The sequence below is a fragment of the Cottoperca gobio genome, chromosome 13, assembly GCF_900634415.1.
Source record: "Cottoperca gobio chromosome 13, fCotGob3.1, whole genome shotgun sequence".
NCBI lineage: Eukaryota > Metazoa > Chordata > Actinopteri > Perciformes > Bovichtidae > Cottoperca > Cottoperca gobio.
In genome coordinates this window covers 4,210,145-4,267,644 of record NC_041367.1, presented here as the reverse complement: position 1 = coordinate 4,267,644, position 57,500 = coordinate 4,210,145, and the positions used below count along the sequence as shown (strand labels likewise).

General features: G+C 41.8%; 3 protein-coding genes across 3 annotated transcripts in view; 2 read left to right on the top strand and 1 right to left on the bottom strand.

Annotated features, from left to right (window-relative positions):
• igsf5b (immunoglobulin superfamily, member 5b) overlaps positions 1-368 on the top strand; it is a 16,469-nt gene extending 16,101 nt beyond the window's left edge. The window contains exon 10 of the mRNA XM_029446849.1: positions 1-368. This exon is cut by the window's left edge and continues 209 nt beyond it. The gene's annotated coding sequence lies outside the window, so the exon portion shown is untranslated.
• Positions 369-18,223: 17,855 nt separating this feature from the next.
• On the top strand, positions 18,224-42,975 carry pcp4b (Purkinje cell protein 4b). The gene is made up of 3 exons (XM_029446573.1): positions 18,224-18,454; positions 34,528-34,579; positions 42,256-42,975. Exons 1-3 carry the CDS (start codon positions 18,446-18,448, stop codon positions 42,384-42,386), a joined length of 192 nt encoding a protein of 63 aa, XP_029302433.1. The 5' UTR covers positions 18,224-18,445; the 3' UTR covers positions 42,387-42,975.
• A 12,081-nt stretch (positions 42,976-55,056) lies between these two features.
• The window catches only part of dscamb (Down syndrome cell adhesion molecule b), a 97,425-nt gene continuing 94,981 nt past the window's right edge, over positions 55,057-57,500 (bottom strand). The window contains 1 exon segment of the mRNA XM_029446200.1: positions 55,057-56,426. Coding sequence (XP_029302060.1) covers positions 55,924-56,426 — 503 coding nt within the window. The 3' untranslated portion in view covers positions 55,057-55,923.

Below are 57,500 nucleotides of genomic sequence, written 5' to 3'. Positions count from 1 at the left end.
TGTTTGTGCAGCTTGAGGTTAATGATGTGTTCCCTTATGGCTTTTATATAGTTTGTTCAGGACATATAGGATATAAACTACAGCATATACATTTAAAAGAAGAATGTGCAGCTTATTGCTACGTGTTAAGATAATATAATGCTGATATTTGTGATGCAAGATGATCAGACAAGCTGCAAACAAACCAACACTTCAACCAGATTACCTGAAACATCTTATTTGAAGGTAAAACTGTCTGTAATGTTTCATTATCGCTCGACTGTGGTCGTGCACTACAGCAGGTCAAAGTTGAACCACATTTATAACTGACAGTATGGATATTTCTCTCTGTATGGCTTTTGTTTTCTCTTCTAACTAACTTTGTCTAACTTTGGGTTTTATCCAAAAAGCTGAATGATCATCTGTGCGCTCGTGTTTCTTGCCCCATTAAACTTCTTTTTAGAGACGCTGTCGTGTTCTGAGATCTCAACAATTAACTTGTGTGTGTTATGATAGAAGCCAAAACTACAAAAAATAAGATCCAAGTTGTAATAAACCAGAATTATCCTTCAACATAATATTTAAAGAGCGTGCAAGCTGTTTTAATCCTACGGTTATCGTTCTTCTCAACCTGCTGTGATTTCAAGCTGAATTTATATCTATATTGTTACAATTTGTGTGCTAACGTAGATAAATGTTTGTTCCTGATACACGTCGCTGTGCAAGAGTTTCTCCTCCAACAGTACTTCATCAGATGTTCCATCATCGAGGTAATCCTGTTTTTAGGGAAGCCATAATCCAAGATATGACTCTTTTTCTATTTCACATGTGGTAGCGTCTCAAACTCTATTAATTTCCCAGTAATGGAAAGCAAATGGTTATAAAATACAGCATCACATGGAAAGGCTGGAGTGTAAATTATCACCATGTGACTGGTGCTGCAAGGAGAGCGATGTGGTGGTGAGGCTCTCCGCAGCAACGCATGGAATAACAGATTTATCTCTGTGTGAAGTGGCTGACATAACATTTGCATTTTATAATAGTAAAGGACGGAGGGGAGTAGAGTGCTGGAGATGAAGGAATATGAATCTGCCAGACACTCTATGGTTTCACCAACATTGCTGTTATTTAAGGAGTTGACATGCATTAAAAAGATGACATGTCTATTGCTGGTGTCTGGGATAAGATATGTCCTGCAGTTTGATACCCATGCATTGTTTTACACATTTTGCTGGTCCCAGGGTTAATTCAATTATTTACCACATTAGGTTATTATCATTGTTTGATAATGTCACAATATCTGATCATTTCTGCACGATGCTGTGACTCTATCAGTGTTTTTGTATCATTTGTATCTCCACAACTGCAAAGGCTTTGAAAGGGAAATGAGAAATCATGCAATCAGGCTGCTTATGTTTTTATTGAACGTGAAATGCTCTTTCATTTCACTGAAAGCCAATACACATTCTGATTGGACCTTTTAGCTTTAGCTTTGATTTATCTCTGATGGCAACCTTGATAAGCTGAATATGACTCCAAGGCCCATAAGAGAACTAAATCTCTGCAAATAGAGTTATAAAGTTGTATATTCTCATTTAATAAGGAACCACGTATGAAGGCGTCTTCCGTTTACTGCCATGCAAGCAGTTATGTGAGGCTGGTTATGCACATGTGCTAAATGCTAACATGCTAAAATGCTAATGTTTAGCATGTATGATGTTTACCGTGTTCACCATCTTAAGTTGTAGCATGCTAATGTTTGCTAATTAGCACAAAGCTCCACACATGGTGCCACTGTTCACAGGGATTTAACAGTGAATACTCACCATAGCACCCTTCAAATGTGAAGCTCTGTTTGTTTTTGACGTTGTGTTGATCTTGATTTTATCCAGCATTTTACAGAGAGAGAAAAATAAAGGCTAAATAGATTCATAGCAACTGAATGAAAGACTTTTACAAAACGTTGACGTTCCACAGAAATCTTCCCTTGAGTTGTCAGCTATGTAGTGACAGCATGCACACTTGCATTATTGAAAATAGCATGTTGACATGGTTTCCTGCTATTCTCCATCACCAGATGGCTGACACAGATCTTCACTTTGGAAATCACATCTCGCCAGTGAATGTGAGGAAAGTGTTTGTCCTCTCTCTCTCCCGCAACGCTTTCATCGTTGCTGCCTTCTGTTTTCTCACACCAAACGCCTGGCATTGAAACGACGGGCTATTAAATAAATTAGGTTTCCTTCAGTGGGCCTGACAAAGACAGGCCTATTACATGACCTGCTTTAGTGTTTTGTTTTCCAGCTTAACCTTACCCTTCCCTGGGGCTTACTTAGGGCACTCCATGGGTTTCAGTTACGCTCCACAAAATGGTGCACTTTTATCGTTTGGTGGCATCTAAAGCGTCAGTGTCCGCCTGTCCAAGAGCGAGGCCGTAACGAGCTCCCTCACTTTCACCCCTTCATTACTGCAGCCATCTTCTGGAGTCCCTGTCACTCAGTCGCTGTCTACTCTGCACCTGCCGTCTGTCACGAGCTGATCTCCTTCTATCGTCATCGCGTGACACTACAGTTACACTGCACATGCTCAGTCTCCAGTGCCACTCTGGCGCCCAGACTCTTACGTCAACGTGCAAACTTCTTCGGTCTGCAAGGGACCAGCTGTCAGTACAGCGGGTATCTCCTTCCTCATTGCATGCATCACAGAAAATTAGAGAGTGGAACACAACCATCAGGGACGAGAGAGGAGTCTGCTGCTAGGGTGCATCTCCCCAGCTTCCTCAACAGTTTTCTGATGGCAATTAGCAAGAAGCCACTGCACTCTTTTTTTTTTAGTGTATGGATAAATAAATGGAAACCTTGGCTAATGGCCCTCTGGAGCACCACATGATGTCTCCAGTGGCTTGTTATATTCTGCTTTCCACTTCCTGTTCGTCAGGGTCCATTAGCAGTCCAGTCACTGAACTGCTGGAGGAAGGCAAGAGCAGAGAAAGCACATTGAAACCACACATCTACACATATCTTAGCATGGTCTCCTCTTGGTGTTTCAGTCTTTGTCATTCCCATTGGTTTCTATTCACGTCGTATGTTGAAACACAGCTTAAAATAGTTTCCTAAAAACAGCGGCAGTTTTTTAGCAAACATTTCTGAAACAGGAAAAGAAAAGTGCTTTTGTTGGGGACTATTTTCAGCTGAGGATTGATACACACGTGTTGCACTAGTGAGTATTTACAGCAGCGGAAGAGTGTATGACTGTAATGACACAAATTAATTGCAGTGACCATGTTCATCGTAATTAACCCGTGTGAGAGTGCATTGTCTTTGCTGTCTTTGGACAACAATGGTGTTCAATGGCACTGACAATACTTAGTTGACAACTGGAAAAGTTTAGAACAACACTAGACGTATCCTTTAAACAAGTGCATGAAAAAGCTAAACACAAAGGTGGTGATGCGACCGCTCCTTTATCTTTGACCTTTGAATACAAAGGGCCACACGGACTGTGCAGTTCCTCTACCAACATGAATATGATAATTGAACACTTCATCATCAGCTTTATAAATATGTATTCATGCACAACAGACCCCTGTGACACGTAAAAGCTTGAACTTGACTTGATTTAAACGGTCCCTCTTGGCGCCGGTCACGGCAAATTAAAAGGTTCGCGTTTTGTTTGGGCTCTCGAGGGCGAGCAACGGTAGCGCGCCGCTGATGAATAACTTAACACGTCCTCTCATTATGGAAAGCTGATGCTTTCGAGAGCGTCGTTCCACGGGGCTCCTACTAAATTAAAGACATTCGAAAGTGACTCTGTGTCACTGTATTCTGTGTCGAGGGCCATTACAGGCAATCGAGGTTAAAATCCTTGACTTAAACTTGTTAGCATGGGAAACTCTTTATTAGCTGTTTAATGCAACTCCTCACCAGCGTGCACAGTTAGGAGCAAAACATGATAGAGTTACTTGTCTTTTGTGTGGGCTCTCTGTAGCTGATGGATGGATGGATGGACATCTATTTCAGCACACTCTCAAGTACATTATTGCACTTTTAGCTACGTTCAAGTCGCCACTCCTGATCAGTCCTAATCAAGCTCATACTCCTAATGGACTCGGCGTCCTCGAGTGTCTCCCAAAGGGACATGGGACTGCTGAAACTCTTCTGGCACTTTTTCCTTTCATGTGTCCCGACCTGCCCATCTGTCACGGCCAGGGCTCAGATGGCAACAACGTTGGCAGTGAAGGGGGGTAGCAGTTCAGCATGTCAGCGCTTCTGCAGACCACATCCCCTGATAGCGCTGTCCTGATAAATGATTTTCAGCTGTCATTGAATGGGCACCCAAAAAGACTTATGCACCGTCTCTCGTAATAGAAAGCACTTCTCGTAAAATCCAGGACTGACTCATTGCTCAATGTGACAACCTGTACAGTGGGCCGGTGAAGCAATTCCCACAGAAACAGAGGGGCTTCTTCTCTGCCTCGCACAATCAGCCGACTTACTGCTTAATATGATAATACGGTTAATTATACAAAGATAAAAATGGTTGGAAACGGTTTATCCTTGCCTGCAACACACCTCGGAGCAAGTTGTCTTCAGACTAAATTGAAAAGCTACTTATATATTCAAAGAACTTCTTTCAGAGGGCCATCAGATATATCTTCCTTCTTATATCAAAGCATCCAACATGTCTTCCTCTCTCTCTCTATCTACCTAGCTATCTTTGTCGCTCAACTCTCGACTTATCTTTATGTTTCGAGGTAGTTTCGATCGCTTGGCGGGATCTTTGGGAGGGCGGGCGAAGATGAAGGGTATTCTACTACTCAGAGAAATTCACCTCAGGCTCAGGGAGGAAAGCTGCCCACACTTTATCTGCCTTGCACCTCCAAATAGTAGAAGGAAAAGAAAAAAATCAATGGTGACACACACACACACACACACACACACACACACACACACACACACACACACACACACACACACAGGAAGTAAAGGCAGATTTCCCAGAGCAACATGATAATAATTCTAATAGAAAGAGTTAGTGACCCAGATGCACACATGGCACCTTTGCAGGATGTTTTTCTACACCATCAGTTTAGGAATAACGTCCGTATATAAATAATGCTTTTTGTTTTAAGGGACATCTTTATAATATGAGCACGGAGCTGAAGTTTGTTGCACAAATCTGTTGCATGTTTGGCTCCTGAACTGCTGTGCCAGGTGGAAAAAGTGCGAGTGGAGAATGTAGTTTGTCCCGTAAGAGGCTTTCAGTTCATCACAACATGCTAGTACAGCTTAGTCCACTGCAGCATTTTATCAAATGACACAGCTGTCATTTTTGGATGATCCCCTTGTACGCCCTCTGCCTGGACACTACATCCAAAAATTCAATGTTTCCACAACCCACAGATAAGTTTAAAAAAGCCACAGACTTATAGTTTTGAAGTGTCTGTAGTGCTTTGCTGTTTGAGGACCGGAAACTACTGTAAGCCATAAAACTGAATTTGGTATTCAAGACGTGTGATTTGAAAAGCAATTTAACAGAATTGTATTCTCACCTCTGACATACAAACGAGACAAATCCTTTTTTATACCAAAGACGTGTAGAACATCACCTTTAGATGTGTCTACCATCAGTCATTATCTAATAATCCTCACTCATTTTCTCTTTCCCTCCTTTCTTCTTCTGTGGTTTTCTTCTTTTCTCCTAAATGATCAAATGAGAACGTGCATCGACTTCACGTCCTCTGGGCTATTAGGAAGGAATTGAGCAGTTTTGTCTAAACCTACCAATCAATGACAGCAACATGACAAATGTATTCACAGCATAACTGATGGCAATTTGGAGAATTGCAGTGGCAGCCCTATTTGTTTAAAGTCAGCTAATTTTTCACTCTTACAGCTTTTGACACGCGTCTTGCACTTGTTTGACAAACAAGCAAGCGGTTGCCTGAGGGTGAGCTCTATTTCATTAAACTGTTCTCATTGGATATTGTATTTTAGATTTATGCGCTCGATGTGAGGCTCCACTTTTATTCAATTAATTGTCTTCGTCACATGCAGAGCATACTTTATTTCCTTAACCATAAAGCTACACGAGACATTTTATAAACTTGTGTTATTATTGCTCGTGGCACTCTGTAGAAAATTAATGAGGGTGTTTCAAAATGTTTGAAAGCGGTGAAACACTGTTGGTAGTAAAGAACGTTTGCTATATTTAATTATTAATTATTCAGCAGATGATTTTAATTGATAAAATAGTCTGGAATATACCAATAGAATATCTTAAATATACTTTAATTTATTAAAATGTTAAAGAAAAAGCAGAAAATTCCCTCATTTGAGATCAAATTTCTATCAAAACAATGAATCTATTATCAAAATTGCAGATGAATTTGCTAATTCTTGCCGCTGCAAAGACCACAGAATGTGTAGGTGAGATTGTAACCTGGGGAGGGAGCAGGTACATGAACAATATAACTTAAAGGCTACTGGACAGGACATTTGAAACATTTGACAAACATCTAAAACAAACTGAAATGTTCAGAGACCTGGGAAATCTATTCTGTTGGTCCAGGCCTCCTTCTCTTTGATATATCTGTCCCTTTATATTATATTCTACTCTTTTGTCCTGAAATAAACGACCTTATGTTCTACACGAAACCATTAAGACACTCACAGTTTTTATTGCGTCTTCGCTAAAGAAGAAATCCTTGTTCAAGAGAACTCTTTGTCGTGTGTTTAAGAATGTGTCCACATGTTTCCACCGTGGCACTTTGGGTGAGTGAGGAATGATTAATAGCTTTCCAAGTTAATAGGTATTGATAAGCCATCAGTGATGTAGCCTCATGCTCTGCCAGAGCCCTTTGTGCTCATATTCAGGGGGGGGGTTTGCTTCGTTTAGCAATTTCATGTCCCATAAAACACAGCTTGAAGTGATCTTCAGAACCAGTTTCCAATAATGTCATTGGGAAGTTGGAGGAAACCAAGGTCTTCTGGGTGAGTAGTAATCAAGCCCTGACTCATCATGGCTGCTCCCTCATTTGCTGCTGACTTCACTGGTTCTGTGTTTAAGGGCTGCGCTACAATAAATGCATCGTTATTTAGTTAACGGGAGAATCTCCAGCTTCTCCGTCTTCCCCAGCTGAGTCGAGGACCGTGTGAAACAATGTGATTGCACACACCTCCTCCAGTGTGCTTGAGAGAGACTTTATCCACTGAGCTAGCAGGCGGGTTGTCTCTTCCCTCTCACGCAGCATTAAAGATGCACTAAACCAACCAGAGAGTTTGTTTACCTCCGAATGAAACCTGGCGACTCACAGCTTTGAGTTTGTATTGTTGAACTCGTCCAGTGTACAGCTGGTCCGCCTGTTTCTGGTTGTGCTGCACTGTAAGGTTGACAGAGTTGCCGTTTTGTTTGCAGCATGACGAGGTGATGAAGACACTTTAGCATAATGGAACAGCTGCTTTTACCAGCTCCATAAATGTGATCCTGGTAATGTAAAAGGCGTTTAAACGCTCCTGGCATGAAAGTGCTCCACATATAATGTTGACATTGTTACAGCTCTCTATTGTGACACAAATACGTCTTCGGTGTTTTCATGGCCGTAAATATGACAATAACCCTCAAGCTCCTCTCGTCTCTTCTAAAAGCCATCAGCCTCTTCTTCCATCTCGCTTTGTACCAACTGCTAAACTACACCGGTGTTATATTAATTATTATTATGAAACAGCCAACACTGAGAACATACATCAGATACAAACAGGCTTATTTTAGATCATCATCTGGTCCACCGTGCTGTGAATGGATCAGCCCCTTCCTACATCCAGGCCGTGGTCGAACCAGAGACCCCAGCGCGCTCACTTCGCTCTGCGTCGGCCAATTGGCTCGCTGCTCCTTCACTACGAGTGGGACCCAGATTCCCCTCAAATAAAACCCGCCTGTTTGCTATCCTGGCTCCAAAATGGTGGAACGACCTCCCCGTTGATGTCCGGACAGTCTTCACACCTTCTGTTCTTCGTATGTTGCACTTTTGTTTGTCCTATTTGAAGCTCATGTACCTGCAGGATTCTTGCTGTTCGGAGTTGTGTCCTCGTGATTGTTTGTACTTCTTGTAAGTCGCTTTGGACAAAAGCGTCAGCTAAATGAACTGTAATGTAATGTAATCGTTCTTCATGTGTATTTGTGGAACATTTAGATGCTGCGGATCCAGTAGGAAAAAGATAAAGTGAAACAAAAAACAAACTGATCCAATTAAAACCAATTTATTATTAAAGGTTTTCCATCGAGGTCAAAGAAAAGTGGTGCGTAAAAGTCAAAGTAAAGACACATGTAATACTTTTGACTAAGTTTTTGCATCGTTATGAGCTTCAGTGCTTTGATTTCATTTCGATATTCCTTCATATTATATTATATTCCTTCCTCCAGACAGATTCCCTACTGTTGTCATGATACATCAAGCTTACCTGCGAACCGCACATCGACTTTGCGATCAAATGACAATACAAATATCCTTAATTTGCTATTGGTGTACATGATGAGAAGGATTGGTTTATGATGGATTCAATTACCATCAATGAGTTTCACCCTGATATGATTAAGAAGCAGTAATGCTAATGTTCCCACACCGATCCATCTACGTGCAGGTGCTGACGGTGCACATTGGTTTGGCCCCGTTGCCCTTGTAATACAGTTGGTATTGATCAGCGACAGAGACAAGGCAAGACAAAGTGAGTCCAGACCTCACCGGTACACAAAAAACACAAAGATTCACTCTCAGGGTATCAAGTCGGTGGGTTCAAGTTCATTTACTGTCTCTCAGTCAGGCAGACATTCAACTGGCGCCATACGTGAAGACAAGCTATCATCACTTCACTCTGACTGGCAACAGTCCTAGTAATTAGGCACTAATAATTTAAGACATGAAATGAACTGTCTGTGCTCTACTGGAGAAACCCACTGGGCATGGCAGCTGGAGAGATGCAGAGTCGGGAAAATGCATGTGGAGAGGGTTAGGAAAGTGTGTGTGTGTGTGTGTGTGTGTGTGTGTGTGTGTGTGTGCAGAAGGGAAGAGGATGAGCGTGTTTGTTCATGCTGTAGGCATGAGTGTTCCTCTTCTTCATAATCACATGACTTCAGCTGAGCATCCCCTTTGTGCTTTTACCTATTTAAAAAAGAAAGAGAATAGACGGTATGCCAGTCGGACTGAGAGGCAAAAGGGCAACACAACATGCATGCAGGGTGAAAGTCAACTATGCAGAGACTGAAACTGTCCAATAATGTGTAAGAAAACGTATAAATGATCATTTGTTAAGCTACAAGAAGAGGATAAGTCCCTTCGCTGCATGGTTAACTTACGCAAGGTAAAATGCAATAGGCTTATGCTAATAACGTTTGCATGTAGTACATGTGTTGTTGCTGTTAAGCCATGTTTTATGTGTTAGTAGAATCAATTTCAGTAAACATTAACTGCACTTTACAAGGACAAAGATCTGCAAATCCACGTTCTGCAGCCTGGACTCCAGTTGTTTCTGCAAATTGCAGCGACTCATTCGTTTCTATTCTCTTTCGTTTTTGGCAGTTTGTAAAAAAGATATCTCTGAATATATTTACTGTCGATCACACAACAGCTCTTTCCCATTTTAGACGTGTTTTCGCGACATTCAAGCCGAATGCTAAAGCTGCCACTGATGCGAAGACCGTGTTCGCTGTCAAAAAGCAAGTTAAATATGAAGCTACCACAAGGAGATGGTTAGTTGACATAAAAACTGACAACAGGGGGAAACTACAAGCAACTCTAAAGCTCACTAATGTGTAAAGACATGAAATTGTGGTTTTACGGAGTGTTATGTGACTATTTCTTTCTCATTAGTCTCTGCAGGTTGTTTGATAATCCCACTGTGACAACAAGACTCAAGGAACGTGCTGTTCCCAGCTAAGGAAGTCAGGCAGGTAGCCATATGCAACTTGTCGTCTTTATACTTTGTATTGATCAAACAGACAACGTATGCCGTTCCTTTCAGACCCATGCTAGCTGTTTCCCCCTGTTTTCTTAATGCTAAGCTATAAGCTAGCAGACTGCTGGGTGTAGCTTCTCATCCAGCTCTTTTCTTCTCTTTCACATTTAAAATGCTAAAACATAACATAATGTTGTGATCTTCTGTATCAGAACATGCTCCCGAACATCTTCCAGCCCTGATCTAGTGTATCTGTGTGTTTCTTCTCCTCTCTCTAACACACAGTATGCATCTCATTAGTTTGTCTTCAGTGAGCTGTGTGCTAATCGAGGCTGATTGGCTCTGTGGCTTTCGGTGCCCAGCAGCTAGCACTTATTATAAAAATGGCTCTGCACACTCTGATGAGAAGACGCGTTTCACCACGCAGGGAACCGGCCTCAGCAGACGACGCTTCGCAGAGACGGGGAGCATCACGGGAAAGGACAGCGATGAGAATTGCGACAGCAGTCGGGAGCCACACAGATGAGGGGATTATAAAACAAGGGCATAAAGAGGAAGACAAAAGCAGAGAGAGAGAAACAATAGCTGTAGATCATGAAGTAGATCCCAGGCAGGCGGAGCTGTCAGGTTTTCCCTGTGTGGGATTTCATTATGCGGCTGTCTCTGGCTCTCCAGCGTTTGTCGTGCTCACAGGATTAGATTAAGTTGCCAACCAGTCATATAATTTGAAGAATGCCCCCGGGCTTTTTTGACACAATGTTTGTTTAGGGAGTGTGAGGAGGTGCGCGAACACACGCACAAATCAGTTATGGTTGGCCACATATAAGAGCTACTGTGAATGTACAGAGGTTAACGCTGTATCAGCCTGTGTCTGCGACATACAACAGTAGCCCCATCCCTCGATTATTGTAAAAAACATTACATTTTTGCATACATTTAATGACCTTTTATTTGAGTTAAAAGAGCTCCTTCATAATAGAGAAGGCATAGTAATGATTTACGCCTTGACTGCTTTAATTATAAAGGGATATGCATGTTAGTTACGAGCCATAAAGATCGCTCTTTGCTATTCCAGCAGAAGCAGCACAATTTCAACATTGCACTCAAACCTCCCTGACCAGAATTACAAGCGCTGCACTTGGAATGGGCCAGCTGTGTGGTTGTACTTTAATCAAACGTGTGGAGACAAGAGATGTAGTGCTGAGGGATTCAATGGCTGGAGGCTTTCAAACAAAACAAACTAAAACAAGAGGAATGAAGCTGCCTCTCTTATAGATATAACTTCTAGCTTTGTTCTGGGACCCACAGACAGACTAACACACTGAAAATTAGGACTAGCTCTTGTCGTATCAGTGAAATCCAAAATGCATTTCCATTTATCTCACGTCTGTGAAGGGAGGACAACTGTGGTCTTTACCAACCCGACCGCCACACATGTACGCTCCACACACAGGACACACTATTCCCTGCATTGGCGCTGCTCCTAGACTCCTGGAGATACTGGGTTGGCGTTTGTGGGAAGGTGTATCTTCTGTTGTTCAGCCTCCCACACCCACCATCCCTGCTGCCTTCAACAGAAAGAGCTCCTTCTTGCCCTTGAACACTTTCAGATAATTGTTTTTGAGTCCAAAGAACCTTGATCAGCCGAGGCAGCGAACCTGAGCAGGATCGACTGTGCTCACCTTTTCCTCTTCCTCATCATCTCCAGTTTGCTTTTGTCTTTCTACCCGTCTTTCACTCTCCTCCTCATCCTCGGCCCCTTCCTGCAGCTCTCATCAGAGCACCACATTCATCTTTCCACTCCTTGTTGATGTAAGCTCACGGACCACGTGCACCTTTGCATGCATTTTTCATAGCCTGCCTTTTCTAGTTCTCATATCAACTTTATTATGTCCCTTTTTTTTTTGTATAATCTTCCTCCCATCGCCATCTGTCCTTGTCTACCTGGACTTCTTTTCTCTCAAAGGCACCTTTGATCCTCTCGCTCTTCTTCTTCTTCCAGACACCTCTGATCCGGTTGCTCTCCTCCTTCTGAGTGCAGAGACTTTCCTGGAGGGAGGTGGTTTCCTTTATATCTCCCTGCATTCAGTATCATGTTGTTGGTACCATATGTTCACGTCATGTTCCTTCTTATTAATGTTTTAAATTATTATGTCATTATTCAGCACTGAGCTGAAAGTCTGCAGAATTATTCATTTAATTTATTTATCGTTTAATTAGCTGCAGAAATGAAACCCTTGTTACATCAGGCTGCAAAGAATGGACTATAATCTCACTCATTTAAATCAGGCAACATTTACATCACTGGAAAAAGAAGATGTGTGTCCAGTACACACAGAGCTAATGTGGAAGGATATTATTTACTGTTGCCAGTCAAAGCAAACAGCATTATACGTATGTGTGTAATTGAAAGCCTGTTCTTCTTCATGGCGCTAGAGTGATGCATATCTGGGGTCAAGTTAACTGCAGGCAGCAGTCTGCAAATGCAACTCAGCTTCCTTCTGTGGAGTCTGAAGTAACATGATGATAAAGATAAATCACTTCGCTGTGCAGATACAATCATATTGCATGGTACACTGCACGAGAACACACAGTGCTATATAATGCTGCAGGCGGAGAGTGTATGTGTGCATCACATATCTGTCCCTCGCAGTGCACAGTGACTGTGAATTATACTGTACACTTAGCTCCTGTTGTTCCAACTGTGTGTACTGTGAAACTGTGTAAGCTGTCACTGAGTGTGCACCAGCGTCACCACGACAAATCTGTGAGCTTCCATTGTACTCAATAATTCAAGAGACTGTGAATCCTACTGCATGAGAATAATACTAAAACAACCTTCAACTTTTCCACTACTAATGTACCAATGTAATGAAAACACATGAGTTCTGCTGTGCTGCAGTGCACTTCTGTCAGTATTTTATATTAGTGCAGCTACACGCTTTAGATCGTATCATGCTATTGCACTTAATGCTGTCGGGGCTGATGTATGCGGTCTGTCTTGGGAGTACGGGCGGAATTTCTAAAACCTGGTAAATGAAGTCTCTCCTTGTTTTAGATAAAGTTAATGCTCTTTTACAAGCTGGTCACACACAGGCATTGTAGATGTGGGCAACATTACTAAAAAAGGGGTAAATTAGTTTTATTTTATTGGTTTTTGGACGACAAAGGAGCTCAATGGCACCGAGGAACAAGCTGTGCAACTACACAACCAATACTTGACAGTGGAATCAATTCACCATCATGGCAACCTTATTCTTTAAATCGGGAAAAGTGAAGACGATCACTCGGGGGAGCTGTTTTGACGGCACAGATTGTTCAATGTGTGGAGTTTACTACAGCAGGATAAATATAAAATAGTCAGATATTGTATGTCAAACCCATTATTCATGTAAACATTGCAATTATAATACATTTTGAGATCTGTCCATGTAACGAGCTGCATCCGTGTTGTATTTACTGCAAGGGTATTTAACGCTATTTAAAAGGTTGGATAACTAAATAACCTAAATGCCAATTTCTTTTTTTTAAATGCTCAGATACAAACTACCTTATTTACTTTACTTTAAAACAATAGCACGTACAATTATGGTCACGATACGGCTTTTGATAAAGCAATACATTTGTATTCCTCTGGATATCTGTATCATTCATACTAGTTTCAACTGGCTCTATGGAGGTGTTTATTGTGCACTGAGGTCCCTCTCTTTGCTCCTGTGAATCTACCTGCCGGGCTGAGGTTGGCTTCTTCAGACAGACAGATTAAAGGAAAAACTGTCTGTGGTTCAAAAGCTCTCTGAGTAACGTTGTTGCACAGAAAACGGGTTTGTTAACCTTCATGCTTAAGTCGTAAGATGACGCACGTTCAAGACGGATCACAAAAGAGTCATAGAGTCTTTTCAGATGAAAGTGAGGTTGATTCATAATTATGGAGCATGAATATACTATTACCAGGATCTTAATGGCCACTTTTGTTCAGACCAGTTTGGGACACCCTTGAGATGGTAAAGATTCAGCTTTGGCTTCAGGCGTTGTAAACTATGGATATTCTGACATTTAAAATGACAGACAGCCCGGGCTCACTGTGTGTATTTAGAGCATCCAAACAAAGCCGCTAAAACATTTCAAAATCTTAGAGAAATCTATGCAAACGTCTCCAAGAGGCCTACTTAACATACATTTACATACAGGATATGTGTGAAACAACACACACACAAACAGTGCAAATAAGATTCTGTGCAACTCTCTGAGGGAGGAGTATCTGCAACACTACAAAGCAGAATAAAGGTGTTTCTGCAGAATAAATCAGGAGTCATAACCCTGCAGAACTTACACAGAGGAATGTGATATAAGACAGAACAACCACAACAGAGAGTTCAAAGGAGCAGTACAAAAACATGATATAATCAATCAAATAATGACGACTGCAGCTTTCAGTCGCTACGCTAACACACAGCGTGGTTGTTACGTCACATGGTAAGAACTACCAGCTTTTTTGCAGCACTGATGGTGATAGTTGCAATATCACACACAGATAAGATGTGTTGTAAAGGAAAGAAAGTTCAACAAAAGCTACACCTTCATTCCTCTTTTTTTTGTACGTGAAAAAGCTCAATATTTACGCCTCTAGAGACTGCGATGTAACGATCCACTATCCCCACAATCCCCCTGAGCCGTCCGCTCAGGTGCTGCATGAATTATGTACTGTACAAACCTGACATGAGTGACTGCACAGTCGTGCTTATCGATCCCGGATCCAGAGCCCTGCTGGTTTATATTACAGCGACTGTTTTATTCATGCACTCTAACCAGGTAGGATACACACACACACACACACACACACACACACACACACACACACACACACACACACACACACACACACACACTCCCAGCATACATTTCCCCTCTATCCATTGTACAAAATATGCAATCCTTTGTTCCCCTGACAGAAACATCACGTCATGCCTTCAGGTGGCGTTCACTGTCTCCTGTGGGACTACCGGCTGTTTCCCAAAATGTCTGTCTGATGTCTCGCCGCCAATAACAATGCATCTGCTCGGAAATGTTCCACCGCCTTCTACCCCGCAGACAAAAAAACCTGTGTTCTTTTTCACCTACTCAACTCTGATCATCACATTAAATACGTTTTCTAATTCACAGAGGACGCCCTACGCTGTCCATATGTGTGAACAACACTGATGCTTCTGCAAAGAATAATATTTTGAGTAAACATCTCTATACTATAGAGAAATAGGCACAGCTGACCCCCATGCACGCTTGTTATTTGCAGCCACAACGCCACAGCATTGATGCACTGAAGGACTTCAAGCCACTTCCTGTGTGCGGTCTCTAACTTCACTGCAGTAAATGTACTGCAGGTGTCCTTTAGTGGTCGACTGATGTGGGTTTTCCAATGGCCGACACCAGTAATTAATACTTATTTAAACCTGTTACTGTCTGCAGTCTCAGTTCGTTTAAATATATTATTTTTATATATTATTTTAAATAAAATAAATGTATCAACTAAATAGATGTGCATAGGTAATCAAAAAACTAAAGTTTTAAATAAAAAATACGAAACAACAGCGTTTATCAGCAGCATCTCCTCGTTTCTGAGAGACAACAAACATTTGTAAACAATGCCGATTACCTGAAAATGCATGTAATCGACCACCCTATTAATCGCTCTACCACCATTACTGTGGAGGACAGCATCAGCTCAGCTGTAACTACACTGCATCACATATTGTGCTGTGATTTCCTTCCATCCAACTAGAGATATGACTAGCCTATTTCTGCAGAACAAGTACCCCAAAGCCATTTTTCAGTGCAAATCCGCTCCAGCTTGTCAGGCGCATTGACAGTTACCCAGAGACGCAGAGGTCAGAGCAGAGCAGCAGAGATGTTAGCATTCATTTGTAATGGGTTTTCCTCTTCTCCTCCCATCCATCAGGACTCCATCGGGGCTCCACTGGTGCTCCAGTGACGGTCCATAAGGAAGCTGAACAGCTTTCAAGTTGCATCCACATCAGAGCTTTGTGAATATTGTTGCTGTTTCTCTTTGTCGGAAACCATTTCCATTTAGATGTGCAGGAAGCAGACAGAGGTTACTCCGGACTTTCCACTGAAGGTGCTGCTTGACAAACATTCTACAAATGGATGTATGGATTTAAGACTCTAAAGGCCCTGTCACACACATCCGTATGACAGAAACTTATGCTGGCGCATATCGAAATCTTGGCGTTGATATAAATAAGGGTAAATTGTGATCGTTTGAAGGACGCAGACGACACGGCAGACACGGCAGACACACGGCCCTGTCACGCAGCTCCGTACGGCAGAAACATGCCGGCGTATCTGAAAAGTAGCTAAAGATTTGTCAGAGTCCAAATACGTCCAACTTATCCACAGCGGTGTTGTAGCTGACGTATACATAACGTATACATAACAAATTATTATACGCATGTCAAACATTGATATCGTATCACTTACTTATTTAAAACGTATCAGAGCGTCTGGACAACGGAGCTGGAAAAGTGCCATCTGGTTCACGTCACGCTGATGCTGGAGAACGGCTAACATGCTGAACGCTAGCTGTCCTGTAGAAACACGTGTAATAAGTTACTCCGTCGTCAGGCATCATCTTAACATCGGGTAGGAATAGGTTATCCACTCGTTATCAATACATTGGCTGATTCACCGTCAGCCGACGTAGCCTATATCTAACGTTCCTCTAACGTAGTCACGTAGGTATTTACGTACTATATTTACGTAGGTAAATATTCACGTACTATATTTAACGTAGGTAAGTATTCACGTACTATATTTACGTAGGTAAGTATTCACGTACTATATTTACGTAGGTAAGTATTCACGTACTATATTTACGTAGGAAAGTATTCACGTACTGTATTGACGTAGGTAATTATTCACATACTATATTTACGTAGGTAAGTATTTACGTACTATATTTACGTAGGTAATTATTCACGTACTATATTTACGTAGGTAAGTATTCACGTACTATATTTACGTAGGTAAGTATTTACGTACTATATTTACGTAGGTAATTATTCACGTACTATATTTACGTAGGTAATTATTCACGTACTATATTCACGTAGGTAAGTATTCACGTACTATATTTACGTAGGTAAATATTCACGTACTATATTTACGTAGGTAAATATCCACGTACGTATTCCGTATTCACGTATGTCTAACGTAACGTAACGTCTGCATATCTTATGAAGCACACGTCGGGTACATCCGGTAATTTTGAACATGCTCAAAACATCAGTGTTCAACAACGCACCCCAGCGTAACACAGTGAGCTCTTAACGAATAATACTTATACCTTACCTTATATCTACGTACACCAGCGTGTTGCCGATATTTTGTATACGCCATATTTTTGTACACGTTATGCATTCGTTGGGTATTCGTCTGATACATTTTGTATTAGTAAGTGATACAATATCAATAGGTTAGACATGCGTATCTGTATACGTTCACTTTTCCGATGAAAAGTTGGACGTATTTGGACTCTGACAGATTTTCATATACACCAGCACACGCTTCTGCCATACGGATGTGTGTGACAGGCCTTTAGCGAAGTCCATCTTTAATTGCTGTTGTAGGGGATGAAAAGGAGGCAACAGAGCTGGATGCAACCTGATGATACACGCCTGCTGGAAACAGGCACTCTGCTTTCTGAAAAATCTCCAGCACTATTTCTTTCAACTAAGTAATTCAATAAAGTTAAAACGCAACGCTTGGCCTCTCTGATGTAATAAATAAAACATGCTCTTGTTTTGGAACTCACCAGAGAAAATCTATTAGCTTATTAAACCACGGTAAACATTTACTAGATGCAATGAATCCGCCAATAAATGTGAGAGGAGGACCCGGCCAACATCACAACACATTTCATAAAATAAATGAACTATAAAATGTAATGTAGAGACATTATATGAACATTATAGTGGATGCAAAGAAGCACATTATGTTACAGTAAAGCACCACGGGCAGATTGTAAACACGCGTTTTTGAAAAGGAAGATAGAAAGGCAGAATATCATTTTACTTTAGAGCTTTTGTTATGAAGCTCACACCCACGCACTAGTGCACACACACTCAGGTGGGACTCACAATGGTACATTTAGTGAAAGAATCATTTATTCTGATGATGACTGGTGCATGAAATGCCTCCCAACGCTCACATTTATGTTCATCAACAGGAGAGAGAAGCTCCGTTTGGCTGATTCTGATGAAAAGGGCTTACACAGCATATGAATATTTGAAGGAGTTGGGTGGTGACTTGGGAGACACATTTGCCCACGGCACTCCTATTGGTTTATTGGTGACGTGATGACACGGAGGAGTTGGGCTTAACACTTTATAAAGCTTCTCTGTCCACGGCGAGCCACTCTTTTAAACACCACTGTTGCTGAAACTTCTCTCTTCTACTCACGTACTGGAAGCAGCCGCGAAACCTGCACATTACCGGCCATCATGAGCGAGGTAGGACTAATTTATGTTTTTAAAACAAAGAAACGTCGGGATTAACCCAATTACGCACGATGCGCGCGCTAATGCGCGGGTCGAAACATCATTATTGAGATATTTAACAGCCAGACGAGCTGCTGTTGTCGACGGATTTCTGATGAGATTTCTGATCCGACATTTAATGTTGGTATAATTCATTAGAGTCACATACTGCACAGCTGTCAACGTGTAGCAACACCAGGCGCATCTATGTGCGGTGGAGCGACACTATAGTGGATTTACGATAGATGACGGTATTTATTTTTCACTACAATTGTTCAGACCTACTTCACGTTCAGTCTTGATTTCATACTGAGCATACTGAGTTTGATAACAACTAAGTGGCGAAAATGTGCAATTTGGAATCCTATTGTGACAGTTTTCACTTTGTTACTCAGAAAACTGTCATTTAAAGTATCATTTATCGTAAGGATGCAGTTTGTGGCTGATGGTACATTGTGGTTTTCACACCAACTACACTGTATATTATCTCTCAGTATAAATAACCAAGCAGTCCTGGTTCATTAGAGATCTCAGACCACAGGGGGGTTACAGCTTGCAATGGAAAACTGCTCTTCGGTTTTCCCACAGCTCTGACTGGTTCCATAGATGTTCCTGCTCCATGCATTTAAAATTGGAGAGAGGAGGATATTAATAGCTCTTTTTAATGGTTGCTTTTTATTCTGCACAAACTCTAAAGTCCAATGCCTCAGAGGATTCTGCTAATGCTAACTAGTATTTTAGTTTTTTTGTGTAGTTGGGGACTAATTTGGGAAATACCACGCAGGTCATGAGATGTCAGTCGAGGGTATATTCAGCTAAATGTCACGATAGTGGTGCAGCACTGACATGAGGACCCAAATAACACCTTATGAAGAGCTGATGATCTTTTCTGGACAGACTGACGTTTCTTTTTGTTTGCTTATCAGTTGAGTGACACTGTCATAAGACATATCTGCACCCAAGTGACACCTAGCTGTCACAGTCTGAAACATTTGGTCCCGTCAGCAGATCGAGGAACATCAAAGACGTTCAGCAAACACAAAAAAAGTCACATTACAGTTCAGTCAGTAAATACATTTTGTGAATTACAATTCAGTTCACATCCAACTTCAATGGTTAATGTTACAGTAATGTGATTATACCAAACGGTACTTGCAGCAAATTTATGTATTTTTGATAAAAAATCAGCTAAATTGTGCGGCTCAATGTTGGGACACTTCAGCTCTGACACTTTATCAAAGGTGTTAAATGCAGGTGCAGTTGTGGGAGTGTCCTTGTTTGCGCACATATAGGTGGGTTTATATTTTCTTCTCTATATGTATAAACATTTACATGCACATTTGTGTTTGTGTAACTCTGGGTGTGTGTTGAAGTTGGGACAACACAGTCGTAAATGTATGCACAAAGGAGAAGTTGTGCATGCAAGTCTGACATGTTCAGAGTCATTTGGCTCCACAGAGTAACAGCGGCAGTGAACCTTCCTCAGACTTCAAACTCAGGAGGTACCCGGGTTAAATATGGAGTTAAATCCTGCAGTCTAGTGGGTATGCAGTCTGCTGTTCCCTGTGTGCCGTTTAGAACAAGTCATTCATCAGCCGCCTCGATAAAACATGAATTCAGGGTGCACACACAACAGGAGCTATAACAGCTTTTAAATAATTGAATCCCTCGCTGGCAGCGGAATCACCTGAGCCTTTTGTTTGGTACTAATGTGCCAAGTAAAGAGAGGCTGGCATCTCCCGTTGATTAAAAGAGGTGTACTTTTAAGGAGAACATGGACCGAATGGGAGGAGGCGGCGGCGGAGGGGTGGGTGCTTTTCTGCTTAGTTTAAGTTTTGTGAAGTGCTGTGGAGAGTGGAGCTGTTCTCAATCAAAGTCATGAACGTATGCGGTCCCCGAACTTGACTTGAAGCCAGAGACCGAAGCAGAGCAGCTCAGCATGTTCTGGATGGATGAGTCTCGCAGTGGTCAGCACTGCAGCGCTGCCTCCATCACCACCACGCTCCCTTGTTCTCCCCACTTTCCTCTTTCTCCCCCTTTTCTACACAAACATGCTCAGAACAAGTACAATACCCCAAGGTAATACTTTGACACAGATTTACCTCTACATCCTCGATTTTGGAACAATTGAAGTCCCCGAAGCTTCTGACTTCTGTCAGTGTGTTCATGTCAAGGAGGAACGAACAAGCCGACACGAGAGACTGACTGTCAGGTGCTCCAGATGGTGGAAAATGGCTGACTCAGAAATAACTGCAATAAACAATATTTGTGTCATTTAAAGACCATTTTATGCCACTGATGAATAATAATAATATAATAATAATGCATGCACACCCTTTCAAAGAGCAATGAACTTCTTAAAAATATTCACACATTGGAATTGGAAGGTGAGACTTAAAGCCCAACGTCTGCACAATGACCAAGTCTCATAATGCTATGGAAAACCCTGCAGTTTATTCTCATGTAAACGATATGACATGAACGCAGCCTGAGCACCTGGATGGAATGCAGCCATAATGCATGATATTGATTACACCTGTGCTTCTCTTGCTGTGAATGCAGCATCACATCTTCCAGTTAGCAAGCAGACGTCCTCAGTGTGTTTCTAATGTTTACTTTGCACCGATAAATCCACTGTGAAGAGTTTCTGCACATTTCAGGGAACATTTTCCAAGGATGCTTGAACTCAGGTTGACTCGCAGGTATTTTCGGACTCCGAAATTGCACTGGGTTGTTATTTTCCTGCAGTCACTGAGTCATAACTAATCTGTCTTCCAAGCTCATACGACAGCAGCCAATCTGTACTTTATGCAGCTTAGTGTAAGAATGAGTTTTTCTGTCACTGGTACATCAGCGACGCCGGTGTTGGTGACTGCGTGAAGAAGCAGTTCAGCAGTTAACTCAGCAGTTTTATTTCTTATTTTTTATTGACTAAAACTACCAAAATACTAGCGGACAGAATAAACACGTCTAAATTAAGATATTCTTAGATGTTATTGATCTTACACCTCCCATCCATATTCTGCTCTGTGCTAATTAACCTCAAAGGAGCGTTGTTGCTGTACCTTAATGTACCGACACAGATGTGTGTGTGTGTGTGTGTGTGTGTAGTAGTATAAGCAAGTATAAGGAAAGTTGTATATGTGCATTTTTTCAAATGCTAATTAGCTTGATTGAATAATTAGCATAAACTTCGCCTTGATTGGCTGCCAGATCATCACAAGAAGAACTTCATTTGGAGACTTTTTAATGATAATAAAACAAAAGAGGACTGCAGTTAGAAATCAAACGCAGTTTCCAAGTTTCTGTGAATTACTGCTTTACTTTGAAATTCAACAGCCGACAGGAAATTTGACAGAAAAAGCTGTTAATCCACTTTAAGTAGAGATTGAAATTTCTCCAAGTACTTACACTGGAATAACCCCGACTGGGGATGCAACAATGAGGTCATCGCACTAATAATCAGCACAAATCAGGCAACTCTTAATAACTTTGTAAGACCGTTGCTTACTTAGCAAAGCGAGCCCGTTGCACTGACGGCTGGAAAGTATGTTCCTTTGTTGTTCTTGACCAAATGTATTGTCTCCTCACAAAACACTTTGAACAAATGACTCCTCTAGTTGCCTCCTTCTTCACACATCATCAGCCTCCCAGTCCTCAGATTGGATTATTATTACTACTCATCTCTGAGCTTTGGGAAGGAACTTCATCAGATGTAGTAAATCCACCATCTTCACGCCTCCAGACAGAACTGGATCTATTTCCCACTGCGGTTTGATGCATCAAGGTTTTAAAAAAAAAGAAGCAGTGGGAGTAATGGCATGCATTTTCATTTGAGGTTATTCTCTCTGGGAAGAATCAGAATCAGTTTTCACGTACAGGGAATAAAACCAAGAAACAAATATAGAAAAGAAGAAACTTACAATAAAGATATGTACACTACTGTATATTTACTGTGCAGGTTTTAGACGGTCGAATTTATGCAGAAATGTACAAAACTGTCCAATAAATGTGTAAAAGGTTATGAAAAGAATAAAGAGATATAGTCCCAAAGATGTTAAAGTAACTTATAGACAGTGAAGAGGGGATAAGAGTGGATGTCAGGGATGTGAGGGTATACTTCAATCTCTTTTGGACACTTTAAACATTTAAACATCCCAGTGAAACTGACATCAGCACGTTTAACCACGAGTCACGGGAGGTGCTCAATCCTTGATATTCACGCTGCGTCCGACGGTAGAAATCAGCATTTATGCCTGGTTCAACTATTAAGCCGCTTTAGAGCATGTACTGCCGGATTAGGGGACTTTTGTGGATTGTGTAGATCTGCTGTGTCACGGCCTCCAATGTTGTCGGACAGATTCTTGTAAGCTGTCCAACAGGCAGATGGAGCTCACTTGGAGAGATTGTTTTTCATCCTAATGGTACACAGGGTTAAATTGGCTTGGCTTTGTAAATGAACTTGCAGAAATAAATACTCACCCCGTTGTGATTTATTCCTGTCAGTCTGTCACGGCCTGTTGTAATGGACTTCCTGCACCAGCCATGAAGGCTCCGACAAATGTTCGCTCGCTAAAAGTACTTTTGATGTGATGGACGGTTACATCTGCTCAGTGCGACTTGAGTGGCTTCATGGACGGTCCACCGTCAAATATCTCAACAGCTATTGGATGGACCGTCGTGCCGCTGTGCACAGACACTCATGGTGCTCAGGGGATGAGTCTTTGAAACTTTGATGATCCCCTGACTTTTACTTTAGCGCCACTATGAGGTTGAAATTACATTGCTGGGAAATTCGGTACACACATTCATGTCCCCCTCATTTGTTAAAACCATTAATGTGGCCAATACATATGACATTCCCATCTTTGTGTTCAGTGCTAATTAGCTAAATGTTAGCATGCTAACAAAGCAGGCATTTTTTATACATTTATACATTTAAAACGGTTAAAATATGTATTTTATTTCCATTACTATGAGCACATTTATCATCTTCATGTTGATTAATATCAGGTTTCCCTCGTGAGTCTAATCAACAAACACTAAATCAACAAGCAATCTTTATCAACAGCAAAGACATGAATGGCAATTTACTCAACCGCAGCATCGTAAATCACCGGGATGTCTAACGCACAGTGAAGATATTACACACTGGGTGGTTAAGTGACTCGGATGAAAACAGTTTGTACTGCATGTTGTCTGATTATCATGCAGACATAAATTCACCCGGCTGACGGGCTCACAGATTGCGAAGTGAATCAATAAAATAAATTGACATCTTTATCAAACCTGTTGCTTTAGTGAAGTGCTTTGGAAGGTGTTTACCGAGCTCCTCTCCTCCTGCGGCCGATGGATGAGTTGCTGTCGCATTAAACTACGTGCTTTTCACGTGAATGAAAAATGATCAAACATCGTATTGTTGTTGAACATTAACATTTTATCAGCTTCCACATTGTAACACAACAGATCGGGACGTGAGAGGACAGTTTGACGACTGTAAAATGTGTTAATGTGCGATAATAGGCGTCATTTAAGTGTAAAACAAAACACATCTTCTCACATTTTTTGCTTTGCATCACAGACATGCAATTCACACATTTCAGCAAAGTCAGCAACATTGCACCGATGTGTACGTTTCACTCATTCACCTTACGGGTGGGGAAGGGCAGAATTAGCAGAGCGACATTACTGCTGCATGCTGCACATTTACCTCCCACAAAATCATTACAGCATCACACTCTGCAGATTTGAGGCTGTAAACTCTTCGGGGACTGCGGGCCAATCTAATAAAGTAAGGAGGTTACAGGAACAGCTTGGTGGCTGCAGGGCCACCGGTTTAGATATCTGGACGAATGGAAAGACGTGTAACCGGGTTTATTCCCTCAGTCATCGCTTGCTTTTGAGCAATGAAACCTCAATTATAAAAAAGGAGTAAGTACGTTTGCCCTCCCCATCCCCTCCCTCAGGCTCTAAATTCAACCGAGTTCATTTTGTTAATTTGCTTTGCAAAATGTTAACTGGTAATTGGGGAGCAAGGTTTTACGTCTTCGCCTCTTACATACCGTCTGGTGTACGGTACCCTTGGTAATGTTAAATGGCAGGTTTCGATATTCTCCATATTCTCTTTTGCAGCTTCTGTTGACTTTGCTCTTCGGCGGCGGCGAATCAGCAAGTTGTTTGGCTCCACAGAACATTATGAGCGTTCCTCCTGGCAGACTCTGGTGCTTGATGTCCCGTGTCTTTACTCAGTCAGTAAATATCACGAGCTGCGGCGAAGAAGCTGCAACGGGAAGAAGCTGATTTTGTACTATTATGTCTCCATTTGAAGTAGACTGTGTGCACACATTTGTACTACTAATCTATGTTTTAAACTAAGTATCTGAACTCATATTCAGAATGGATTTTAGTCTGTTTCCCTGCCAGTTGCATCAGCGTTGTGCAGCGTTGTGTTGGATCGGCTGGGGTGGAAATCTGTAGTTTTATTGATGGTTTCTCTGTTCTCTTCCCATTATGGACTAAATGGAGCCGAACTGCTGAGCTCATTTCTGAAGCAGCTCATGGGGAAAAGAAAACCTGCTGCTCAAATGTAACATTGTGTCTCTTTGGATGTTCGAGCAACGGACAAAGATGAGACAAACTGGCAACGTGGACACAGATTTGTAGCAACTGGCACTGAGGTGAAACATTTAGTTGATAAGCGGCCACGAGCTGACAGCAAACGTCTGTCATTGCATCTCAACACTTAATTCAGGACTGAGCGTCCAGTAGGTCCATATGCTACAGTTCGTACCCCTGGATATTCATTGCCAACATATAAAAAGACACAAACGTTGACTTTTTGGACAGATGTTGAGCTCATTTTAAACATGTTATCGCTCTAAGTATCCGATGCAATCAGCCAAACTCTCTTTCCTCTGTCACAAACTCCTCTCGTCTCAGCAGGTACACGCCAGAAGCCAACACATGCCCTCTGCAGATGTCACGAGAAATTAACCGCAGCTTTTGAGGAATTGTTTCGCCTCAGAGCTGCGTTCAAACACGAGAGAAGGCGCTTAAAGGCAAATTGCTTTGGATGGTTTGATGAGCTCGCTTTATTTAGATCTTAAATGAAGAGGTGGAGGACTGGTGAGTTGAGTTTCTCCTCTCACTGGAAGACAAGCAACTCATTTGTCTCTGCCCGACGCTTTCAGAACAGAAAGAGGAAGAGGCGGTTTGGCCTTATGTTCTTTCTGCTCGAATTGTCTCTGGCCTACTTCTGCTTTTCTAAATTCTTTATGGCCATTGAGTGTGGCAGGGAAGTCTTGGACTCTGCAAGCTGCCAAGTCTTAAAATAACCACAGAAACGGCATTATTAAATTATTTCCCAATTCCTCACCCTTCATTTTCCTCCACCACTACTTTGATTGAAATTACTAAGCTATGCACTTCAAACTGTGCGGTATTTAGGAACCCACTGGGCATGGAGAACGGATCCAAACTATGAGTTCCTCACATTAAATCAACTACCTGGCTCTGTGTCTTCTCTGGGAAGTTGTTCAATGAGATGTTTCTACTCGACGGCCTCTGGTGGGACAGCACATGCAGCGCCAGATTCATCATTCCTCATAATTAGGGTCTTAATTTGAACACCTTGCTCTTTTACTCTCCTGCTGCTTGGCCCACAAATCAGACTGGAGCGCTATCTGGGTCGCCTGGTTACGTATAGTGAGCGCTCTCTGGATCACGTGGACCTCCTTCGCAGCTGATGGCCGCTTAGCGCTGCAACGGAGCAACGAGGCCAACAGGCTGGCCTTCCTCTAAACAAGCTTGTCCCTCTGATCTTAGCTCCAGAGCCCAAAATGGTCAGTGTTGCTGAGCCCAGATGAAGTAGCCGAAGCCAAAACATCAATCATCGCATTATGCCAGCCATGCTTATGAATCAACTATTACAGATTAACAAACTAAGAAGCTTTCGGGATCCACAATATTGATTTTCTCATTCTCATCTGCTACGAATAGCGAGACGCTTCAATGTCCCACGCAACTCAGTTAAGCCACGAAGCTACCGGAAGCCGGACACAACTTCTGCTTTCCAGATTACAATTTCATTTTTCATGAGTAAGAAGAAGCAACACTTTGAGTCCTTTGAAGCAGCACGGAGGTGAGAGACAGTGAAGGCATGCATCAAGGGCTGGGCAGAGCTACATTCAAATCCAGGATGCCACGATGTGACGCGCCTTACTGGACTCAATCAATGCATGGCCCAGCTAAGCTACAATTTAGTTGTAGTAGCTACTAGGAGGTGAAAGAGGCAGTTTCACTTATAACTATAAGAAATCATCCAAGATGTTATAGAGGTGCTAAGCTAACAGCTGCTAACCGGCTGCCTCTCATCTTATTCTCAGCAAGAAAGGGAATACGCATATTTCCCAAAATGTGGAACTATTCCTTTAATTCAGCTGAAACCTCGACGTCTGTTCCCCTCCTTTCTGTTCGTTGTGGAACAAAGGGAGCTTGCTGTGAAAACAAATGTTTCTCTCGCACCTCATTGGCAGATTGTTTTATTGTGACTTAATTGAAAAACAGATTCTCGCTCTCACCACATGATGAACTGTGTTGCAGAGAGAAGTGCTTTAACCCGCTGCACAGTTTCTGTAAATCAGCTGGCTGATTGAAACAATCACAGGGAACTCCCTCGTCTATATACCAGCCTGCTGGTTAGTCTGTTGATCCTTTCATCACTGCAACGCGCTCTGTGGCGGCGCTATACAGTCCCAACGTGAGGAAACCAATCCCCAGAGATTGCCGACACCCACACTAATGAAAGAAACGCAGAAAAATGTAATCTCGCCAATTTCAAGGCTCATTAAGTCGTGTAAGAGACGGGGGTTTGAAGAAATAATTTGAAGAGGAGCTGTAATGTGTTCCTTCCCCCTCCTCCCGCTGCTTTTCTCAGTGGAAATGTCTGAATCAAAGTATTGTTTACCACAGCACCAGCTGTATTAAGATGAAAACAAATAATTTTTTATTCTGGGGGTCATTTGTATTTTTTCAGGCTTTTCTGGGGCATGAAGGCATTAGTACTTCTTGGCTTGGCGTCGACCGCATTATGCGAGCAGAGAGTTTTACTGCTGCATTGCAAAAATCCCCCCAAATAAAATGTTAGATTAAAAAAAAAAGAGAGAGAAGTTTGTGAGTCAGCGCGAGCGGTTTGATCACAGCTTTTCTGGGGACGGCTCCTTGGTTGCATGACAGCTGGCCTGCTTTTCGCTTAGACTCATGATTTTTTTTTTTTTTACCAAAAGCCCTCCACAGCCTGAACCTCAAGAGGAATACAAAGCAAAACTAGCGAATGCGCGTCTCACACACTGACAGGCGTGTGCATTGTGTGGAGGTGGCTGCAGGAACAGAAACAGTGGACTGGATGCAACACAGTTAATATGAAAACAAAGAAGCGTTCGCGTCTTCTTCAACGCCAGGGCCTTGACAACTGTTCGCCTCAGCAGAGTGTCGCCTCAGGAGTCCTGGCTGCCACACAGGAAGTGTCCAGCTGAGTCTCTGTGCCTTGTGGTTCTCCTGGCAAGACTGTGCCAAGGTCCCAGCGTCGCCAGTCACAGTCACACAGCTGATGTTTATGACAAGCCAATCAGCTGCTTCCCCGCTTCCCCTCAAGGCTCAAAAATATCTCCGCACTTCTAGATAGTAAAAGAACCCACTTTTATCTCCGTGTCACTCTCACACCTACGCTCCGCACGAACAGTAGCCCGCGTGTTGAACAACGCCGTTCTTTCTGTAAACCCACAGTAGGTGTAATCCCTGAATAGACTGTGGGAAAGGCGTGAGAGCGTTTTAGCATAATAAGTGTTTAATGATTTAATGAAAACGACATAGTGTCTTTAAATTGCGTGCTACTTCTTCACCGCAGAGGTGGATTTCTGGAGTTTAGATACATTTCATGCTTTTATTTGCCTTTCAAATATCTTTCTTTATGTTCCACTTCCTGTGGTCAGAGGAAAAGTGTCCCAGGGAAAGTCAGTAATTATGTTTCATGGTAATTACTGACCTCAGTGCTGCACCGCAACAGTAAGAACCCACCCACTTCCTCTTCGTTTATACCCAAATGTGAAGTGGAAAGAAAATCCAAAACATCGGCAGCAGGAAGTTATTGACCCAGCACTGATTTGGCAGTGTTTCAGTATGCCCTGTAGCCTTTATGACAGTATGGTTTATGTAACTGCCAATGGAGCTCATACAGATGAGTGGTCTGTAGCACGCAGCCGCACACACACTTGTAGTAAAGAACACACACACACACTTCTGAAGAGGCAGGAGGAGAGCGCGGTTAGAGGATCAAAAGGGAAACTGTGTTTTACTGAGCTGACACCAACACTTTATGGAGTCGAGGCGTCTTTGCCTTATTCCTCAGTGAGTTAAATCAAATGCTGATGTGTTTCTATGCACCAGTGAACCCAGGACGTTTAATCTATACAGTGACGTTGATTGTGAGGATCTCACACGATCAATTTATACGACTTTACTATTTACACTTGTTTTTGCCTGTAGCCAGTTAGCTTAGCATAAGAGAGAACAGGGGCAGCTTGTTCGTTAGATCAACAGACCAGCATCAGAAACTGTTTCGTTGCCAAGTAGGTTTCTCATTCGAGGAATAAACACAATGCACAAGTAAATAATTATAAAATATACATAATACACAAATATATGTGTGATTTTTAAACTGGAAGAGCAGTATAAAGCTCCAGGTCTTGATTTATGGGCTTGAATGCACATTAGTCTTGACATCTATTGGAATTAGAAATTGCCTGAAAACTGGGGATTTAATAAATGTCATTTTCACTCATGTTTGCCACACACACACACACACACACACACACACACACACACACACACACACACACACACACACACACACACACACACTCACACACACACAACTCTTGCCTCCAGCATCCTATTCTGCAGGGCAGATAACCAAGTTTGGCTCGCAGTGAGGAAGAGAAAGGCTCTCAGCCGAATGAAAAGGAGGACGATGTTTTTAAAGGATTCTCTCCCCAATGTGCCCAATCAGAGATTAAACATATTTACATTTCTCTACACTCACTGAATCTTCTGTTCCTCTCACCCTATGTTTGTGAGTGTGTGTGTGTGTGTGTGTGTTTATTTTCTCCTTGAAGTATCCTAATTGAAAGCCTGGAGGCTCGAATTCTGATGCCGCCACTATCGAGTTAGCCGGCAGCACGCACATCAAACCACTGCTGGTTGACCTTGTGTGTCTCCGAGTGTGTTAATAATTATCGAGAGGCACAACATGTATCTCTCCGTTCTCCATCTCCGCTGTCAACGACACTTTTCCCCGCTTGTTTGGTTTCTCATCTTGTCCGTCTCACAGCACGTCTGTGTGCACTTGTGTGAGTCCAGATGTAACCACAGGTGTGCGGATTTGTTCGCCAGTGCGCGTTTATCTGCAGAGCGAGGATAGCCCCCCCTTGGTGATCTCACTCATCGAGCTGCTGTTCCAGCAGTTTACATTTGGCTCGGCACCAGAGCTGCTCAGCTGTAATGGTTCCTCCCTCCTCCGCTGCCCTCGCTTGTGTTGTTTTTATAGTTTCTCATCACCTCTGCACGGAGCTGAGCTCTCGCCTATCAACACAATGACCTCACGTCACTTCTTGTGTTCAAGCCAAGTTGTGGCGTGAATCGTTCTCCAGTGCAACATCGTGATTCTCGTGAAGTCAGCTCGACTGTGTTGATCTCACAGGAGAGATCCAACGCTTTGTAATTCAAACCAAAACTATAATTGTGTTGATTACAGTGTTTACGACTGTGGATAGATAAAACTTTACAATCATCGGATTCATAAAAACATTTCAAGCGTGCTCAGCAGAAGAACAAATTAACACAGAGTCCTCAAACTATACGTTAGCGTTCCACTTGAGCTTAATCCCTACTGAAATACAGACAGCTCTTCACCTAATAGTGCATTAAAAGGCCTATTTTTATACTGAATGCAGTAAAACAAAGTTGAAAGTAGCAGTTAGACAATCCACAGAAAGAACTCTGCAACTATTTTCATAATCAATTAATCATTTAAGTAGATTTCTTTATCAAAAATGCCAAATATTCCCTGGAAAAAGGAGCAAAAATGCATTGAGGGAAGAATTAAGAACATTTTTGTCTTGTAATATTAAACTGAATATCTTTAGGTTTTGCAGCAAACAAGTAATCTTTGATGACAACATTATGGGCTTTAACAATTGACAAAATGAGCAGATTAACCCCATTTTCCAGCATTAATGTCACCACGTATGATCGCTCACTCATATCTGTTTCAACGTTGATGCAATGAAAAGGATCGTCTTCACCACATTGTAATTCCCAGCTCGTTGCACATTGAGGTTTGAACTAGGCAGGGATATGTTTTAAGGTGAAAGAGAACAGAAGTAGGTATTTAACAGCAAACTAAGTTGCGGTCTGACTGTATCATAACAGACTCCAACGGACAGAACAAATTGGTGTACAAGATATGGACCATATGGTTTTTCATGACCTTGAATCTTCTTAAAGACCTACGGGAACGTTTAAATAATGCAAAAGCCTATATAGCCTTTGCAGCGGGTCTCTGCGTGTAATACAATATTAATCTTGTTGCAACAGTGCTGCAATGTTACTTTAACATTATATCTCCAAAAGCAAACATCAGTAACTCAACCAGACGAGCTTCAGGGCGCTTTTATTTGTGGAGAGAATTGATGTAGTGCAGAGTGCACCGACTGTCTCTCTCATTTGGTGCTACAGACTATCTTTGGGAGCCGCATTAGCGTCCGTGTTGGGAAGGAGCAGCTGCAGTAGCTCCAGCGCAGGCACCAGTTCATTTCATGGCCATTACAAGAGGCTGATAGAGAGACTCAGCGCTTCTCTTTGAACTGGGATTAGTTACAGGCAAGAACAAAACTGTGCTCTTATCTGGATATTAGTTTGGAGCTGCAGGGGGGCCAGAAGAGCTCAGCTGTGTGACTGCAATGTGAAACACCGTAAAGCAGTTTGATAAGACTTTCTGGTTTTCTTCCTGACACATGAAAAGAGAGCACAGGTGTCATTCTGATTGGCTTGACAGGCAAACATAAATTGTTGTGCTGTATGCCCAAATTTCATGCACGTCAACATTTCTTCAAAGACCGTCTCCCAAATTAGACATTTCTTCCCAAAAGACACGGTTGTTTTGTGCTCTGAGCTCGCAGGAACCGTGCCTCTCCCCAGCATCAAAGCACAGCACACTCGGTTTGAAATTCATAGAAAGCATTGGATTAATAATGCACACAGAGAGGCTCAGAAAAGAGGACACATAGCACGATGCCTTCTCGACTCCTCAGCTATTAAAGCACGGAAACCTTTCTCACATGACCAAATGGGAAACCTTTGAACGAGCGAGGGAATCGCTGTGAGGTTGCGGTGAAAGTAGCTGAGCTAAGCCTCCCAGGAGGCAGACAGATACACGCTAAATGAAACCATTTCTTTGCTCAGTTTTGTTACTGTGCTTACTCCCCAGTGCTTTGCTTCCTAATGTGTTCAAGAATTGCTTGATCGAAATACAAGCAATTTCCTTTCACAGATTTTACTAAATGTTACACAAGGTCCCACAAGCAGGGTCGGTGCAGCTAGCTCACAGATAACTGCTGCACGACGTCGGTTTGGTGCAACTCAACACAGACGGTTTACACTTAATGGCCCAGCATTCAAATGTGTGAGCGTGACACGAGGACATCAATAAATATCTGAAAGCTCATTCATATTCATGTTATATCTCATTATTTCAAAGCGTACAAAAAACTGTAGCTGCGACCACGTGTCAATGTATTCATGCACACACCTCCATGCCAATTTATATATTATATTTAATAGCTGTTTCCCCTTTTGCATTATAAAAGCTAAACTAAGATCACCGTCTTTAGGCTGTAGCTTCATATTTAGCATAAAGATATTAGTGGTATCAATCTAACTCTCTGCAAGAAGGCAGATAAGTGCATAAGTTTCCTGGTCTCTAACAGGCTCTAGAAACTTATTTGACTGCAGAGACTAAAGACTGCTGCAGTGTTTTCTGTCTCCAGACAAGAGCAGGCAGAGAGTTGATTCTGGTCATTTATCTTCCCAATGCCAATGCTTGTATAAGTATGTGTTAACTGCAGAGGGGGGATATTGATCCTGTTCCTTCTTCACTACAGAAGAACAAATCCCACCCAAGCTGTGCAAACCAAAACTCGAGCTGACAGCCTGTCTGGCTGCTAATAAACTGTGCAGGTTGATGATAAGGAGAGTGACGCTGTAATTCCTGCAGTCATTTCATATGAGCGATTTTGTTTTCCTGCACAAACACAGCCAGGCTCAGATTGACACACGTTGATTGTATGGGGACTCTGGAGCCTTCAACATCCTCCACCATTGTGTGTGCTTTCAGACAGAAATCATCAGCATGACAAAAAAAATCACTCACTTTCTGGGAGTTTTCATCGGGGAGCGTTCCCTCCACCGTGTTTTTAATTTATGTGCACACTGAATGTTTTTGTTGTGTTTGTGGCAGTGACAGAGTGTTGGAGTGTAGAGAGTTTGCTCTTCTTCTCTCCACTCAATCCTGCTCTTTGGCTGCGGCTGTGAAGATAAATGGGCCACCAAGGCGGACCAAACACCGGCCTAGGGACATCAATTATAAGAGGGAGAGCTAATGCAGAATTCATTAGCAATGGGCTGATATGGAGGAGCAGCCGGATCGTTTGATGCTATCAGGTTTTTAGCTGAACACTGAACACCAGGGTCAGCGGTCTGCAACATATATTATACATATTTACCTCTGGATACTCATTCTACTCGTCTATAAACAGAAAGCTGTTTCCATCTTCACATCTAATGCCAACTACACAACATTCAGAGTCTTATGATGGCATCTTAAAGTTGTTGTTTGCACATTTCACCAGTGAGCAGGGGGGGTCAGACATTACAGACATTACAGACCATGTGAGGAAAGTGGTTTTGGAATACAGAAGCATTATGGCGTGGGAAATAAATGGCTGCAGGATAATTAAAGTTGACATTCAGATAAATGTTGCTGCATTAGTACGTTAGAGTACAATGATGATGTTATATCTGCTAAGTGTGGATATGTACCGTTATGCAACATCACTTCTGAACAGTCTTACATTTCTGTATCTTGCGGTTGTTACCATATGGCCAAGAGGAACCAACACTGTGTAATCAGTTTGAATCGCACAGTTGGGTAGTTTGAGATGAGTTTCTTCTCATTTATACAGAATGTATGGATATTATATAAGTAGTATATATTGATGCCACTGGGTACATTGTTCCATAAAGGTTTGCATAAATAAAGGGTTTATAAAATGATTTAAGTTGGAGTTAGCTTTAGGATTTATTCAATGACTTTTATTTTGTTGGGAGAATCCTAATCTTGTTGAATTTTAAGCTCTTATTCAAAGATAAAGTTTACCCAGTACCCATTCTACTGGATATATATAACATTTGTTGAACACGTGATGATGCATTTGACAGCTTAGAGAACTCTGGTTTTAGATCTCTTCCACCTTCTTCAGTAAATAGGTCATTTGTGTTGCATGTTAATATCTTTCTGACCTCTGTAGTGTCACAGTGCCAAACTGTAGGAAACAGCAACACCGCTGGCATATCATATTGTCTTAAGGCCTTTTCACTGTCACAGGGTCCTCAGCCTACAGGGTCTCCTCTGCCCGGCTCATGTGGTCAGAGCAAGGGGACGCCGCCGGCTGAAATACTCCAGAGCGGAGGCTTCAGAGAGCGTGCGAGCAGAGTAGGTGGCAGCTTCGCCCCCAGTAGATGTCAGAACGATCACGAGGACTCGGCTTAATTAGTAAAGGGCGCAGAGCAGCGGCGCGTATTCGGTTCATTCGGATATGATGACAGGAGTGGGGGAACTCGGCTGGTGGATTTCATGGAAAAAAAACTATAGTGTGAAAAGAAATGTCCATTTTAGTAATTGTTTGTTCTGCTTTGTTGTTTTTGCATTGCAGAGACAAGGATCTGGAGCAGCTGCTGGCAACAACAAGACATCTGGGGCACAAGGTAAAAAAACAATCCTGGGGAAAAGTGTTACGAGTAGAGCTGCACAATCTGACGTTTGTTTCATCGTCTTTGCGATAAACGCATCACGAAAGACGAGAGATGTTACACTCGGGGATTTATTTAGTAGAAAACGGCATTTTTAAAAATCATTAATTTTCATCGCATCAGCAGCGTTACGTTCAAGACCAACTGTAGCAGCTCTTAAATGAAGCTGTTAAAAATTTTTCTAAATAAAAGAAGCAAATGGACAAACTTACAGCGTGTCAGAGAAGACAGGACGAGAGGCAGAGAATGATTGAAGAGAAGACAGGAAGAGAGCGTAAGTGGGCCACAGTTTACAGTACATGTACGTAAGACGAGCTTTAAAAGGCACATGTCACATGAATGACATTAACCGGGTTTGAAGGACAGCTCACACACACACACACACACACACACACACACACACGTCAGTTCTCATCACGATGAAGAGTTCAGGGTGCCATGTCATCGTTTACAGGACATGGAGAACATTTCCTAGCAAGCATTTGAATGAGTCATTACATCCGTTTTCTTCTTCTCTATCTTAATATGATGCACATGACTCATGATGACTGCACAAGTTTTAAAACTGTTCCATTTGTTCTCAGCGTGTACATGATGGTTCAATGACTCACTGAACAAGGCAATGCAGGAGTGTTTAGCATGCCTTATTGCACATCAACTTTGCTAATAGTTTGGTGTTTCACAGACGTTATATATCGCGCCACTTCACATCTAAATCGATTGCTCTCAGCTTTAACGTCCTGACTCAGCAGGATGAAATAACACCGACACCAGGAGACAAACGTGAGATGACCACCCGCTTCTGTAAATCTAACTCTCTGATGATTGCCTCCCTGAGCAGAGATAGACTGCCGGTGTCAGTTAAGTCCTGGGGGAAATAAAGATCAACTCCATGCACCAAGTGCATTACAAATCATGTTTATTGTTGATGCTTTCTGTCATTAAACCTATCATAGCCAAGCAAATAAAGGCGTCAACGTGAAAACTAATATCTTCCCTGCTTTCACCGCCTCTAAATCATGGCAGTGATTTGGTGTGGCGCCCTGACTCAGCACCACTTCACAGTTTGAGATGGCAGCGGCTTTGATTTTATAAAAGTGTGCTCTGTGCTTATTCAATAAATTGATTTATGGAAAGAGGAAACATTTCTGCATAAAGTGTTTGATTGTCTAAAGATCAGATTTAATCTTTATTTCCAGTCATAACTGGAACTTCGAAGGTCAGTTTGGTGTTTTTGTGTTTATGCATGGCTGAGATCATACAGCTAATCATGATTATATCAAGTGCACAACCTGCGTAACGGCCGTCCTGACTTATTGATTCCTCCATTAGCCTATAGATCCTCCAGGGATAATGCACTGCACCTTTAGAAACTTAACACTCAATCTGAAGACGTGACGTTGTTGTTGTTGTTGTTGTGTGCGAGTAACAGGCAGGCTGGAAACATAAGAGGACAAACAGTCCGTCTCAAAGAGTAACACATCTTCTGTTCATGCAGTCGAACTGAGATGTAAATGTCTTAAACAGAAAGTAACCTGCCTGGAAAGCATGTTAGAAAGAAATGCCACATTACTATTGAAAGAACTCACACAACCACTGACCCTGTTAGAGAAAATAAACCGCCTTATTAAACCGAGCCACCAGCGTTCAGCAACGTTATTGACCGACACCAATTTATGTGATTCAGACCTCAAGCACCGCGCTGCAGGAGAACAGAGGCAGGTGCACCTTTCCATTCACTTAATAAAAAAAGGGAAGCACACACACACACACACACACACACACACACACACACACACACACACACACACACACACACACACACACACACTTTGTTGTCTGACCTTGACAATTAATTTGATGCCTGTAAAAACTGCTTTCCCAGCATGTCTGAAGCATGCCTCTCAACGCAGAGAGATTGGCAGAGCTCTTGGAGTGGGCGAGGAGGGAGTAACGCTGCTATTGACTCTCGCCCACTCTGCGTACCCCCCAGCACACAGTCTCTAGAGACAACCTCTCACAGGCTCAAGGACACACACACACACACACAAGGGATGTTTTCATATTCACGGAGACTCGTTTTGAACCGAGTGGCTACAAGTACAACTGTGACGCACCTCAGAGGCTGTTTACCTGCTAACAGCACGATGTTGTTGATGATTATTTTTTCTTTTCAAGTTATTCAAATGAAGCAATACTGCAGTGTGAAAATGTACAGGAGGAAAAGTACAGAATGTAACTAAATTGTCAAAAATAATACAGAATGGCCTCTTTTATTTGAGGTGTGTTAAAAGTAAGTGCAGCTATCAAGAAAGAGCGGAGACATCGCTGTGCAATACGTTCTTGGAGCGCCTCGGTGCCGTTTGAGAGACGAGACATGACCTTGGCTTCTTCTCATCTGCAGTTCTGGACTACTTCTCTTTGCAAGTCAAGTGGCACGCCCATCATGCGTCCAATGCTGGGAAGCGGCGCCAAACCCCTCGCGTCCAAAGCCGCGCCTGTGGACAATGTTTCTTGTCATTATGAGGAACTGGCCTTTGTTTGTTTGTGCTGCGTAAGGGCATTTAGACACCCTCACAGGCTCCGTCCTTCGCCCCTAAATAGTCTTCTGGTTGACATGTTTGTAGTCCAGATGTCTGTGTGTATTTGGGCCATATGCTCCACATGTTCACTGACCTTATTTATGAGTCCAAGCACAACACAGACTGACCCTGTCAGTGCAACAGCTGGTGCAGCACAGGCTTACTCCAGCTTTACATTTCACTGTACAAACAACTGACGGGAACATTAAAGATGTCCGTAATCCTTTGGTGCGACGCTATCATATGTGTATAAGTATCCTCTGCTCGCTCGCAGATGGAAACTGCTCCATGTCTTTATGTAAATGTTAAGCTTGCAGAGTATTGTTAAAGAACAATGTGGAAACTGCTTGGCGACAGCACCCCCCCCCCCCCCCCCTCCCTTGTTTCAAACAGGCACAGGCGTAATTTCAAATTGGCTCACCTTTCAGAGATCAAAGTCATCCTTTTATAATTAGCTCTCAAAAGTGAAGATGACCCATTTTCCACACACTTTTTAATTAGCTTTACTGTACTCAATTATGGCGATATTGAACGTGTCTTCTTCTGTCAGATATTGTGAGTAAACGCACACTGTATCGCCGTTTCACAAGCATTCAGTGGTAGAAAGAGCTGAAGCCGCACATTTAGCGTGCAGGTCTTTGAACATCCCACGTTGTGCGTCCACATCCAAGTAGGTTACTCAGACACTTCCTCGCCAGAGCAAAATAAAAGATGACACACAGTGAAAAACTAAGCCCACAGCGGCAATCGATACTGAAGCAGGCCTTCATGTGTATTTGTGTATTGATTGCTGTGGTCTCTCCCACGCTTTGCTGCCCCACTGGTGTTTAAGGCCTGAAGGGTCGCTGATATTTTTCCTTTCACTTACTTTCAACTATAGACACACACACACACACACACACACACACACACACACACAAATGCATCAGCACAAAACCACATTTTATTATATTGTATGAACAGCAACAAATAAATAAGCAGTAAATAAATGAAACCAAACTACAAAATTGTACAATAATCCATTTATTTGTTTATCTTTTGAGCAGCTGTACCCAACACATCTTTTCTATTTTTATCTGATAAATGACAAAGAAATTCCTTGATAATCAAGATTATCATCTGCATATTTTAAGTTAATTGAATAATTATATCTCAAAACTGCTGAAATAGTAAAGAAAAAAAGACCCATAAAAAATATAACCTTGATTTTCCTTTTCCTTTCTTGTAGTTTGGAGAAAAAGTGAGACTTAAAACTATTTCCTTTGATGTTTTCCTCCTTTTTCTTTTTAATGGAGCCACATACGGCGCTGACTTTGGCGCTCTAAAAAGGAACATAGACACTTCTGTAAACTTGCACCTTAAATCTGCAGTTGGCGACTAATTGGTGGTGCTGAAACTTTCACTATATCCTGAGACTCTGCATCCTCCCACTGATCCTAATGGTATTTGCAAGATTTAGTTTTGGCTCGACTGTTTTCAGTCACACACTTTCTCATTTTCCAGCTAATTATTGCACTAAAATACGTTTCTGAAAACATTTGAGAGGAACAAGGCAAAGCAGTGACATAATCTTGGTTCATATTTGATCAGCGCTGGATTGACACGGAGTTAGAGACTCCTGCGCTCTAATTGGTTGTTTTTATTCGGCCGCGCTGTAATCTGACAAATGCCATTAAGAGCACTGGAGGAGACGAACATGGTGTTTTCTCACAGATTATCTGTCTCATGCACCACTGTCAGGATTTAGAAACAGTTTAAGCAAATGTGACAAAAAGTTAATTTTATTAAAGCTACCAACTGCAGCGCTGGAGTGCAAATGTGCAGCAAGGGACATTTTAGTGACAACTACATGATGCAGCACTACAGCATCGTAATCCTAACAGATGTCTACATACAGTGTAAAACACTTTAATACAGAGTCTCTTTACTTTGCACAATCTGTCTTTCTTGTCTCAAGGTCTAAAAGTCCTTCTTTAATGCCTCTCGTCCTCCGCTTCAACAAATCCCTCTCGTGGCTCAACTGGTTTTAAGCAGTGGAATCAATAAGACGTCCTGGAAGAGACAGCCAACCAAAGGTGGTCTTATGATGTCACCAATCTGTTTAAACTATAGATACCAGTTGGCATCATGCAGGAAAGTCATGTCTGAAGAACGTAAATCCATTGAGCCTGAAACCTGGAATCATGTAGGCTTCTATTACAGCAGCAGCCACACACCAACACCATCAATAAATACATTTCTCTCCTCCCCGCTGAAAGCACGGTCAAGATGATCCAGACTGGCACTCTGACAGCAGATATAACACTCCCATTAAGTGAAGACAGGGACACTGAAAGTGCTGCCAGAGATAATAGGCTTGGTAATCCGTTGTGTGTGTGTGTGTGTGTGTGTGTGTGTGTGTGTGTTTCGAGGAGGAGATGAATCCTGAAACTGAGGAGAATGATCCGTCCTTGTCACATTCAGCCACTGCCTCCTGTCTTGTAAAAAATGATGAAAATCTGCCGTCAGGACTCGCAGCCTTTCATCGATAACTTGGTTCTATCAGAGAAATGATTCTTCTGAAATATTAAATTGGACTTTGTACGGTTACAAAAACAATGTACAGCACATACATAAGGAGAACTACATTGAATGTGTACTACTGATATAAATGATGGCAGAAATGCTGCTTTGAGGTGATCACTCGGGAACACCCGACACCTGGGCTTTGGGGATCGGCCGATACAGAGTAACGATCTGATACCGGTATTTAGGCTAATATATACGCCGTATGCCTCATTGTGTGGAAGCGGCTGCGATCACTTTTATGTGTAATGGTGCGTTCACACCGGACGCAAAGCACATTGTTTTATGATTACATTTAAAGTAAAATACGCAAAGGGACACAAATCTGCGCGGCCGAGAATGACGCAAATGACACGACGCATATATTGTCAAGAGTTGTTTGTCCCCTTGACTGTATCACCATCCGACTAAAATGTCTCACATGAAGGCAGATCACATCCTGCGTGTGCCTCCACTCTTTATTTCGACATCTGTGTTGCATGGGTTTTGAACATGTCTGCTGTTGACATGGCGGAAGGTGCAGCTCAATAGCTAAAGCTGCCGGGACGAGAGCAGCAGGCATTAGAGCGTTGGAGAATTCAATATCAATTAATGGAGGATTCAAAGCTCGGCTTGACACAGCAGTTAGCGTTTCCTCCTTGAACAGCAAGAGAAAGGTATTGAAGCTCAGCCCCAAGGGAACCCGAGGATTAGCTGCACAGTCAATACACGAGTCGCCTCTCTGCTTCGGTCCTCTCCTCTCCCCACATCTCCCTCTCTCTCTCTTGCTCTCTGTCATGTGTGTTTATCTACAGTAGGCTCTGCTGATCAAGATCAAGCAGATCGATCCTCTTGCAGGAGTGTTGCAAGGCGGAGAAATGGAAAAGCCTTCATGCAGAGCTTTGTAGAGAAGCAATTAGTTACTGTTGAAAATCAAAAGGTTAAAACAACAAACTGATGATTAGTTTTCATCTCAGTGAGAGAAACATTAACGTCAGTCAGTGCAGACTGGTAAACAGCTTAGCTAATTAAGATAATCTTTCATTAGCTACATTATATAAACAATGCAAGTCCGTCATAATCATCCTGTTGCAACAGCCGTATCACAAAAGTCACCGGCCAAAGAAACAGGTATTTTCTGATTATTATTCTTGGCGACACAAGCTGACGCAGACAGACGTTCAAACCTTCTTGGGTAAATGTTAGCTCGTCGTGGCCTTTAAAAGTCCTGCATATCCCAGCTTCATTACAGCCTACAGCTCTGGTGCTCTCTGCAGCAGCACATTCATGTCGTGCTACAACAAAGAATAAAAAATTAACCAGCAGATTTCACATTTTTAGTCAATAGAAGACTAAATCTCAGGAAAACTGATTGGTGCATTTCGTCTGATCCTTTTCTCCTAAGGTTGCTTGTCTCGTGTGTAACTGGTTACATGCATGGATGTGTTAGTATAACTCACCTCTTACCTCTTGTATTCGCTTGCAATATAGAAACAATGCGGGAATAATAGGTAATAATTCAATTTAATATTTGGTAAACAAGCCTTCAGAGTTATAAATATACTGTTTATTGTGCAGTCCCTGTTTAAAACCACAACATAGTAAATGTCCAGGGAGAGCGGTAAAACACAATGGTCTTTTCTAATTCTGCTGAACTTTACCAGGAGATAAAAATCTTTCCTCCCATGATGCTTCCTGAAACCAGCTTGTGTTGTTTTTACTGGGATTACAGTCGTGTCCTCTTGGTCAGCGATGGCTGAGCTCTAGAGGGGATTAACAATCAGAGATCAATTCATGCTTTGGCCTTTGACCAGGAAGCAACTGCCCATAAGAACTCTGCTCCACTAATATAATGAGGGATGAGGTTCAGGAACACTAGTTACTGTAACATTATCACCACATGATGTTACTGCGCAGATTGAAGAGCTGGTGGTTTACTGAGACAGTATTGATGTGCAGAGAGATTAGTGAAATATTCTCAAACTCTTCCGTTCTTGCACAGCACATATACAGACAGAGGTAATGGTGGCAGATTTAAATCTCAAAATTCATGAATCATTTTCGAAACGAGGAGGAAAACAACATGCTTTATCAGCTGCAGGTCGCTAACCAATTAAGCTAACGTAGTTGCTAAGCTATGTTTGGATATTGTTGTCCAAGGGAGAGGCCATGTGATTAAAACCAGTCTACCCATACTACCATACTATTTATAAAACCCAATGTCCCAGTATCTCAAATGCAGAATGCCAAAAATACCAGGATGTCCTTTTGCATCCGGTCACATTTTGCAGTCACCCAGCATGCTTTTCTGGCTATTCTGACCCACAATGCTTTGTGAAGCAAGTCAAAGTTCAAGGTGCCATGTTAGGATGCAGTATGTCCCAACTGTATGCATACTGCATGCATCAGCACATACTTTGTAAGAGCAGCTGCAGTATGTACTCAAAGTAAAAAGAAAGTGTGTGCACTGCTGTGAGTCACACGATCGTCTGCTTTGCCTTCCAGATGCGTCCAAGACGGACGTCCCAGAGGACTTTGACATCGACATGGAAAACCCGGAGACCGAGAAGGCGGCTGTCGCCATTCAGTCCCAGTTCAGGAAGTTCCAGAAGAAGAAGCGTGATGATAAGTCCTAGTGAGCGCCACGCTGCTCTGCCACTGTGTGTAGAGATTGCAGGTGGAAGCGACGGCACAGTGACGATGGTGTGACATTTGCATGTTAACAAATTCATACCTGTTGGAACTCCAGGGGTTGTGATGGGGTACGGGGGAGAGAATGCAATAGCCTGTTTATCATATGACATGTCTGTGAATTTTCATTATCCTATTATTACGATTAACTATAATTTATTATTTGACCGCTGTATCAATAAGTAACAGAAACAGTTAGAAAGAAAATATGGTTTCAGTCCTGTTCCATGTATCATGAAGTCTAGCTGGTGTTTGTGTTAGAATATGTTTTTGTACTTATCCCAGCCTCAATGGTTATACCTGCAACATCCTTTTCTGTACTGCTTAGGACTACATTTCCCAAAAAACACCTGTGTTTGTGTGAGTAGATGGAGCAAAAGCTCGATGTTGGATTGAAGGTTGTTTTTTAGGAAAGTTTGCCTGAAGCTTTCCATCCTGAACAGAATATTTCACCCAGAGGCATTTTTCTTACCCGCATGGTACTATCAAGGTGTGTATCAATGTACATTCAATAAATAAAGACTCTGTGTGCAACTTGTGTGCAGTCTGTGTAAATACCCACATTTACCGAAAACACCTCAAGCTACATATGTAGGCTGGCCGCTGCAGGATATGTTGCATTAATTTACACTCTGCAGGGATAGCAGTGGGACTGATGGTGTGATGACAAACCACAAATAGAAGTCCCTGCAGAAGGAGCTCTGCTGAATCTATTCCCTTCTCACATTGATGACCTTCTCCGTGGAGAGCCAGGCGAACTGATTCCCACTGAGCTGTTTAAACCAACCACCCAACAACATACATCCATATTGCATATTCAGGACTACATGTTGATATTTCACTATCAAGTACAGGATGATTTGAAAAAGGCTATTTCTGTGTTGAGTTGGGGAGAAGGGAGCATTGTTCTGCTTCTGCTCCATACGTTTGACTTTCCTTCTCTCTCTGTAAACAACTGGACGGACGAGACTTTGGCTGCGGGGCGGCCGTCACAAACAAGCCCGACTCCTTTAATGTTTATCACAGAACAACAGACTGCTTCCATCACGCTGCTCATTTCAACGGCTCAGGCACATTATGTGGTCTCCCTCATTAGTCTGGCAAAGATACTGTATGTGCTATAGCCTGAAGGTGAAAGCAAAGCATAGTATATCTTCTGTTACATAGGAAGTCATTATTTTATAGCGAGAAATGTGTCTATATTTGAACAGCAGAGTTAATTTGCTATCAGCGCATCTCATCTGTCTCGTCGGTCCACCACTTTGGTCCAGATTGAGATATCTCAACAGCTATTGGATGGATTGCAATGACATTTCTACAGACAATCATGGTCCCCATCTGTCTGACTCTGGTGATCCCGGACTTTCCATCTCCTCTGGCATTACCAGCAGGTCAAAATGCATCAACAAGCACTAGATGGATTTGCAGACATTGATAAAGTACATGAATAAAAAGGGGCTCCACTTTGCATTACACGTTTAACTGCAGTGGGTCCTTTAAATAGCAGAGAGGTGTTTCAGGTTTATACAGGATCTCTCTGCAGCAGGTAAACAACATCTACACGTCGTCACTACAACCTTTTTCTAGAAAGAGTATTTTAAGCTGTCAAGGGTTAAGAAGAAGTTGCACTGATTTTGTTACAATCAGGCTCACTGCACAAGAGTGGGTCACTGAACTGTATTATAAACAAGGTCAGCGATGACCTTTGCACCCCAGGGAATTGATCCTCACAGCAGATGAACTTTGTAAACCCTGGAGGATTAAACAGCCATGACAAGTTCACTCTATTCCTTGATATCCACTGCCAGATGTTCCACAGCCCAAAGCAGTCTAACAAAGTTCATTCATTACATTTTTATATAGTCTAGCTGTCCATTAACAACAGTGTGCTTACGGCACGTCCTGCTAAAACAATCAATACAAAGCCGGTTTTGTGGCGTAGTTTCCCTCCCTAAAGCGACGGCACAGTGACCTTTATGTTTCCAGTGAAGGTCATCGTCTCATGGAAGTAAAACGCTGCAGTTGCTTGTTTGTTTGCTTGTTTTATTTCCACTCAGATGACGAGTCAAGTCACCGCCAAGTCATCCAGAGGCCCACAGAGAATAATGGCTCCCAAGGCTCTGCTATTCTCATCCCTGTGTGCTAATAGAATTTAAACCACAATATTAACATATGGAGATTTTTCTTCTGATCTTGCACAGCAACACGCCATCTCTCCCCCCCCCCCTATGTGCGGCTCCCAGCTGATGTAGAGGCAGATTGGGAGGTTGACAGTGAACTGTGTCATCATCATCTGTGGGTGCTCACTTCCTTCCTGGAGGATGACTGGAAGGTGTTCTCGTCTCACTGGAGATAGATTACAGAGCCACAGTCTCCAGACAGAGTTCAACTATTTTGAAATGTTATGTTTGGAGCTCGGTATGACGGTATATAGAGATTCTGCAGTACCGTTTCTACCGCTGTAGCTGTTCTCGCGCAATTTCGTGATTCTAGCGCGATCACGCAATCGCGAATATCCAGCTGACTCGCAAGGTGACATGATTAGATGGATCAGTGGAACAGCTCTCACTCATACAGTCTGAGGAAATACAGCAGGGACACACTGACCATTCTCAGGACGGTAATGAGATGTTGATAAATGCACTGAAACTGTATTATGGGGAACAATTTACGCATGCACTGTGAATGAGATTGTAAAATGCATGTCATCTGTTCTGCACACAGAAGCACATCAGTCCTGCAGACAGCTGACTTAATCATCCAAACATGAAGATGTATAGTTCATAAAATGATCTTTGCCCTACTTCACTGCTGGTGAGACGTGCAAAGAAAGCATCATCGCTTCCTTCGCTGATGTCCGGACAGCCACAGGAATCAATTTCACACTCTGACTTTATTGATAACATTTAAATCAACCGTGTTTTTTGTGAACATTTCCATGATTGATTCACACACTGCTGCCTACATTCACTCAAGCGTGGATTTAAACATATTTCCATGAAAACAATAAACAACTTTGTTCGTATTGGTTCTTTTCATGCATATAAGCGTATCTATGGAAACCAACCATCTCTGGCGTTATTAGATTTGTTTGACACTGTGCACTCACGGCCCCTGCAGATGAGGAGATGGATGATTCCGCTAGGTTTGATTCATTAAATTTACATTAGTAGTCTGTCACACTAAGAGTAACGTGAATTTGATCTAATCAACGAGTGTGTGTGTGTGTGTGTGTGTGTGTGTGTGTGTGTGTGTGTGTGTGTGTGTGCCGGCGTACTGTGAGGAATGTCAATGTCAAAACCAGCAGCCCACTCCGTCTGCGTACAAATGATGCTTTCACTGGAATTAGACAAAATGATATTTGACTTCATCTTACACAAAGTGTAAAAGCTTTTCATTCAGCACATCTCTCGTCTCTGTTAGCCACAGAAAGTATTTTGCCTCTAAAGTTGATTTCTTTGACGTTTGCGGTGCACAATAAAGTCTTTCCACCGTTAAATCTCATGCAGTGAGGAGACAGGTAATTGAGTATTGATGTATTCTCACAGTGCAGAACAAAGCAGGCGTCCTGCCCGTCACTCCAGAAGCGGATTAAAACTTCATATTTGCATCCTTGTTGTCAGAAAGACAGCTGCTGGAGGAGTTGCTTCTGATGTTTTCACATGAAACACACCTTTGTGCTGTTCGTCTCCGTCTCCCATAACTACACATAACTATCTAAAGCCATTCATAAAGCAACATAAACTATGCAACTTGTTTTAAATGTAAGTGTAGTATATAATAGTGGGCGGATCACACTATCTGGAATGTCTAATGGTGATGATTACAGGAATATACTGGAGGTTTGGGTAGAAGTAGATCACTCTGCTGTTAGCTACAATACTCCATACGGAGATATATATATAGATATAGATATATATCTATATATAGATATATATATATATATATATATATATTATACTATATATATATATATCTATAGATCTATTATATATAATATATATAGATATAATTATATATTATATAATATATATATAAATATATATATATATAATATATATATAGAAGAGAGAGAGAGCAGATATATAGAGATATAGATATAGATATACTGTGTATATAGAGAGATAGATATAGTGATATGAGATATATATATGCTATATCTATATATATATATATCTAGTATCTCTCTCTCTCTCTCTCTATATATATATATTAATTATATATCCTTATATATATATATCTATATATATATATATATATATCTATATATCTATATATCATATATATATAATATCTATATATATATATATCTTAATATTATAATATATATATATATATAGATATATATATATATATATAATATATTATATCTATATATCTATATATATATATATATATAGATATATATATATATCTAATATATAATATATATAGAGATATATAGATATATATATATATTAATAGATATATAGATTATATCTATAGTACTATATATGATTAATATATCTATATATATATATATATATATATATATATATAGAGAGAGAGAGAGAAAGATAGAGATAACATAAGGTCCACTTTGCATCAGGTGATAAATATAGAGAGTATCTAGGGTAGGGTTAACACACATATATTATATTTAGGTGTATATGTTCTTAGCAAGCATTACTGTCAGCGCACTGACAGCAGCCTGAGAGGTTCAGTACAGCAGAGCTGTGATCAGCTGATCCTGTACACAGAGACATGTTTCAGTACAACATAACACAGTGTTTTATAAAGCAATATCATAACAAGCACACGCCATTATTATGACAACAGCAATCAATAGCCAAAGCTAATGGGCCTGTTCATATTTTACCAACACTGTTTGTTACTTTCCAACTCTATTTAGAGCACGAGATGTTTCCCCCCCCCCCCCATACCTACAGTTCTAATGGTAGGGCAAAGACAAGCTACAGGTTAAATGTGTGCAATGTTCTTCAGCAAACCTCAGTAAATGAACAATATGCAGCACGTTTATTTATTACGCTATTAGCCAAATGATTAAACAAGAGTTACTGTATTGAGAGGGTTTTCTGGGTTAGAATAATCCAGCATGTGCTGATGCATCTATATATATCGTCTTAGCTAGGTAGTGAGCAATAATACATCGTGCATATGGCTCATGGCATTTTATCAGTAAGGATATCTCGAGCTTTAGGGCGAAGCTAACGTTCAGAAGCAGCTGATGACCAATGACCCGTGGCTGTGAGCGTAGATACAGAGGTGACAGTTGCTGCTGCAGCTGCAGCCACTCCAGCAAGTAATGAGTGAGCAGGATGAAGCGTTGAGCCTGCAGGACAGGCGGAAGACGATGATGATGATGAGAAGTCGCTGGTTTCTACTCCTCTGTGGCTCAAGCTGGCACGAGGATGTCATCTCAGATAAAAAATATGAATCAGAATAACTTAATTATCTTGGCATATATTGAGTGCTTAAGGAGGATGTTTATTCTGCAGGGTCATCATGTGACAGGCGAAAGAATGATTTCAAAAACACCTGATGTGAACCAGAGTCTGAACCGCTGTGCAAAATGATCCCTCTCTTTGCCTCTGCTTCTATTTTCCATCTCACTCTCTCTCTATATATGTGTGATGGAGTGCAATTTCTCATTTTATCTTCAGAGTTGAACAATGTCCTAGAAACCTTACCCCGGGCAGTAGTGCTGCTCCACTGACCTTGTGATTGTGAATCAACCCCCAGAATCCAGGTGCTATTTTTACCAGTTTTTCTCCTTCGCTAATGAGACCTCACCTTCACAGCAGCAGCAAATCCCTCCTCGGATAACGGTAAATATTCATAGACTGTATACTCTCCTTCAGGGTGCACTGTAGCCCTTCTCAGCTGCCATGTATCATAGATAATGCTAATGCGATACGATAATGCTTATTAATGGGGAATTAGAAACTTTAACCTGGCCTGAGAAGGATCCATTAATATAAATGTTTAGATACAGACATTTACCTGTAATGATTATTATATATCACTTTTTCCAGGGCGCGCCATGTCCACGTACGTCTTACATGTAGATCCATACAGACACACACGGCCTGCAGTGAAGAAGCGTGACGAAGGAGGAGGGGAACGGTCACATAGCAGGTCAGTGTGGAATATCTGACTGCACAACCTTTTGAATCAGCAGATGGGTTAAAGCAGCTTCTACCTCTGTCAGCTGGCAGAGAGACAATAAAGAAGCAGTCGTCCATTGAGCCCAAAGCCGTGAGGCTTCATCTGAGGATGGCTGCAGGACCACGATGGCCTGCACGGATCATAATCCAACAGAAAACGATGCAGAATTCAGCCTGGATGCAAAACTTGGTGCTGCAGAGGGAACTATTTCTTCTTGCAGGTGCCTTCATATACTATTAAATTATAATGTCACGAATAAATAACATGTATTTGAAGGAGCCGTGTGTTTTGAGGACATCTGTCAGACACAGTGGAATAACCTGAAGGGCAGGATATGTTTCAGAATACAATCTCCCAATAATGTTCCAATTTTCCTCCATCATTGGTTCAGAAAATAATATACGCAGTCACAGTGAGACTCAAAGGTCAGAACAGTTTCATCTTTCGAGATAAATTGCTGGAAGTTGCAGGAAAATCTGCTTCAATCTCTCTCGTTTTTATGGGGGAAAGATCCTTTACTGTGGAAATCAGTGGACAAACTGCAATACCAGTTGTAATGTACGATCTATCAGCGTGCTATACTGCACCTATAGAACAAATGTACTACGAGAGCTCTGGAGGCAGAACCCTCCTGCACATGCAACCCTCCAAGAAACACCTTTTAAAGAGAGTTATTGTTGCGTGTTTTCTCTAGTTTATTTCTGCTCTGCTGCAAATCAAAGTGGGACAATAAAGAAAAGGTGAAGTGAACTGCACTCATGCATGCTCCTCTTACAGTATACGATGTTTTAACTGCAAGAAACCCTCCCAGCGATAAGTAACTTACCAGTTTTGGGTAGAAGATATTTTCCATATATTGTATGTAACTATGTGCTGCATGACTTCTGCTGTATGTTATTGGGCCCTGCCAGGAAGCTGTTTTAAAGGGACAGTAGCCGCGTTATCTTACTCAAGACACAAACTTAAGCTGAGGAGGAAACTCTCCAGACAAGCACACAAACACAGCACTGAGCTGACAACACGCCTCGCTTCAAATCCATCATGGAATGATGAAATATGATGCAATACTCTGAAAGATTTGATCTTATTTAGTTTACAGTGCTACTGAAAAGATTTGAGATACCAGCTCGGTCACTCTCCACGTCCCTCTGTTGACAGCTTGAGCTCAAATCAGATCAGTTATGTGAGCAGTTGGTGGAAGCTTATCTAAAGCACATTACAATACCAGGAGTGAATACAGCGGCTTAACTGAGCTTCAAACCCCCAGATGCAGGTTGCATTAGTGCCCTGCTCCACACAGCTTTATTAAAGATCAAACGCTAACTCCTTATTATACGGCACGCTACAACAGGTTATCCCTCTTCTGCGATACAATGCATTCAATAATTGGACACTTGGTCCGTGTCCAATTATCTATGACCAATTACAAGCAGGCCGATGATTAACAGCCCTTTTAGACATCGACCTCTCTTAATAAGACTCTCCATCATTTAATTGAGCTCATTAACACGGCACACGTAAAGACCGCGATCTGCCCATGCACATCTGTCCTGCACACATTAATAATTTTCACTCAGAATAATAAGTGCATTTCTAAATAACCCAACAGATGATCACGTATTTAGCCGTTTATTATTATCTGTGTTTGTCTGTAAGTCAAGATGGATGGAATAAGCAATGCAACACACAGCAGAGAGCTCAGAGGAAGGTGAACTGGGGACTTTATCTTAACTGACCTGGATTGGGGAGGTTTGGAAAAAAATAGAAATGTTTAAAAAAGCTGTAGCACACCAAGCGTAAGCTCAAAGATTCAAAGCTTTATTGTCAGACGCACCACAGCTACAGCGTAGATCCAACAACGCAACATACAATACACCTGAGACATAAAAGGAAGTCAAATAGACATGATGGTGCAATAATAAAATGCAGGAATAAGTCAAATATATACATAATAGAAGATGTTAAGATCAATCTCAAATGAAAGTTCAAGTGCATATCGCCCAGCCCTAATGTCAAATGCTGCAGGATGTGCATCAGCCTGAAGCTCACAGTCGTGGGGGAAATATGTGTGCTGGTGTCAGTTTGCTGTATCTGACAGAAGAACCTCATGGGAAACATTTTTTTGTCAGAAACAACCTGTGAGCCTGAAGTCCTTCACGGGGGAACAAGGACAGACGGGATACTTCTGGATCAATAGAGTAATCTGAGACAGATGGAGGTCAAAACAACACGGAGAAGGAAAATAATGATTAGAGGAGTGTTGTGTGAACACAGGGGGAAGGTCCTTCCGTTTCATGCTTTCTAAATTACCCCAACCGTCTCCTGCCAACTCTTCAGGCACCTCATTATGAAACCCAGTTGGGAGGACGCCGGTTCTATTCTTAACCTGCTTCTGCACACGTCACGTGTTTGTATCCTCGGTGGAGAAAACTTTCCCAGGGGTGCTTTGTTGACAGGGTATGTGGAAAGATAGTAGCTCTACTGAGTCAAAAGAGAGAGAAATACAGTCTATTCACAATAAAATCAGCAGAAGTTAACACCACATATAGAAACTGAAAGGTATTTAATAAAAGAGTTATCTAAAAGTATTGAATACAGACACTTCTAATAGTTTATTAAAGTAATATATAAGTGACAGATAGCTAAAAGGAAGGGAGCTGGATAGGCTACAGTAGTTTGTTCAGTTATTTTCACCCTGTTATCCCAAATCTACAAGCGTTGCTACCTAAAGAACAACGACATAAACTTGAAATCTTCTTTTATTTATCAATATTACAACCAGCACAGGCTGGAATATAAGCGCTAACATGGCAGGGAACGCTAGGAGTAAAACATGACAGAAGCAACCAGACATAAACAAACACCTGGAGAAGTTTACGATCCGACCTCCAACACACAGAACGCCACTTTAAACGCAACACATAGTGACAAACACAACAACAACGCTCCTTCAGTAACCGCATCATGTTCACCGTCACTGACCACACAGGCCACGGCGGGCAGGATGGTGAAATGTGTTGGGTGTGTGTGTTGTTGGGCTGCCAGTGTACGTGGAGGTGCAGGCAGGTGTGAACGGAGTTAAATATGGAGATGATTTCATCGTTATCCAATTAACCAGCTCGTGTTCCAGTGACAGGAAGGTTGTTCAGTGAAGACCGGAAACACGTCTTTTAATCCTGTTTGTTGTAAAACTCTGCTCATCGCAGGCTTTCATTTTGAAGTTTGTCAATGACCCCATGAAGAACAGCAGTTTCAGCTGCACTGCTGGCAGTAATGAGCTTTATCGGCTCCATTTAAACTCGTCTTGTTTACTTCTTATACAAATACAATATTATATAATATAATATAATATTATAAATACAAATAATAATAATAATAATAATAATAGTAATAATAATAGTAATAATAATAATAGTAATAATAATAGTAATAATAATAGTAATAATAATAGTAATAATAATAACAATCATAATAATAATAATAGTAATAATAATAATAATAATAATAATAGTAATAATAATAATAGTAATAATAATAATAATAATAATAATAGTGATATTAATAATAGTAATAATAATAATAATAATAACGATAATGATACTAATTATAATAATGATACAAATCATAATAATAATAATAATAATAATAATACACTTTATTTGTTGAGCACCTTTCATATGAAACATGCAGCTCAAAATGCTCAAAATGTATTAAAAAAATAAAAATACAGTCAGCTTTAATATGAAATACTCAGTGTTGCAGAGAAAGCAACCAAAATAGCAAAAAGTAAAATGGGTAAAATAAATAACTAGTTAAAAGTAATGGTTAAATGGTGGGAATATGTATCTGAATGTTTAGCTTCTGCCACTCCAAGACGTAGTAACTTAACCCAGCCGACCTAAACATTGACAGTTAAATTGCAATAAAATAATTTGTATTGTACAGTGTTTTGACATCCACCTTAAAATGATATCAAGTCTTCAGCATGATAGGTGGTGTCGATGAAGGGGCACTTGGGTTCATCTGACAGGGCTGTGGGGTATATGAGGCTGGGAAAGGTTTGGGGACTATTCTACAATCTTATTAGATTTGAAACCTCCTCTTCCCATTTCTCTTATCGCAGAGTTCCCCTCTCTGGCTGCTGAGCACGGTGGGAGGTGTGATAATGGCCTGCAGCCAGGAGGCGAGTCACACACTAACACTCAATCCCACTTCTTCCTAATATATGAGGGCAACTGCACAGTCATAAAGTCTTCTCAGTGTGTAGGCGGGCCATCTATCTTCATTACACTACCTCACACCAGTGAGGGGAGTGCACAGATAAAAAAAGAAACTGCAATTATTGTAATTCACCCACAGTAAAAAATGTAACCCTCGTGTGACCATTTTCTTGGAATAATTTATCGTAGCTGCAATGACACTTTCCTGGTGCAGCAGCAGGCTCGCTGATTGGCATTTGCTTCATTTTTCTGCTTAGCAACAGAAATACTTAATTCTACTTCAGTGGCATTCATGTTCCTAAAGATTATTATAGCGTGTGTGTATTTAAATGCATAGTTAACTGTGGACATGCGATCTTCCCCCTGCATCTGCTGTCTCATTCATATTCTCAGGCGCTGTTGGGATCAGTATGACGGTGTAAACCTGATCTAGGTTCCTGTGTCAGTGCTGGCATGAATAATTCACTGTGTTCAGGGGGCGGGGGGGGGGGCAGACACATCCTAGAACCGACCGCTGTGTTGCCCTTGATGTCTCTCTCCAGGTTGTCAGATAGTTTTGGTGCTGAACCGTCCCTTTGCACAGTCCTAAAACTCACTTCCTGTAAGCAGCAAATTGACTCATTTCAGTGACTGCACAGCACCATCTGTTGACCAAGACGCAGATGCATCAATACGAAGCTGTTTTAATGCTTGTTTTGTTTTTTAAAGGGTGGTAGTTAATGTTTGTGCCCATGCCGAAGTTGTTTCTGTGCTTCCTGCTGGTGTGTGGCTGCAGCCGGGAGAAAGTCTTCTCACTTACTTTCCATTACACAATTTATACACATGAATAATCCTGCACACTACACATGGCAGGTTTGTTTATCATTAATATTAATAAAAAATGATTTAATATGTTGTGTGCTTGAGCTCCGTTTGCGTCGTACGTTGATAGAAATTAAAGTATTTAATTTCCTCTACTTACCGTCAATCACTCGACACCGAAAGAAATGAAACTCTTCAAGGTAATCCCTTCAAACTATTCATATTAAAAGCTTATTGCTGAATCCATTTCTGTTCAGGACATACTGTATTTTTGTGACTTCAGAAAACCATGTATGTTTTTATGAATAAGAAATATTGATAAAATTGTATTAACAGCATTTCAAGCTCAATTAAAACGTGTAAAGTAAACGTAACAGAAGTTCTGAGGGGATCTATTAGCAGAGATTAAGTATAATATTCATAACTATGTTTTCCTTCGTGTATATCATAGGGAGGGTCTTCCATGTTGGCCTCTCTACATCCTGTACACGGCGTGCTGGAGGTTACAAGCCCAGGCTGAATGAACCCTCATGACATCTTGACTGATTGACTTAAATCTTTGGAAGGACCCTTTAACTTTCCATATTCCAGCAGGATATTTGTCATCTAATAAGCGCTGAAATCACACAGAAGTACGACACTTGTGATGCTTAAATGGAACATTTTCCACCTTTTATATGCACGTCCAATCAGTGTTGATGGTAAATGGCGTCGATTTGATTCCTCAGTGCGTAGAGAGAGTTCTTCAGTGACGTAGAAGAACTACAGGCTGGTTCAGCTTGGGTTTATAGTGTCCGCCTCTGACATGCATGCTCTAGATGCCGCTTCAAGGAACTTCCCAAACCTGCTGTAAGTTCCATTATGTAAATAAAGATTAAAAAACAAATACAGAGCGTCCTTGAGCCGGAGTATACGGCTGAAGAGACGCAGCACAGAGAGGCCCAGGCGTCAGAAGCCTACGCGCAATGCACCCTGGTACATGTAGGCACTGCTTCTACGTCAGTCTAGCTTCGCACTGAGGAATTTACTGCTTCAAAAGTTACATTTAGTCAAAAGTTACATTTAGTTTAGTTGTGGGGTATCAGGTTTTAAATGTATTGGATCACCACAGTTGCCCTTTTAGCTGTTTGACCCCTTGACCCTCAACAGTTAGTTTAGTTATTCCTCAAAACAATCAGTGTTGAGAAGATTGTGTTGCACTTTCAGATGTGAGAGGGGGAAACTGAGCTTAGGTAATTATGAAGAGGGTCCATTATGGTCCAATCAAACCAACAAGAACTGTGTTTTATGTTAAATGACAGTATATAAGAGAAGTGTGTGTTATGGACAGAAGAAGAGAAGTGTGTGTTGCAGAGAGTGGGACAAAGCAGGAGGGGAAACAGGGACAGAAGTTACGCTCCATCAACATAAATCAAAGTCAGATGTGTGCAAACATGACTAAGGACTTTATTAACCAAATCATTTCCCCCGTAATATCCACAAATAAAAGTGATCTCTTTATATATATTCACATTGTATAATTTCATAGTGTGACAAAAAATTCTCTTTTTTTTTTGGATTTCCAGCCATTCCTATTAATTGTCATTTGATCAGTCGCCATGCAGTCGTCAGAAAGGTTGAAAAACATTACGATTGGTCAGCATTGGCGGTCGTGTCCGGCGTCACTCTCCTTCTCCTCGATTGGCTCTTCGTAGTGCTAAAAACCCCCTCAGTTACCCAATCACAGATCATCACACTGCGACAATAAAATAAAAAATAAATTAAGAAAGCAATGTTCTCCTGCAGAGTCCTCCTCCTCCCTTTCCCTTCTTGTTTTTTAATATGTTTTTTTTTTAGATATTTTCTTTTTTTTTTATATAATAATAATAGTAATAATAATAATGACTATAACTGTCCTTGATATAAATTCAATAGTATTTTTTCTCTTTCTCAAATTTTAAATAAATCATTTTGGCAATCCTCATATGTTGTCACTTTAGAATAAAAGAATACTCAAGTAGAAAATAAAAACTGTGAGAGAAAATTCATCAGAAGAGGAGCGAGGTGTGAGAGAATGAAACGTGTGAAAGCAACAGAGAAGAGCGAGAGAGGAAAGAAAGAAAAGAGTGAAAGAAAGAAAGACAGACTCAAAGAAAAGCATCCACTTCAGACGCATGTCGGAAACGGCTCTATATACAACAATTTCTGTTGCGGTAAACTGTCCATCCTGTGCCCGTCGTCTGTCTCTTGTCCCTCCTCCTCCCGTGCGTCTGCAGTAGTCTTGTTGTCTGAAGCAGTCCGGTGTGTCCCAGTGTTATACCAGAGTGTAAGACTTGGCATAGGGGTTGTTGCTCTGTTTCAGGTGTCCTCTGGAGTCCAGCAGGGACTCCTGGGAAGTGCTGAGCTTGGCAGCCTGTGCTTGGGCTAGGTCTCCCGAGGAGGGGGCCTCCGCCCGGACCTCACCCCGGGCCTCTCCCCTCTCCCGGACATCCCTGTGAGGGAGGGTGGAGGCAGTTCCTGGCTGCCACTGCTGCACCTCTCTGGGTGACGGCACTTCCATGGGGGTGGGCTCCATGGGAGGTGGCCTCTTCAAGGTACGGCTCCTCTGGGGTTCCAGGCAGGTCTGGCCCATGGCTCCTCCTCCCACTCCTCTTGTCTCCCCTGTAGCACCAACTCCTCCTCCTCCTCCTCCTCCTCCTCCTCCGATGCTGCTGCCACTGCTGCTGCTGACCCCACCACCTCGGGCTGCCAGTGGCACGCCGCGGTTCAACAGGAAGTCCATGCGGAGGTAAGGCGGCAAGTGGACCAGCTCTCCTCCTGGAGACAGGAGACAAACAGGTGACAATGAAGGTTTAGTTTGTCTCCGTAGACAGTAATATTCTGTGTGGTTGGACAATAATGAGCACAGAGAGTGCCTTCTCGCCCCCACAGACTCTGTGGGACCCCCCCCCCCCCGGTGTACAGTATGTGCTCTTCACAGCTCTCAGTTTCTCTGCTCACCTCGGGCCTTCATGCGATTATGATTCACATAACTATTATTTGATTGTATTACCAAATAGTGTGAATCTATTTGATTTAATAGTTGATATCAGGAGAAATGTGCAGAACATAATGTAATAGGGAGCTGAATGTTGCATATATATCTTTGTCAGGCACTGATTCAATGATTAAGTCTTTTCTGACGGTAAGGAAGCTGAATGATGGACTATATCTATATATACACGACATGCATCCCTGCCTGCATGTGCTGCATATAAACCTTCTCTCTGCTGCAAGTTGAGTTGCATTGTAGGGAGAGGAAGAACTGGAGTCTTATTAGGAAACAGAACAACTTGTATGCGCCCGTAGCGAGATAAACCAGGTCAGATTTAATACCTTAACTAAGCTATAAAGCACGGTTAAAAGCTCTCTCGTCAATCTTTAAGTAATTATCTGAGGTGTTAGATAAGAGGTAGTGAAAGAGAGGGGGAGACACTTTGATTCGGTTCACTGAGTTTATGGTACCTCTACTGCTTTTGTATCTCTTTCACATATTTAACTGAGCAAATGAGTTCCTCACAAAACGGTTTTGGGCGTCCAGATCCAGTTGACTGCTCTGAACATGAGCTGAGGATGTTTCTGTGTTGTTTCAATCTCCACATTCATCCTTCAGAGGACCAGAGATCACCGAGCGCTTACAGGAGTCTAATTCATAGCCCACACGTGCCAACACACTTACATGTGTGCAGCCCACACGTGCACACGCACTCCCCGCCAGCTACTCAGCGTTAATGGCAGCACAGGCGAGACCGTCCAACACGTGACCTTGGAGAATGGATTTCTGGGTTCACGTGGAGAATGAATAATTTACTGTGTTTTATAATAAGCCCGATTAGTGCCAGCAAAGTTGAT

Bases quoted from the DNA above. Each gene is read 5' to 3' on its own strand.
- pcp4b (XM_029446573.1), top strand. The intron at 34,580-42,255 runs GTAAAAAAACAA...TTTGCCTTCCAG, and splicing joins CAAGACATCTGGGGCACAAG to ATGCGTCCAAGACGGACGTC.